General features: G+C 46.8%; 1 protein-coding gene across 1 annotated transcript; it reads right to left on the bottom strand.

The window, feature by feature from the left end:
- Positions 1–227: 227 nt before the first annotated feature.
- Positions 228–23,120, bottom strand: RPS6 (ribosomal protein S6). Its single transcript, XM_075316363.1, has 6 exons — positions 23,015–23,120; positions 21,502–21,633; positions 21,202–21,412; positions 5,473–5,619; positions 480–637; positions 228–362 (listed from the first exon to the last, which is right to left on the bottom strand). Exons 1-6 carry the CDS (start codon positions 23,018–23,020, stop codon positions 267–269), a joined length of 750 nt encoding a protein of 249 aa, XP_075172478.1. The 5' UTR covers positions 23,021–23,120; the 3' UTR covers positions 228–266.
- Positions 23,121–60,948: the final 37,828 nt, after the last annotated feature.

Raw genomic sequence — 60,948 nt, 5'->3', positions numbered from 1 at the left:
AAATCTCCTATTTTTTCATACAAACTCTGGATTTTGGAAATTTACATTGATTTCTCACATGGAGAATTGTCTGCACACCCTCAATCTCCAACGAAAGCCAGTACCCCATCAAAAAGGAAGGTCACAAACAATCTGTCCTATCAGTATAACTGTCGATCCACTAAACTAGTTAGTTATTCCTCCTAAATATATATGTTTTGGTTTTTTTTTTTAAATACACAAATTGGTCTTTTACAAGAAAAGTTCTTTATTTAAATAATCAGCCTTTACTTCTGGCTAGATTCAGATTTGGATGTGGAGGCTCTGAGAGATGACAGTCTACGTCTCTTGGCAATCTTCTCCTGGCGCTTCTCCTTGGCTTCCTAAATAAAAACAAACAATGACAATTTGGGGTATTAAGAAGAAAAAACAAAACTAAATACTAAAAATAACCAGCAATTCACTAATTTCAGAAGGCATGTCAATGGAGGTGACCATACTTTTGTTCTCTTAGCCAACAGCTTGGCATATTCTGCTGCCTGATCCTTGTTTTTCTGAGTACGCTGCTTCTTCAGGGCGATACGTCTACGCTTGTGCTGAAGAACTCTTGGAGTCACAAGACGCTGTATCTTCGGGGCCTTGGTTCTGGGCTTCTTGCCTATTGCCACCAAATATTGTATTACAAAATACAACTTATATAGTACAGACATTAATTTGCCTAAATACAAACATGTAATGGCGCTCTGAAATCTGCTGCATAGTACATCATTTAGTAAATCTTGTGTTTAAAGATATTTTATGCCTAGTCAATTTTCACCTGATCCACATCTCTCCCCAGAGAACAATACTATTTACAGCCATATCTGCCATCAGACTTTAAGACTAGTTTAAGACTAGTCAAAGATTATTCCTAATAGAAACTTTAGTTTCCCCCAAAGAAATCTTATGGCAGGGAATACTGGCCATTTACAATGTCCCACTTTTTCCTCCCCTTAGTTCTACCACCAACACAGAATCTTTATGCATTTAAAGTGAACCACGAGTAGTTCTGATGCACAATGCTAATCCCTACATCTAGTAGCATACATGAAGCAATCTTTAGAAAAAAAAGTATTTCTAAAGAAGTTTTATAATATGCTAATGAGGCCAGCGACTAGTCCTAGGATGTTAGTTCCCTGACTAGTCCACCCTCTTAGCATGGTAGTACGGCCACACCGGCGTGCTAACATGCTATTCCATGCAGAGTCACCAGCAGTGATGCACGTACCTGTGTCCGCTGAGCTGAATGCCCCGCACTTCTCATGCGCAGTATGAAGTTGGGTGTACGCGTCCTGGCTTTAGACAGGTCTAGTGCGCATGACTGGAAGTGTAGGTCATTCAGCTTCAGCGTTCACAGGTACTCCCATCACTGCTGGTGACGCTGCATTGAATAGCATGTTTGTACTCGCACAGGGGCGTGCTAAGGGAGTGGACTAGTCGGGGGAAGTAACACCCCTACGACTAGTCCCTGGCCTCATTAGAAAAAGTATTTCTAAAGATTCTTTATAAATACGCTAAAGATCCCTTTATCTATGCTAGTGTATACAGGGACGTTCAGGCAGGGATTAACAATATATACCCAGAACGGCTCGTGGCTCTGGGTGCATATTGGACCTGACAGTCCTTAAAGGGAACCTTCTTCACTGTAGATGGCTGTTACTTGCTACAAGAACCCTTTGGAAATCCGCTGATCACAAATCTTGCCCATTTGCTACTCTCTAGCCTTAGGGTCCCCAACCAGTCGCTCGGGAACCAAATGTGGCTTGCAGGCCCATGATGCGTGGTTCGCAGCTGATTGCCAACTTGGTGCAGAGAATGATAATAAAGTGGGAACCCTTGGAATGTAACTAAACTCCCTATAAGAAAATACAGAGCACAAGGTGTCATGTCTCCTGTGGGTAACCTTTGGGTATCATACTGGTAATAGGGCACCTTGAGGTGTCACTACTCTGGGGGTTGGGGAGGAGAGTCCTGGATGTGGCTTGCAACTATCTTTCACAGTTCAACATGTCTCACATTAAGAAAGGTTGGGAACAATGCTCTAGCCATCAGTTACAATATGTAGGGAAAGATGACAGTAATAAATATTCAATTTCCCTGCATTGCCACCCTGAGCTGTTTACTCAGATTAGTGGGTGTCTTCACAGGTCTCCCTCATCAAGAAACACTTTGTAACCAATCTGACAAAACGATGCATCTGATCAGAAGCCCCTCTACCCTTATTAACTCAAACTATCTTCTTACACTGAAACTTCAACCAATCACGTACTTGTACAGGAAACAGATTAGTAGTCAGAAGCAATCACTGTTAGTACCACAGATGGAAATAGCCGATCAATGGAAAATTGCTTGAATAGCGACACCACCAATTCTCATACTGCAGGGAAGCTGCTACCATCAGGGGCTGGCTGTTACATACAGCATGGAGCAGGCCACGCCCCACCATGACCCCCTGCTCATACAGAACTGACGCAGCTACCATCAGGGGGCTGGCTGTTACCTACAGCATGGAGAAGTCCACATCCCCACCATGACCCCCTGCTCATACAGAACTGACGCAGCTACCATCAGGGGGCTGGCTGTTACCTACAGCATGGAGAAGTCCACATCCCCACCATGACCCCCTGCTCATACAGAACTGACGCAGCTACCATCAGGGGGCTGGCTGTTACCTACAGCATGGAGCAGGCCACGCCCCACCATGACCCCCTGCTCATACAGAACTGACGCAGCTACCATCAGGGGGCTGGCTGTTACCTACAGCATGGAGAAGTCCACATCCCCACCATGACCCCCTGCTCATACAGAACTGACGCAGCTACCATCAGGGGGCTGGCTGTTACCTACAGCATGGAGAAGTCCACATCCCCACCATGACCCCCTGCTCATACAGAACTGACGCAGCTACCATCAGGGGGCTGGCTGTTACCTACAGCATGGAGAAGTCCACATCCCCACCATGACCCCCTGCTCATACAGAACTGACGCAGCTACCATCAGGGGGCTGGCTGTTACCTACAGCATGGAGAAGTCCACATCCCCACCATGACCCCCTGCTCATACAGAACTGACGCAGCTACCATCAGGGGGCTGGCTGTTACCTACAGCATGGAGAAGTCCACATCCCCACCATGACCCCCTGCTCATACAGAACTGACGCAGCTACCATCAGGGGGCTGGCTGTTACCTACAGCATGGAGAAGTCCACATCCCCACCATGACCCCCTGCTCATACAGAACTGACGCAGCTACCATCAGGGGGCTGGCTGTTACCTACAGCATGGAGCAGGCCACGCCCCACCATGACCCCCTGCTCATACAGAACTGAAGCAGCTACCATCAGGGGGCTGGCTGTTACCTACAGCATGGAGAAGTCCATGTGTCTCAGATAGGAACACACACAGATGTGTGAATCCAAACTAAGGCTATGTTCACACAGGTCTTTTTTGGTAATATTTTGCTGTGTTTTTTAGCTGCAGATTTGCCTTGGTTTTCTGCAAATCGATGCTAATAAAAAGCTGCTTTTTATAGTCCCGGCAAAGTGTGAGATTTCTGAATGAAAAAAAAAAACCACTTTTTTTCCCTGACTGTTTTGTCAAATACCTGCATGTTGGTCAGGTTTTTAAAGAGCGAGCATGTCCATTTTTTTGCTGCAGATTAGCAGCATTTTTTCCACAGATAAAATCCATTTTCTTAAATTAACAAAAAAAAAAAAACAAAAAAACAAAGCAAAGCCGCAGCAAAAACGCCACAATAAAAAAAAAAAAAATCACACACACACACACACACAAAAACTGCTGATTAATCAAGTGAGATTTCCTGACACAAGATCAAGTTTTGGTCAGGAAAAAAAAACCCCTGTGTGAACAAAGCCTTAAAGTGGTGTCACACATAGCGACGACAACAACGTCGCTGCTAAGTCAACATTTTCTGTGACGTAGCAGCGAGGTCCCGTCGCTGTCTGTGACATCCAGCAACGAACTGGCCCCTGCTGTGAGGTCACCGGTTGTTGCTGAATGTCCAGCTTCATTTTTTGGACATTGCTCTCCCGCTGTGAAGCACTTATCGCTGTGTGTGACAGCGGGAGAGCGTCGAACTGAAGCGAGCCGGCGTCTGGCAGCCTGCGGTAAGCTGTAACCACGGTAAACATTGGGTAACCAAGAAGCCCTTTCCTTGGTTACCCGATATTTACCTTAGTTACTGGTGTCCGCCGCTCTCACACTGCCAGTGCCGGCTCCCTGCACACGTAGCTGGACTACACATCGGGTAATTAACCCGATATGTACTCTGGCTAGGAGAGCAGGGAGCCGGCACTGGCAGCGTGAGAGCGGCGGACACTAGTAACTAAGGTAAATATCGGGTAACCAAGAGAAGTGCTTTCCTTGGTTACCAGATATTTACCTTAGTTACGCTTCCATGCATTGCTGCTGGCTGAGGGCTGGTCGCTGGTGAGATCTGCTTGTTTGACAGCTCACCAGCGACCATGTAACGACGCAGCAGCGATCCTGATAAGGTCAGGTCGTGATCGCTGCTGCGTCGCTATGTGTGACACCACCTTAAGGCTGCATTTACATACATCACTTTTGTACAGACCAAATCATTATCAGCCACCTGAAGTTAAATTACATCTTGCATTTGTTGCATGCCATCTCCAGCTGTAAACAGTCAGCGCTGTAAGCTCAAAGCCGAGACGCTATGATGTCTCCCATACACTACGAAGAGCAGCAATGGTGCTCCTCAACGGACACACAGGCAGCAGCATGGAGGAAATTATACAGCAGTACAAAGCGGTGTTGATGTGAATCCAGCTCTGGGGTGAGGTACTAGACCAATTAGTACAAGAAGCAGCAGCATGTCTAAGTCAGTGATCAGTGCAAGAGGTAGGAAGAGGACAAAGTTGATAAGGGGAAAGAGGCACATTTTTGTAATTGGATATTACCAAGTTTCTCATCACCACCAGGCATCTACCCCAGGATATAATTTGTCCAGACCTATACAAAACTACATTTTTACGACACACAATATTCACAGGTCATGCTGGTACTGCACAAGCATTAGTCACTGCAAATCAATTAGTTGAACTGCTACCAGCGGATTTCTGGGTGGCAGTTGGCCAGGAGCACTGGAGCAGTGTCTTAGCTGATGGCATGCCCGGCTCCTCTTTAGTAGAAGACGTGGTGCAATGTCATAGTTGCAGCATATCAGGAACAAAAGATGTGGAGATTTTACTGCGCTGCCGAAGATATGACATAAATCATGATAGATTGCATGAAGGTGGATTTATTATACACGTTTCGAAGAGTCTCCCCACTTCATCAGGAAATCCACCAATAGGAGGCAGCTTGCTGGGCTCCCATCTGGCAGACATTACTGACCTGGCTGCAGGAATGGGTCCAGCGAATCAATTTGCACCATCTCTAATTAGCCTTACTAATAGTCAGACAACGTTTTTACCTTCTTTAGTAAGAGGTTTCCTGACAACATACTGGCGTACATCATCTTCTTTAGACAGGTTGAAGAGCTTGCGGATTTTGCTGGCTCTTTTTGGACCCAGGCGACGAGGAACGGTGTTGTCAGTAAGGCCGGGAATATCTTTCTCACCTGTAAAGAAAAAAAAAAAAATACGTATTACATTTTATAAAAGGAAACCACATTTTACAACCATCCTTTGCTAAAACAAACACACACACACACACACACACACACACCTCACACGTTTCCATGTATGCTAACTCAATGACTTAAACCAAGGCAGCTTTTGGAAGTGAAGTCATGCATTGAGTTTGGAGGTATAATCCATAAAATTAAGAAACAGGACTTAACCCCTTAACCTAGGACAGACCTATACTTCCTAGGTAGTATCTGTCCCTTAATGTGGGCTCACTCAGCGAGCCCACATTATTCTCCGCACAAGTCTGATACAATTAGACTAGTTGCCAGGTGCCCCTGTTAGCTGCATATAAGATCACACTGTCAAACGGGCAATGCAATCCAACATGAACCAGCGGGAATCGCGACATTCGCCATCAGTGGCCTTGCAGTGCGATCACAGGGTGCGACCTGCTGCCTGTGAATGACAGCAGAGTGCTGAAGTATCACTGAACAGCAGAAGCTATCGGAGTGCAGGCCTTTAGTCCCCCAAGGGACTTTAAGCCTGTACCGCCACCCTTGAAGCCTCAAACACTCTCTTGCTTCATTGGGAAAAAACATATTTGGCATCACCGTGTTCAGAAATGCCAGATATAGCAAAATCTAAAATCAATTGATCTGATCAGTAAAGAGGGTAACTTTTTTGGGTTGTATTTACAATTTGAGATTCCAGTTTAATTACTGTTCGCCATTTTACTGTTATATTGGTTGAGTGGAATATGATTATACATAGAGAGGGGGGGAGTGGAGAATTGTTGGAAAAGGGACGAGTTTTAAAATGTGTCTAAGAGGGGAAGGCGAGGGAGGTAGGGGGGAATTTAGTAGGGATTATGGACCAGGTTTGGAAAACCCGATGCTTCACGGGAGTACTCGAAAACAGGAAGTGGTGGGGAGTAGGAGGGGAGGGGAGCAGGGGGGGGGGGAGGGGGGAAAGGGGTAGGGTAGAGGCAGCATGGGGAGATACTACAAGGTTTGATGGTTTTACTGGGTGGGATAATGGGGGATAGAATTAAGGTGTTGAGTTGGAATATTAGAGGGTTATCAGATAGGTCTAGGAGAGCGGCAATAATTAAATATGTTCAAGACCAGAACCCGTCAGTAATATGTCTACTAGAAACGCATCTAACAAAGGAGACAACACATGTTTTAAATAGGAGATGGGTGCAGAAGGCCTATCACTCCACCTTTTCCAACTATGCAAGGGGTGTATCACTGCTGATCCATAACTCTGTGCAATATGAAGAGATAGAAGTGTATGTGGATAAAGAGGGACAGTGTGTGGCCGTCAAGTGTAAAATATTTGGCAGACTCATGTGTATAGCTGCAATATATATACCACCTCCATATAAGTGCACCAAACTAAGGGAGATAAGGGAGTTCTCTGAGAAGGGGGGAGTAATCCCTTTTTTACTGGTGGGGGACTTCAATAATGTGATAGACCTGTACTGGGATAGGAGTAGTAGACCTCCAGGTGTTCAGGATAGTTGTATGACTTCGTTTGGCACTCTTATTGGGGAACTTGGAATGGTGGATGCCTGGCGAGTGAGGAATGGGAGGGTATCCTGCTTCTCTTGTTATTCGGCTTCACATAACACTCTGTCCCGCATTGACATGGCTCTAGCTAGTGATCTGATGGATGCAATGATAAGTGACGTGCAATATCTGACAAGAGTGATTTCAGATCATAGCCCAATTCTAGTGTCCATACGACGGGGGACCCTGACAGGGGGAAGGAGGGGAGAGTGGAAGCTTCATCCAGCATGGATCCGTCATATTAATATGGGGAATATAGAACGGGATCTTGGGGACTTCTTTATCCACAACGAGGGTAGCACTGGTCCGCTGGTGGTATGGGATGCGATGAAGGCATACCTCAGGGGGCTCCTGTTCAGGGATATCTGTAAATGTAAAACACAGACGAGGCAGGATGAGAAAGATAGGCTGGAGGCCTTAGATAAGGCAGAGCTGGAAGCAATCCGGAGTACTACTACGGACGCGAAGCAAAATCTTAGGCAGGCGCATGAACAGGTTAATAAGATGCTTTTGGAGAAGGCGGTAAGGAAGCAGGCATTCCAAAAATTGCATTTTTATGAGGAGGGGAAAAAGTTGGTCATCTATTATCGGTCATAGCTGCAGCTCAAAGGAGTAGTTCATTTGTGCATGGTATGGACACTGTGGAGGGGACACAGGTCACTGAGGTTGAGGCGATCCTTGAGGTCTTTAAAGATTTCTATCGCACGCTATATTCTTCTAGCGGAGAGATGGGGGTGGAAGAGGTGGACTCATTTCTTGAGCGAGGTGAGCTTCCGATGTTGTCTGTGGCGGATAGAGATAAACTGGAGTCACCTATTACTATTGATGAACTGGAGGGCGCTCTGCATGGCATGAGCAATGACAAGGCACCGGGAGCAGACGGGCTACCAGTTGAAATTTATAAACAGTTAGAAGAAATCCTATTACCCAAACTATTGAAAGTCTTTGAGGTGGCGGAGGGGGAAGGTGTATTGCCTGAATCTATGAGAGAAGCAATAATAGTAATTCCTAAGGAGGATAAAAATCCGAGGCTTCCAGACTCATATAGACCCATCTCGTTATTAACAGCGGACGTGAAGCTTCTGGCTAAGGTGTTGTCAAACCGGCTGACTGGAGTTATATCTAACCTAATCCATATGGACCAATCAGGGTTCATGGCCAATAGGTCGACAGCTGCTAATATCAGGAGATTGTACCTTAATCTACAGTTGCCGCCTGACAACCCTGGCCGGAGGGTGATCGCTTCGTTAGATGCCCAGAAAGCGTTCGATAGTGTTGAGTGGGGGTATCTGTGGAAAGTGTTGCAGCATATGGGTTGTGGCCCACGGTTTGTAAAGTGGGTGCAGCTGTTGTATAATAGGCCTACTGCTAAAGTTAGAGTTAACGGTATGACCTCCTCAGCGTTTGAGTTGCACCGGGGAACGAGACAGGGCTGCCCACTATCGCCGCTCCTATTTGCTATTGCAATAGAGCCTCTGGCGGCGGCCATTAGGAAAACAAAGGAGATCCATGGATTTAAGTATGGGCATTTAGAGGAGAAAATAGCTCTTTATGCTGACGATTTATTACTTTTCTTGGGGGATCCATCAGCCTCATTGGATCATGCCATGCAGATAATAGAGAAATTTGGAGAAGTTTCGGGACTGACCATTAATTGGTCTAAATCGAGCCTCTTTAAGGTGGATGGGGAAGTAGCCTGGACAAATGAGGATACTGGGGCTTACAAATTGAAGAATGTGGACGAATTTAAATATCTAGGTATCCAGATATCTCTGCCAGTAGAAAAATACATACAGGTGAACTTATGGCCGCTCCTTAAAAAAATTGAGAACCAAGGTGGATGCCTGGAACAAGCTACATTTGTCAGTTGTTGGAAGGGTTAATTTACTAAAGATGGTAGTAATGCCTAAACTCCTATACATACTGCACAATGCCCCTGTTTGTATTTCAAGGAAAAGATTTAAAGGGATAAACTCGCTGTTTCGGGACCTGGTGTGGGGGAAAAAGCAGCCTAGGGTGCGATTAGAGACTTTACAAAGGCCGAAGGATGAGGGGGGTCTAGCAATCCCAAATCCGGAATTGTATTATATAGCGGCGCAATGTCAACACCTCAGGGGTTGGTCTGATCGAGAGAAAGATGGGGGCATTAAAGAAGTACTGGAATACATAGTGGGTAGAAGTCCATTGGTAATGGGACTAGAGGATGGTGCGGTGGGGCTCCTGGGTAGAACATCTCCTACAATGGCACTTATAAATAAGACCTGGGATAGGTTGAAAAGGGTGAGAGGGGTGACCCGGTTAACTAAGTTTACACCTATCTGGGATAACAGTAATCTCCCGGAGATTCAGAAAATGGGGAATATTGAGGAGTGGAGACGCAAGGGTGTGATATACATGCATCAGATATTGGATGGAGGAATTGTGAAATCGTTCCCGCAGTTACAGAGTGAGTTTCAGTTGCCGGCGTCCGGCTGGCTCCACTACAGACAATTAAAACATGCGATTGCAGCCCAAGCGGCTAAACAAAGTGTGGCCATACAGACTGACCTGGTACTGGAGTATGTGTGTAAGGGCGGAGGAAGCACTAAAGGGATCATTTCTGGCACGTATAAAGATATACTACATACCTTTCTGTTAGAATACCCAATTAAAACTAAATCTAAATGGGAGGAGGAAGTTGGGCCGATAACGGAGGAGGTGTGGGAGAGTATCCTGGCGTATGTCCCTAAACTTTCCATGAGCGAACCGGCCAGACTGTCTCACCTATACGTGATTCACCGGGTATATAGGTCTCCCTTACTGATGTTTAAAATGGGGTTGAAAAGGAATTCGGAGTGTCCAAGGTGTCAGGGATCTGACGCAGGTATTTTTCACATGATGTGGTCTTGTCCGAGACTGGTCTCCTTTTGGACTAAGGTTATCCACAAGATAGGAAGAACATATGGGTGTGTTCTCCCCAGGGAACCAGTGATCTGCCTATTGGGATATGTTGAGGAGCTTGAGGTGGAAAATACTATGAAAATTGTCATTGCTAGGCTGCTGTATGCGGCAAGAAAGCTAATCGCCAGGTCCTGGATTAAAAAAGACCCCCCGACCAGGGGAGAGTACATTAAAAGGGTGAAATGTATTCTTCAGCTGGAACGGGGAGTGTATGAAAGAAGGGGGAATGTTAAAATGTTTGAGAAGCTCTGGTCTCCTTGGCTGCAATGCGGATAGGACGAGTGATGGACCAGTAAACTGATATGGGACGGGGATAGCCGTCTGAGACCTCTGATGTGTATGTTTTGTTTTATTTGTGTTACTAGTTGTTCCTCCTGCACAACGGGATGGTTGCTATACTACAGTTGAAGGGTATTATAAGTGTGTACTATATGGGATGTAGTATCGGGGAGAAGTGTTGCTGCCGGGGTGGGGGAGGGGGCGGGAGGGGGAGTTAAAGGGGTAATAGATGTGATAAATTTAATTTGGATGCCGATTTGTTATTCTGTTGTATGTACTCTGTTTTAATAAAAAAGTATCTGATTTAAAAAAAAAAAAAAAACTTTTTTGGGTTGTTGCAACATTGCACTAAAATGCAATAAGAGGTTAACAATCACATCTACCCAAATATGGTATAATTTAACCCCTTCACCCCCGGCCACTAAAACACCCTAATGACCGGGCCATTTTTTGGAATTCTGACCAGTGTCACTTTGACAAGTTATAACTCTGGAACGCTTCAACGGATCCTGGCGATTCTGAGATTGTTATTCGTGACATATTGTACTTCATGTCAGTGGTAAATTTAGGCCAATATTTTTTGCATTTATTTGTGAAAATTTAGGAAATTTTGCAAAAAAAATTTCGAAAATTTCGCAATTTTCAAACTTTGAAAATGTATGCCTATAAATCTGAGAAATATGTCACACAAAATAGTTACTAAACAACAACATTTCCCACTTATCTACTTTACATCAGCGCAATTTTCGAAACAAAATTTATTTTCGTTAGAAAGTTAGAAGGGGTCAAATTTAATCAGCAATTTCTCATTTTTCCAACAAAATTTACAAAAGAATTTTTTTTAGGGACTACATCACATTTGAAGCGACTTTGAGAGGCCTAGGTGACAGAAAATACCCAAAAGTGACCCCATTCTAAAATCTGTGCCCCTCACTCTGCTCAAAACCACATCCAAGAAGTTTATTAACCCTTTAGGTGCTTCACAGGAACCAAAGCAATGTGGAAGGAAAAAATGAAAATTTTACTTTAACACAAAAATGTTACTTTAGCCAGAAAATTTTAATTTTCACAAGGGAGAAAAGAGAAAGTGCACCCTACAATTTATAGTGCAATTTCTCCTGAGTACGCTGATACCCCATATGTGGTAAAAATCAATTGTTTGGGCACACGGCGGAGCTCGGAAGGCAAGGAGCGCCATTTGAATTTTTGACTGCAAAGAAGGGAATTTTGTTTACTTACCGTAAATTCCTTTTCTTCTAGCTCCAATTGGGAGACCCAGACAGTGGGTGTATAGCTACTGCCTCTGGAGGCCGCACAAAGAACTACACTTAAAAGTGTAAGGCCCCTCCTCTTCTGGCTATACACCCTCCCGTAGGAGTACGGATTCCTCAGTTTTAGTACCAAAGCAAGAAGGAGGAAAGCCAATAACAGTTTCAAAAACAAATTCAATCCGATAACAAGATCGGAGAACTTAAGAAACAACATGAACAACATGTGCACCCGAAAAACGAAACCCTAAGAACAAATAGGGCGGGTGCTGGGTCTCCCAATTGGAGCTAGAAGAAAAGGAATTTACGGTAAGTAAACAAAATTCCCTTCTTCTTTTTCGCTCCTAATTGGGAGACCCAGACAGTGGGACGTCCAAAAGCAGTCCCTGGGTGGGTAAAAAGATACCACATGAACGGGCTGTCAGACAGCCTCTTCCTACAGGTGGGCCACCGCCGCCTGAAGGACCTGTCTACCTAGGCTGGCATCTGCCGAAGCGTAGGTATGCACTTGATAGTGTTTGGTAAACGTGTGCAGACTCGACCAGGTAGCCGCCTGGCACACTTGCTGAGCCGTAGCCTGATGCCGCAATGCCCAGGACGCACCCACGGCTCTGGTAGAATGGGCCTTCAGTCCAGATGGAATCGGAAGCCCAGCAGAACGGTATGTGTGAAGAATTGGTTCCTTGATCCACCGCGCCAGGGTGGATTTGGAAGCTTGCGATCCCTTATGCTGACCAGCGACTAGGACAAAGAGCGCATCAGAACGGCGTAGAGACGCCGTGCGAGAAATGTAAATCCTGAGTGCTCTCACCAGGTCCAACAGATGTAAATCCTTTTCAAATTGGTGAACTGGATGCGGACACAAAGATGGCAAAGTGATATCCTGATTGAGATGAAAGGAAGAAACCACCTTGGGAGAAAACTCTGGAATTGGACGCAGTACTACCTTGTCTTGGTGAAACACCAGGAAGGGAGATTTGCAAGATAACGCCGCTAGCTCGGACACTCTTCGAAGAGACATGACCGCCACAAGAAAAACTACCTTTTGTGAAAGCCGAGAAAGGGGAACCTCTTTCAAAGGCTCGAAAGGCAGCTTCTGGAGAGCAATGAGAACCTTGTTCAGATCCCAGGGTTCCAATGGCCGTCTGTAAGGAGGAACGATATGACAAACTCCTTGGAGAAACGTGCGTACTTTAGAAAGCCGTGCTAAGCGTTTCTGAAAGAATACGGATAGCGCGGAGACTTGACCCTTAAGAGAGCTAAGCGACAAACCTTTTTCCAACCCAGACTGCAGGAAGGAAAGAAAAATTGGCAATGCAAATGGCCAGGGAGAAAACCCTTGAGCCAAGCACCACGCTAAGAATATCTTCCACGTCCTGTGATAGATCTTAGCTGAGGATGGTTTTCTAGCCTGTCTCATTGTGGCAACAACTTCATGAGATAAACCTGAGGCCGCTAGGATCCAGGACTCAATGGCCACACAGTCAGGTTCAGGGCCGCAGAATTCAGATGGAAAAACGGCCCTTGAGACAGCAAATCTGGACGGTCTGGTAGTGTCCACGGTTGGCCTACCGTGAGATGCCACAGATCCGGGTACCACGACCTTCTTGGCCAATCTGGAGCGACGAGTATGGCTCGATGGCAGTCGGACTTGATTTTCCGGAGAACTCTGGGTAACAATGCTAGAGGTGGGAACACATAGGGGAGTCGGAATTGCGACCAATCCTGAACCAAGGCGTCTGCCGCCAGTGCTCGGTGATCGTGAGACCGTGCCATGAAAACTGGGACCTTGTTGTTGTGCCGTGACGCCATCAGATCGACGTCCGGCGTCCCCCAGCGGCAACAGATCTGCTGAAACACGTCCGGGTGAAGGGACCATTCTCCTGCGTCCATGCCCTGGCGACTGAGAAAGTCTGCTTCCCAGTTTTCCACGCCTGGGATGTGAACTGCGGATATGGTGGACGCTCTGCTTTCCACCCACGTCAAAATCCGCTGGACTTCTTGAAAAGCTTGGCGACTGCGTGTTCCCCCTTGGTGGTTGATGTACGCCACCGCCGTGGAATTGTCCGACTGAATCCGAATCTGCTTGCCTTCCAGCCATTGTTGGAAGGCTCGCAGGGCAAGATAGATTGCTCTGATTTCCAGAACATTGATCTGCAGGGTGGACTCTTCCTGAGTCCACGTCCCCTGAGCCCTGTGGTGGAGAAACACCGCTCCCCACCCTGATAGGCTCGCATCCGTCGTGACCACTGCCCAGGACGGGGGAAGGAACGACTTTCCCTGTGACAATGAGGTGGGGAGAAGCCACCAACGCAGAGAGTCCTTGGCAGTCTGAGAGAGGGAGACAGTCCTGTCGAGGGACGTCGATTTCCCATCCCATTGGCGTAGAATGTCCCATTGTAGAGGGCGCAGATGAAACTGCGCGAACGGGACTGCCTCCATTGCTGCTACCATCTTTCCTAGGAAATGCATGAGGCGCCTCAGTGAGTGCGACTGGCTCTGAAGGAGAGATTGCACTCCAGTCCGTAGCGAGCACTGCTTGTCCAGTGGAAGCTTCACTATCGCTGAGAGAGTATGAAACTCCATGCCAAGATAAGTCAGAGATTGGGTCGGGGTTAGATGAGACTTTGGAAAGTTGATAATCCACCCGAAACTCTGGAGAGTGTCTAGTGCCACCTTCAGACTGTGCTGGCATGCCTCTTGAGAGGGTGCCTTTATAAGCAGGTCGTCTAGATACGGGATGACCGAGTGACCCTGCGAGTGCAGAACAGCTACTACTGCTGCCATGACTTTGGTGAAGACCCGGGGGGCTGTTGCCAGACCGAAAGGTAACGCTACGAACTGCAGGTGTTAGTCGTGTATGACGAAGCGTAGGAAACGCTGATGCTCTGGTGCAATCGGCACGTGGAGATACGCATCTTTGATATCTATTGATGCTAGAAAATCTCCTTGAGACATTGAGGCTATGACGGAGCGTAGGGATTCCATCCGGAACCTCCTGACTTTTACGTGTCTGTTGAGCAACTTTAGATCCAGGACGGGTCGATACGATCCGTCCTTTTTTGGGACCACAAACAGATTGGAGTAAAAACCGTGACCTTGTTCCTGAAGAGGGACGGAGGTCACCACTCCTTCCGCCTTTAGAGCGGCCACCGCCTGCAACAGAGCATCGGCTCGGTCTGGTGGTGGAGAAGTTCTGAAGAAACGAGTTGGCGGACGAGAACTGAACTCTATCCTGTACCCGTGAGACAGAATATCCCTCACCCAACGGTCTTTGACGCGTGACAGCCAAATGTCGCCAAAGTGGGAAAGCCTCCCACCGACCGCGGGTGTGGGAATCGGAGACTGCAAGTCAGGAGGACGCCGTCTTGGCAACGGTTCCTCCGGCTGTCCTTTTTGGGCGTGACTGAGACCTCCAAGAATCTGAGCGTCTCTGGTCTTTTTGAGTCTTTTTTTGACGAGGCGAATTGGGACCTGCCCGGTCCTCGAAAGGACCGATAACCAGACTGACCCTTCCTTTGTTGGGGTTTGTTTTGTCTGTGTTGCGGTAAGGATGAGTCCTTACCCTTGGAGTGTTTGATGATTTCATCCAAACGCTCTCCAAACAATCGGTCACGAGAAAAAGGCAAATTGGTTAAGCACTTCTTGGAATGAGAATCTGCTTTCCAATGTCTCAACCACAGGGCCCTACGCAAAACAACTGAGTTGGCTGACGCCACTGCCGTGCGGCTTGTAGCGTCAAGAACAGCATTAATCGCGTACGACGCGAATGCCGCCATTTGCGAGGTCAATGGTGCTACCTGCGGGGCAAATGCACGTGTGACTGAGTCGACTTGCGCAAGCCCGGCTGAGATAGCTTGGAGTGCCCATACGGCCGCAAAAGATGGCGCTAATGACGCTCCAATCGCTTCATAGATGGATTTCAGCCAGAGCTCCATCTGCCTGTCAGTGGCATCTTTAAGTGCCGCTCCATCTTCAACTGCAACCAAGGATCTAGCTGCAAGCCTGGAAATTGGAGGATCCACTTTTGGACACTGGGTCCAACCCTTGACCACCTCAGGGGGAAAAGGATATCGTGTATCTTTAAGCCGTTTAGAAAAACGCCTTTCAGGATAAGCGTGGGGTTTCTGGATTGCGTCTCTGAAGTCAGCGTGGTCCAGAAAAGTGCTTAATGTACGCTTAGGGTATCTGAAATGGATTCTCTCGTGCTGCGAAGCTGACTCCTCTACAAGAGGAGCTGGTGGGGAAATATTTAACATCTTATTGATGTTAAATATAAGATCATTAACTATGGCGTCACCATCTGGTGTATCTAGATTGAGAGCGGTCCCAGGATCAGAATCCTGATCAGTTACGTCCGCCTCATCACCCATAGATTCATCTCGCTGGGATCCTGACCATTGAGATGAATGTGAAGGCCCGTCATAGCGAGCCCGCTTAGGCTGCCCGGGGCCATCGTCCGAGTCAGAGTCTTCACCCTGAGGTGTATGTGCCCGTCCCGGAGCTTGGAGGTAACTCAGCTGAGGGGGACCAGGGGGCAATGATTGCACAGTGTCCGTGGCCTGAAGTACAGGCCTAGCTCGCAATGTGTCAAGAATTTGTGACATAGTGAGAGACATTCTGTCAGCAAAAGCTGCAAACTCAGTTCCTGTCACTTGGACAGCATTCACAGGTGGTACACCCTGGGTCACGTCCAGCAGAGGTCCCGACTGTGCAAGCGCCGCAGGGGCCGAGCACTGCACACAATGGGGGTCCGTGGAGCCTGCCGGTAGAAAAGTCCCACATGCGGTGCAGGAAGCATATAAAGTCTGTGCCTTGGCACCCTTGCGTTTTACGGACGACATGCTGCTGGCTCTCTCAATGTGAGAGAGTCTATAGCCAAAGGGCGACCAGCGCTATGCAATACAAAGTATTTGTAGAAACAAAATACTAAGAATACTACTGGCACAAGAGGGGGTGAGCCCTGAGGGCTGCTTACCGCCCGCTGAATAGCGGGTAAGAGGCGCAGAATTCCTTGTCTGGGTCTCCCCGGCTCCCCTCTGCAGCTCAGCGTGTCAGCAGGAATGGCTGCCGGCGTCTGTGGAGAGGGGCGGTCCGTGGGAGTTCCTAAACAAAAGTGCGGGAAACAGTGTCCCCTCTGTGCCGATTGTGAGGGCTGGAGTATGTAAAAACGACTCCAGCCCTCGGCGCTGATGCACTGACCAGCGTCCCGCCCCTCTCCTGACTGGCAGGTCTGGGGGCGGGAACGAACGGAAGCAGGCCGCAAAAGCCGGGGACTCGAGTTATCAGCGCGGCCGCCGTAAAAGCGCGGCCCGCGCTGAAGTCCCCGGCGCACCACAAGTGCCAGCCGCGACCGAATCCCAGAAGTGTGCCTGCTTCAGCGAAGCTGAATGAGGCCATGGCACAAGCGCCGCAGCGCTGATGTCCCCGGCGCACTACAACACCCAGCATGCTGCGGTGTGAGCGCCAAATGCACGGGGACACAGAGTACCTTGAGGAAGCAGGGCCATGTCCCTGATGTACTCCGCTCCATCCAGCATCTTCTCCAGGGGCTGTAGATGGAGCACGGTCTCAGTGCCTGGAGACCAGTAAATCCCACTTCACCCAGAGCCCTGTAAAAAGGGATGGGGAAGGAATCAGCATGTGGGCTCCTGCCGCCGTACCCGCAATGGGTACCTCAACCTTACAAACACCTCCGACATACAGTGGGGTGAGAAGGGAGCATGCTGGGAGCCCTGTATGGGCCCTCTTTTCTTCCATCCGACATAGTCAGCAGCTGCTGCTGACTAAAAACAATGGAGCTATGCGTGCGTGTCTGACCTCCTGCGCACAAAGCTAAAACTGAGGAATCCGTACTCCTACGGGAGGGTGTATAGCCAGAAGGGGAGGGGCCTTACACTTTTAAGTGTAGTTCTTTGTGCGGCCTCCAGAGGCAGTAGCTATACACCCACTGTCTGGGTCTCCCAATTAGGAGCGAAAAAGAAATTAGCTGCACTCAGTAGCGGATGCCATGTCAAGTTTGAAGACCCCCTGGAGGTGCCTAAACAATGGAGATCCCCCACAAGTGACCCCATTTTGGAAACTAGAGCCCTCAAATAATTTTTCTAGATGTTTGGTGAGCACTTTGAACCCCTGGAGGCTTTACAGAAGTTTATAAACGTTGAGCCGTGAAAAAAAAGAAAAAATTTTTTTACCACAAAACTGTTGCTTCAACTAGGTAGCTTTTTTTTCACAAGGGTATCAGGAAAAAATGTACCATAAAACGTATTGTGCAATTTCTCCCGAGTACACAGATACCTCATATGTTGTGGAAAGTAATTGTTTGGGCGCATGGCAGGGCTCAGAAGAGAAAGCACACCATTTGACAGCAAAATTGGTTAGAATTATTAGTGGACGCCATGTCATGTTTGGAGACCCCCTATGGTGCCTAAACAGTGGAGCTCCCTCACAAGTGACCCCATCCCCTCAAGGAAATTATCTAGATGTTTGGTGAGCCCCTTGCACCCCCAGGGGCTCCACAGAAGTTGATAACATTGAACCGTGAATTTTTTTTTTAATTACAAAATTTTTGCGTCAATCAGGTAGCTTTTTTTTTTTTACAACGGTATCAGGAAAAACTGCACCATAAAACGTATTGTGCAATTTTTCCTGAGTACGCAGATACCTCATATGTGGTGGAAATAAATTGTGTGGGCACATGGCAGGGCTCGAGAACGAACGCCATTTGACTTTTCAAACGCACAGACGCCGTGCACTGATCGGCCGCTGCAAGACGCACATTCAAATGAGATACAAAAAGCGTCGGTGATACGGAAAAAAAGAAAAAGTCACGCTAAAAATTGAGCAGGGATGCAGATCCGTTATCTGCATCCCTGATCAGCGATTGGCGGGACGCACGGACAGACGCGATACAAAACGCGTTGGGGATACAGAAAAAAAAAAAAAAAAAAGTCACGCCAAGAATTGACCACGGATGCAGATCCGTTATCTGCATCCGTGATCAGTGCTCGGCGGGACGCACGGACAGATGAGGTGTAAAAATGGACAGGATACAGGAAAAAAAAAAAAATTATACTCACAGTACCAAGAGGAGTAGCAGGAGGAACAGAAGGCAAGCGAGATAGACATCTGTACAGGAGCCGCAGGCAGGACGTTGGACAGATCAGCAGAAGACCCAGGAAGAAGGACGCAGATGTGATCGGGCCAGTGAAGAAATCGGACAACCCGGTGAAGGCAGGTAAGAGGACGTCAAGGGGAGAGGGAGAGCAGAGGTGGATACCGGAGAAGCAAAGAAAGAAGGAAGGAAGCAGAATAGAGATGACAGAGGAGGCAGGCAGATCGCGGGGGGCACGGGCAGGGACCATCACGGGAGCGCGCAGGGGCTGCAAGGGGAGTGGAATACTCACGTGGAACAGGCGCAGAAGCGGTGACATTAGCGGCGACAGCAGTGGCGTGGTACCACAAGTACCAGCCACTCCACGCTGCAGACATGTTGGTTGAGGCTCCCCACACCAGCACAGGCCTGGGGAGGGCGGCCACCTGCAGATCAGACCGCCCCACTGCACTGATTGGAGCGATCGTGCTATGACGCGCAATCAGTGCTGCAGGGGCTGGGGGCGGCATGTTTGAGATCCACCTATGATCTGCTGTACCTGCTACGGCATCTCATAGCAGGATCTCATAGTATTGCACTAATTCGTGCATTATTTTTGCCGAAATCAGTGCGAAAGATGTGGTTGGCGGTTCAGATTTGAACAGCCAATCACATTGATCGTCGATGGGGGTTGGCGATGCCACCCCCCGGGGTCAAGCAAAGGTCCCCTGCTGTAAGAAACAGCAGGGGACATCATTTGAAAGCCGTTGCTATGGCCACGGCAATCAAATGAAGTTTAGGCCGTAAAATTACGTCCCTGGTCGTTAAGTCACGTTAAAATAGGACGTAATTTTACTGCCCGCGGTCGTGAAGGGGTTAAAAATGGCAACTCAATACGCAAAAATCAAGTCCTCACCCAGCCCCAGATGCCGTACTATTTGTTGTGCAATTTCTCCGCAGACACTCCACGTGGTGCAAATCTTCTGTTTGGGCTCACGGCAGAGGAGTGCCATTTGAATTTTAGAGTGCTAAATTGTCAAAATAGATAGCGGACAGCATGTTGTGTTTGCAGAGCTGCTGAGGTGCCTAAACAGTGGAGCTCCCCCACAAGTAACCCCCCCTACTTTCAGCAGAAGGATTTTTATTTATATATGACTTTTTGATTGTATTTTACTCCATTTTTTTTGTCAGCTGTATGATGAAGAGTTTTGCTTTTTTTTTTTGTGTTCACTGCACATTCTGCCTTTTTTCCTTGCAGATTTTGTTGCTGAAAAAAGAGGCAGCGTGTCAATCCACTGCAGAGCTTTATCACGACAGGGGATTTGTATCGCAGCACTTCACCTCACACACTGTGCATACAGCATGGTGTGTGAGGCTCTCCGTAGCAGAGTAACCTGGGGTCTTCATGGCAGCGATTGGGTCCCTGAGATCGCATTACAGGGACCCAATTGCTAGGGAGAGGTAAGCGATCCCCTCTCCCTGCCTCATGAATTCTGCAATTGCATTACTCACAGCATTTACGGGGTTAAACTGCCAGGAGCAGCGTGGGCACTGAAGGGGTTAACTAGTGACCGTTTTATACATCGGGTTGTCATGGATGCAGCATTACCAATTATATGTATTATTTTATACATAAATATAACCATTTGAGTATTTTTTTTACATTTTCTTTGTTCTTTATATTTACATCGTCCCTATATGGGACATTATGTTTTGATGCTCTGATCGCAGCTGCAATAAAAACTGGAACGACTGATCATGTCAGAAGCTGCAGGCATGATCCCCGAGGCATCCCGAGGTCAGGTGACCCAGAGGTTGTCATAATGGTGATGATCAGGCCGTTGCAATTATAATCACCAAGGCACTGATCAGAAGAGATCGCAATCATTTTTCTAATACCCTAAATGCCGCAATCAAAATCAAATGCAGCATTCAGGGGGTTAAACAGCCAGGGATAAGACAGGAACAGTCGGCTGTGAGAGCTGGGTCTCAGCGGTCAGGAAAGCAAATTCCTCGGTGACAATTGTGTCGGGCACAGCTCCTGTGCCCCCGCGATCGCCATGACGTACCTATATGTCCATGGCTGGGAACTACTTTCCTCCCATGACGGATAGGTACGTCTATGGTCGTGAATGCATTCAATGGCCCATATAAACAAGCCACTCAGCAACCAAAAAAAGTGTTTTGCTCGCTGATACGTTTATATGGGCTGCTAATTGGGAACAAGCGTTCTTCATGGCCCAGATAAATGGACCTTTAGACTTCAGGGCAAATTGGTATTCATAAACTGGTAGCACCAAGTGCATAACCCACATAAAAAAAAAAAAAAAAAAAAAAAAAAAAAGTGTGAAAAAGCCAACATCATTGGGATGCTCATCATAAAAAACATTTACAGGGGAAAGCCCGCAGTCATCAACTCACCTTTCCTGACTATAACCAAGTTCAACACGCTCAAGTTGGCATCCACAATACAACCACGCACAGACTTGCGTTTGCGCTCGCCAGTCCTCCTGGGGCGGTAGCAGGAGTGACCCTTGCTGAGAAGAAGGCGGACACGTCCATGAGTGAGGACCCCCTGTTTCATGGGGAATCCTTGCTTGTCATTTCCTCCGCTGATGCGCACAACATATCCCTGTAAGAACATGGAAAATCATTGGCACTTTACCAGGACACCACAAAACGCTCTGTATGGCAATGCCACATACAAGACATCCATCTTACCTTCCATTCATCACCCAGAGGGTCAGCAGCGACTTCAGTGGCCATACGTTTTTCATAGAAAGTCCGCAGTTTGCGCTCATCGTCCACTTCAATCAGCTTCTGGCAGCCAGTGGCTGGGAAGGAAATATTGAGCTGCAGAGAAGCAAAACCATTACAGACTGTTTTGACAATGAGTGAAGCTTTACACTAAGAACCACCACCCTGGCATATACTCATATCAAATCAGGTGAGGTGGGCAAATCAGAGGAAAGCTCTACAGCATGCCACCAAGATACTACAGAAGGAGAGCGGGTAAAGAATACACAGAAGCACTGCCCAGTCTATGGGAGCAGATACAGCTGAGGATCTGAGCATGGGCATAACAGGACCGCTGCCCAGTCTATGATACTGCTCAGGATAAGAGCATGGACATAACACTGGCAAACAGGACCACTGCCCAGTCTATGGGAGCAGATATAGCTCAGGATCTGAGCACGGGCATAACATGACCACTGCCCAGTCTATGGGAGCAGATATAGCTGAGGATCTGAGCATGGGCATAACATGACCACTGCCCAGTCTATGGGAGCAGATATAGCTGAGGATCTGAGCATGGGCATAACATGACCACTGCCCAGTCTATGGGAGCAGATATAGCTGAGGATCTGAGCATGGGCATAACACCAGCAAACACAGGACCTCTGCCCAGTATATATGGGAGCAGATATAGCTCAGGATCTGAGCATAGGCATAACACTGGCAACCACTGCCAAGTATATGGGAGCAGATACAGCTGAGGATCTGAGCACAGGCATAACAGGACCTCTGCCCAGTCTATGGGAGCAGATATAGCTCAGGATCTGAGCATGGGCATAACACCAGCAAACACAGGACCTCTGCCCAGTCTATGGGAGCAGATATAGCTCAGGATCTGAGCATGGGCATAACACCAGCAAACACAGGACCTCTGCCCAGTCTATGGGAGCAGATATGGCTCAGGATCTCAGCATGGGCATAACACCAGCAAACACAGGACCTCTGCCCAGTCTATGGGAGCAGATATGGCTCAGGATCTCAGCATGGGCATAACACCAGCAAACACAGGACCTCTGCCCAGTCTTTGAGAGCAGATACAGCTCAGGATGTGACCATGAGCATTATAACACTGGCAAATGATGGACCGCTGCCCAGTATAAGGGAGCAGCTTTGGAGGCGCCTGGCCGCAGCTTCCCGGGGACAGCCCATAGCTGACGGGAGGGCTCAGGCTGCAGGCAGGGACACATGGCCGCCAGCACTATACCAGCAGCACGCAGGCAGCATCCGCCGCGGTCACAGCCCGGCACCACGCATAGGCGGCCGCCATGTCTCTCCTGCTCGCAGCCGCCAGTCTCTCATCAATCCGCTGCCATCTGGCCCCGGACAAACATAGAACCATCCTCCTCCACCACCCCCAGGGGCCTCACACGCCATAGAGCGCTACCCAGGAGATATTTGCCCAGAGAGGCATAGGTTAAGGGTTGATTTCTCAGCTTACCTTCATGGCTGCCAACCAGTCCGCCTGAGATTCCCCGCCGGAAAGAGGCCGAGCTTCCGTGCAATGACCTCACATAAGGGAGGGGGGAAGAGAGCGTCGTGACGTCAAGAGAAAACATTATCTACAATGGAAAGCGCCATCTGGTGGTGGGAGGTCAGCATGGCCGCTCCGTGTCCTGCGGTGTAACGATCATCTCACGTGATACAACCATACTACAGTATTACATACACGCGTCACAAGCTTCAAGGACCGACTATAATGACTCTCTGCGGCCAGGGAGGTGATACCAAACGCACCGAGTGCTGTGCAACGTGCCCCCCCCCCCCCCCCCATGTTGGTCAAATGTATGGGCCTGTAGTATTCTAAATACGATAAAGATATACGAGTTGCCCCTCCCCCTTCATTGTGTATAGTGACCCCCATGCTCCACTAATGTCCCCCATCCTGGGCCACTTCCTGGTAAATACGTCCCCCATCCTGGAGTATAACCTCAGCATGGCTTTATCCTAGAATATATGGCCTCATCCTGGTATAAACTGTATATCCCCATCAGGGTCGGACTGGGGTGTTTGGGGCCCACCAGAGGAATTGACTCCAGGGGCCCACCCTACAGCCATATGCAAATACCTATTACCTGTTGTCCCCGTTATAGCGGAGCGCTGACTGTGAAGCACAGGCGGCTCCTGCACATCTCCTGTGCACAATAACTGATGTACAATTACAGTAGTTTGCAGGATGGGGGATGTTTGGTGACAAGTGATCACCGATCCACAGGTTTGGTAGGTGACCACTTATTGACTGGATCTGGGGACGAGTTGGACATGAGCTCCACTTTCAAGGGGATAAAAGTTGCAGGATCGGTGCAGGTCCCAGCAATCAGACCCCACAGATGAATAAGTTATCACTTATCCTTAGGCCTCGTTCACACGTTCAGTATTTGGCTAGTATGTTACACTCAACATGGGCACAAGGCCTTAGAATAGGCTATTGCTTAGCATATTTGCTACAGTGTAATAGTCACAGGACAAGGAGGGGTTAAACATTCAAATATTTCATCTCTACTAGATATAATCTTCCCTTTATTGATGAGAGAAAAGTGACCTCCAGACACAACACAATCCACTATACCAAGACCAATAATACCACATACAAGGGAGAAATACCGCCACACCATGACCAATAACATATTACCACCACATAGTGACCGAATACAACCACATACAAGAGAGAAATACCCAAATCAAAAAGGTCCGTGGAGCCTCTGTTAGGAGTCTCAACACAGAAACCAGCCAGATATCCCTCCGGGAAGGGCCCAGCCAAGGGGTGACTCTTTTTAGGAGACCACCATAACCACCATATTAAGTGGCCCTTTTAGTCAATATCCAACTTTTTGACAAGTTTAAAGATATGACAAGGGAAATACCAAGGCCAGGTATCCATCCACAGACAGCTGTTTCGGGGTATTGCCGCCACACCATAATCAGAGCACATAATGACCGAATATTACCATATACAAGGGAGACCAGACAACATAAATGACCAAATAATACCACATACAACAGAGAACTACAACCATCACACTGTGACCAGACCACATATTACCACCACACAGTACTCGAATAATACTACAGTAATGATCATGAATAAAAACCACAATACAAATAACACTAATATTACCATCAATGCCATTATACACAGAAGCTCTGTATATAGTGTCAGTGTACAGATAATACAGTGATCACCAGTGACATTAATTAGTGACATTATACACAGGAGCTCTGTATATAGTGTCAGTGTACAGATAATACAGTGATCACTAGTGACATTAATTAGTGACATTATACACAGGAGCTCTGTATATAGTGTAAGTGTACAGATAATACAATGATCACTAGTGACATTAATTAGTGACATTATACACAGGAGCTCTGTATATAGTGTAAGTGTACAGGTAATACAGTGATCACCAGTGACATTAATTAGTGACATTATACACAGGAGCTGTGTATATAGTGTATAGTGTGTGTGTGTGTGTGTGTGTGTGTGTACATATAATACACTGACTTACCAGTGACATCTCTAGCTGGTTATTCATCTTCGCTTTTCTTCTTCATCCGGCGCTGACCGTCATCACTTCTTCCTGCCATGACGCGATTCTGCAGAAACTAACACACAGTCACCTATAGCTGATCACTCCCAGAGCACATTCCTCACTTTTCCCCCAATTTCTACACCACGTCAGACTTTGTTCCCCCCATGGAAGACCATATCCTCAAAATTAAATTATATTTCATCATTAATAATGTCCCCTATTTTGCCTGTACAGTAATTATCTACACTGTACTGTACGTTCCTCGTTCTGGCCCCATATAGTAATAATGTCCCCATCCTGGCGACCTTAATTTGATAAAGTCTCCCATCCTGGGCCCCTATGTTCCCTCAAATGACAGTTCATTCCTAAGGTGGGGAGACAGAAGCTGGTAGTGATTGGACGTGGGGCTCCTGTTAGTGATTGGACATGGGGCTCCTGTGATTTTACAATGTAATGTGAGCCACGAATCGGGATTACTGACAGCGCTGAATCGGTGCCAGCACCAGAGGTGAATACAGGGTCTTTTATTTTAGCTGGGGGAAACAACAGGAATCAGAAGGGATTGTTAATTGCTTCCTGCACAAAATATCCATCCTCCAAAATAGCCCCAAAAGTGCCCCTTTCCATAATGTCCCCCCAAAACTTGCCCTTTCTATAATATCTCCCCCATACTACATCTCTGCTCCTCATTGTACTAATTATACTATGCCGCCTTTCACAATCACCTTCCTAACTACCACATGCTGTCGCATATTGCCCCATCCTGTCCCCCATTGCCCCATCCTGTCCCACATTGCCCTATCATGTTCCCCATTGCCCCATCCTGTCCCCCATTGCCCTAGCCTGTCCCACATTGCCCCATCCTGTCCCAGATTGCCCTATCATGTCCCACATTGCCCTATCCTTTCCCACATTGCCCCATCGTGTCCCACATTGCCCTATCAAGTCCCACATTGATCTATCATGTCCCACATTGCCCTATATTGTCCCACATTGCCCCATCGTGTCCCACATTGCCCTATCATGTCCCACATTGCCCTATCATGTCCCACATTGCCCTATATTGTCCCACATTGCCCTATCCTGTCCCACATTGCCCTATCCTGACCCACATTGCCCTATCCTGTTCCCCACTGCTCGATAATGTCACTTGTAAAGTGACGCCGCTCCACCTCCACCACGGCCACTGCATCTAAACTGATTCTTCCTGTCATCTTCGGCTCCTCTGGAGCACTTGCCTGTGTCTGCGCGTCCTCCTCCTCTTCTCCGCAGCCCCAGCCCTGGTGATGACGGTATGTCGGTGTGGGGCTGAGCAGTGCTCCTCCGCCTCAGTCCTGGCGCCGCACTGTTCAATTGTATGTGCACCTGAAAAACGCACGTACGTTTGAATATGAAAAGCAAAGTCTGCAGGTCCTGCTCGCACCTCATTTTGTGCAGGCCTCGACTTCTGCAGTGCAAGAACCTTTGGTGAGTCAAATGACTGTGATGTCAACACAGGTCCCTCTACAACTGCAGAAACTGCAGAGATGGAGTTTATGATGGAAAGGCTAAGGGCCCCTCAGAGCATGGGGGCCCAGTCTGCCCTTTCTAACGCTGGCCCTGAGAAACACCCATGCCCAGCCCACGGTACCCCCGACAATATAAAGCATGGGGGCCCATATCCCCATTATAGCCCTATCCTGTTATATATGTCCTCATAATGGCCCCATCCTGGTATATATGCCCCCATCATGGCTCTATCCTGATATATATGTCCCCATCATGGCCCATCCTGGTATATATGTCTCCATCATGGCCCTATCCTGGTATATGTCCTATCATGGCCAAATCCTGGTGAATGACCCCATCATGGCTATATCCTGGTAAATATGTCCCCATCATGGCCCATCCTGGTATATGTCCACATCCTGGGCCCATCAAGGTATTTGTCCACATCCTGGTCCCATCCTGGTATATGTCCCCCATGCTTGTATAGATGTCCCCCTAATGGGTCCATCCTGGTATTGATGTCCCCATAATGGCTCAATCCTGGTATATATGTCCTCATAATGGTACCTTTCTGGTATATATGTGACCATAATGGCCACATCCTGGTATGCTGTAAATATCCCCATCCTGGTATTTATGTCTCCATCATGGCCCCATCCTGGAATATGTCCCCATTATGGCCCCATCCTGGTATAGATGTCTCCCTAATGGCCCCATCCTGGTATAGAAGTCCCCATAATGGCCCTTTCCTGATATATATATATATATATAAATATCCCCATAATAGCCCTATCCTGGTATATATGTCCCCATAATGGCCCCATCCTGGTATATATGTCCCTCTAATGGCCCCATCCTGGTATAGAAGTCCCCATAATTGCCCTTTCCTGATATATATATAAATATCCCCATAATAGCCCTATCCTGTTATATATGTCCTCATAATGGCCCCATCCTGGTATATATGTTCCCATAATGGCCCCATCCTGGTATATATCTCCCCATAATGGCCCCATCCTGGTATACATGTCGCCATAATGGCCCTAGTCTGGTTTATGTCCCCATCCTGGATAAATAAAATCCATACGTCCCAAATAGAGATGAGCATGATGCACACATGATGTTGCACCAGTCCTAGATAATCAAAAGCTGCACTGGGGACTCCGGAAGATAAGAGATTTGTGGTCCTTCCCCCCAGCCACCGCGGATGCTGGACTGGAGTCCCGTAAATTGATCTGCTCATCTCTATTGTTAACCATCCTGGATACAATACTGGATTTGGGTCTACGTCCTGTAGTTTCTGCTGAATGCCCCTCTGACATCTCCTTCTGACAAGGTAGAAAGAAATAGCAAATGGGTGGACTCTGGGGTGTGGCTGGGGGGGCACACAAAATGTGCCGCTCTATGCACAGAAAATTTGGGAGGAATGGTTTTGAGAGGTATAAACGCCACACATGGTCCTGCATCGAGGTCATAAAGGGATCGACTGGCTTATCTTTTAGAGAACTACACAGCCACAAACAATTTGGAGGAGGGATGATAACCTTTCTGACAAGTTCTCTTTAATGCTGCCTCTGTTGGCAAACTGATTGTGGGGTGCCGAGTGCATAGTTTATGAAGATTAAAAGTAAATGATGATTTTATTGTTTATTGTTGTCAAATAATAAAGGGGTAGTCGGTATGAGTATCTAGCAGTAAATATGTCCATGTCTACAGTGTAAAATTGATGGGAAAGTAGTTATGTAATAAAGTAGTCTGCACAATGGCAGTGGCTTAGGTACTAGTGCAAGAGCAACATACTGTAGATGGGTAACATTTCAAATGGTTATCTGAGTGGGGTTGGAAATTGAAGGCATTTTGGATGAGTTCCTATCATTAAACTCCATTCTAACAAAGGACTGTTTAATAGAATAGAAGGAGCCTCTGGACATACAGAAGAACATCTCAGCTTTGATTACATCTTATACTACCAGAAATGCCAGTAGTGCATATGAATATTTAGTGATCTGGCTTTATCTTCCAAGGGTTATATCCTTTGTTCGTATGCAGTGACCAGATCACATTGGAACATCTATTTATTTAGCCTGAAACTTTGCAACAGAAGAAAAAGCCTACTGTACAGTTACAATGAGAAATACTGTATTTGACAAGTTTCTTAAAAGCAAAAATGCATGTTGTCCTATATGTACACATCATTTTTTAGTGTAGATGTTGCTAAAATGTCAAAAAAAGCCAAAGCTTTCTAGGCCAAAACTGATCCTCAGTTTGCACAATTTATTCAGTTATGAATCAGTGGCATGGAGGAAAAGGGCAGAGAGATGGATGCCCAAGGGACAAAACTCTATGGGGCACAACATGTATTATTAATATGATAGCATATAGGTGTGACAATGAGAATGGGATAGTGGGGATCCGGGGCTCCTAAGTTGTCCCTCAAGTTGGGGGACCCTATGCCATCCCTAACCTCAGAAATACTCCTGATGGTGGAGAGGCCTGAATCTCCTTCCTGGCCCTGCTCCTGACCAGTCCTAAGCTGATTCCCCATCCCCCCAGGGAGGGATGGGACAGGAGTGTGATGAAACCCACAGATAAAGACAAACAAGGAAAATCCAAAACTCTGTCACACAGTACACACACACACACACACAAAGTTTAAGGCCCCGGGAGGGGCCTGTTTGTTCTGACCTCGATACTGGGGTCACGCCGCCATAACTTGGTGCTGCTGCCTCTGGGATGCTGCCAGTAATATTCCCGGCTCTGCTGTGTGCTCCGTTCCTGTGAGACGTTCTCTGGTTCTAATCCTGCTTATTCCAGGGCATTGCATGCAAATTAGCCATGTGTGCTGCAGGCAAGGTGAGTGGAGTAGGTGCGTCATCACGCTTCCCAGCTCGCAACACTGTGATGAGGTCATCACTCTGCAACTTCACCACACTGTCTGCAGCAGGTAACAGAGAGGCGGGGACGAGGGGGCATCCGGGCGGAAACAGGTAATTGCTCGGTGAGCTGAAAACGATCGCCGGGTGTGGTGACCCTACCTTCCCGCTAACCCAAGCCCCTGCCTTCCTTCAGCTTGATGCGTGGATAGCGCAAAATCCAGCTGAAGTGCTTCACCGCTCAGAGAGGACGCCTTATGACGTGGGAGCCAAGGAAAGTGAGTCAAATTTTTTTGCTGTTTTTTTTGCTGCAAATATGCCAGGAAGCAGCCATATATACCAGGAGGATGACATATATACCAGGAAGGGGAGAGACCCCAGGAGGGGATATATATAACAGGATGGAGACAAATAAATCCGGATGGGAACATACAGTTAGGTCCAGAAATATTTGGACAGTGACACAAGTTTTGTTATTTTAGCTGTTTACAAAAACATGTTCAGAAATACAATTATATATATAATATGGGCTGAAAGTGCACACTCCCAGCTGCAATATGAGAGTTTTCACATCCAAATCGGAGAAAGGGTTTAGGAATCATAGCTCTGTAATGCATAGCCTCCTCTTTTTAAAGGGACCAAAAGTAATTGGACAAGGGACTATAAGGGCTGCAATTAACTCTGAAGGCGTCTCCCTCGTTAACCTGTAATCAATGAAGTAGTTAAAAGGTCTGGGGTTGATTACAGGTGTGTGGTTTTGCATTTGGAAGCTGTTGCTGTGACCAGACAACATGCGGTCTAAGGAATTCTCAATTGAGGTGAAGCAGAACATCCTGAGGCTGAAAAAAAAGAAAAAATCCATCAGAGAGATAGCAGACATGCTTGGAGTAGCAAAATCAACAGTCGGGTACATTCTGAGAAAAAAGGAATTGACTGGTGAGCTTGGGAACTCAAAAAGGCCTGGGCGTCCACGGATGACAACAGTGGTGGATGATCGCCGCATACTTTCTTTGGTGAAGAAGAACCCATTCACAACATCAACTGAAGTCCAGAACACTCTCAGTGAAGTAGGTGTATCTGTCTCTAAGTCAACAGTAAAGAGAAGACTCCATGAAAGTAAATACAAAGGGTTCACATCTAGATGCAAACCATTCATCAATTCCAAAAATAGACAGGCCAGAGTTAAATTTGCTGAAAAACACCTCATGAAGCCAGCACAGTTCTGGAAAAGTATTCTATGGACAGATGAGACAAAGATCAACCTGTACCAGAATGATGGGAAGAAAAAAGTTTGGAGAAGAAAGGGAACGGCACATGATCCAAGGCACACCACATCCTCTGTAAAACATGATGGAGACAACGTGATGGCATGGGCATGCATGGCTTTCAATGGCACTGGGTCACTTGTGTTTATTGATGACATAACAGCAGACAAGAGTAGCCGGATGAATTCTGAAGTGTACCGGGATATACTTTCAGCCCAGATTCAGCCAAATGCCGCAAAGTTGATCGGACGGCGCTTCATAGTACAGATGGACAATGACCCCCAAGCATACAGCCAAAGCTACCCAGAAGTTCATGAGTGCAAAAAAGTGGAACATTCTGCAATGGCCAAGTCAATCACCAGATCTTAACCCAATTGAGCATGCATTTCACTTGCTCAAATCCAGACTTAAGACGGAAAGACCCACAAACAAGCAAGACCTGAAGGCTGCGGCTGTAAAGGCCTGGCAAAGCATCAAGAAGGAGGAAACCCAGCGTTTGGTGATGTCCATGGGTTCCAGACTTAAGGCAGTGATTGCCTCAAAAGGATTCGCAAAAAAATATTGAAAATAAAAATATTTTGTTTGGGTTTGGTTTATTTGTCCAATTACTTTTGACCTCCTAAAATGTGGAGTGTTTGTAAAAAAATGTGTACAATTCCTACAATTTCTATCAGATATTTTTGTTCAAACCTTCAAATTAAACGTTACAATCTGCACTTGAATTCTGTTGTAGAGGTTTCATTTCAAATCCAATGTGGTGGCATGCAGAGCCCAACTCGCAAAAATTGTGTCACTGTCCAAATATTTCTGGACCTAACTGTATATCACCGGGGTCATGGATTCCGTGACTCACATCTGGCATCGTTAGCGATGTTGTGAGTAACAGCTCCGAGCGAGTGTTAGCGATCAAAAATAGTCACCTTATCCTTGATCGTTGACACGTGGTTCATGTTCATAAAATCGTTGCTGTTGCAGGACACTGGTTGTTCGTCGTTCTTGCGGCAACACACATTGCTACATGTGACACCGCAGGAACGAGGAACATCACCGTACCTGCGGTTGCCCACAATGAGGAAGGAAGGAGGTGGGTGGGATGTTACGGCCGCTCATCTCCGCCCCTACGCTTCTATTGGGCAGCCGCTTAGTGACGCTGCTGTGACTCCGCACGAACCGCCCCCTTAGAAAGGAGGCGGTTCGCCGGCAACAGCGCCGTCGCTAGGCAGGTAAGTCCCGTGTGACGGCTCCTAACGATATTGTGCGCCAAGGGCAGTGATTTGCCCGTGATGCACAAACTACGTTGGGCGGGTACTTTCACCAGCGATATTGGTAGCGATATCGCTGCATGTAAAGCCCCCTTAAGGCTATATGCCCACGTTGCGTTGTGTCCCTGCAGAAATTTCTGCAGTGATTTAAACAGCACATGTGCTCTTCAAATCGCGAAAGAAACACTGCGTAATGAATGCAATGAAAAAGCCGATTTCATGCGCTCTGGATGCAGCCCCTACTGATCCAAAGCGCACGGAATAAGTGACATGTTGCTTTTTAGAATGCAGCGACTTGGCAGCATGCAAATCGCTGCGTTCTAAAACGCAACGTGCGCATGGATTATGCACAATCTTCATAGATTCTGCTGGGGACGCAGGACGCATTCAGTTACGCTGCAGTGCAATACGCAGCATAGCTGCATGCAAATACGCAACGTGGGCACAGAGCCTAAAGGCTGCTTTACACACAACGATATTGCTAGCGATCTCGTTAGCGATGTGACACACCCAGATCGTTGTTACGAATTGCCGAGATTGCTCATAGGTCGTTTTGTAGCGGTCACACATCCAAATCTCACAAACGACGCTACATCGTTCAGTGATATATTGTTTGACCAAGGCGGTCGTGTGGATGTTGTTCATCGTTGGCAGGGTGTCAAACGTAGCAATATGTCTGCTTCTTTCCAAACGCCGAACAATATTTTGAAACTGAAAGACGTGTCAACGATCAACGATTTTCACCCTATTTCACCCTATATGACTTCTCAGCCTATCACAGAGAGGCACTAGAGATATAAAGCAGCCTCCCCTTCTGGGAGGTGCCTGAGCAACGCCTTCCTGTTCCTTAGTGTGATGTTGCTTCCTTCAGGTCCCTGTTCCCTGCCTTGTTGTTTAACCTTGCTCCTGTTCCTAATCTCTTTACCTTTCCTCCACTCAGAGCTGGTTGTGCCTGTCTACTGCTCCAGCCTCCACCTGGGTTCCTGCACTCCAAAGTCCATACCTGTCTGGTCATGACCTTTCTGCTTCAGCCCACTGTATTGGATCAAGCACCACCAGAGGAGGTTCAAACCGAGTCGCCTGTGTCAACATCCTTCCTATTACTGGATTAAGGCCTGGCTCGGTCTCACTATCTACCCCCGCTTGGATCGGACTTCCCTGGTGCTCAGGTCATACCTGCTGGGCATTGTCATATCTATGGGTATTCTGACTATTCATGTACAGACTGTACCTGCACTTTTGACTCTACCATAGAACCCTGTGTTCTTTGGCGTTGGTGGCGCTCTAATCGTTAAAGTCCTTTTCTTCCTGCAAGCTTTGTTTGAGTCTGTTTCTGGGGTCAGCTACCACAATCGTCTGTGGTCCTGTGGGTTCTCTACCGCACTCCCCCATAGGTAACGCAACAATAAGCCTCAATGATTAGCTGTGACGTCACTCAGGTTATTTGCGGCGACAGCTGAAGGTTCCCACAGTTAGGCGTAGTGGTGCATTTTTTGTCAGGAGGTGTAGATTGGGTTCAGGAATATGGTTTGCATATACAGTACATACACAGTGCCCCCAGCCTGTGTGACAGAGTGTCTGAGTGCTTGCAATCACAGACGCCAGGATTGCCGGTGGGTGGGGGAAGCAGTGAATATGCATGAAGGTATATGAGTGGCCCTGGAAGAAGAATTCACAGCAGCACTGGAGACTTGGTAAATATAGGGTGCTTGCTTTATTTTTACTTTTTTTTTTTATTCCCATGTTGCTGGATCCGGACTTTTACAGTCCAGGTCCGCCCATCACTAGTCACAGCAGCTCCCTAAAAAATGCACTAAAAGGTTATCTATAAAAATACCAGCCAGCCATGCAAAAAGCAAGTCTCACACATCTATGTAAGCAGAAAAATAAAAACCTTTCAGGTCTCAGAAAATGGTGATACATAATTACATTTTTATCACCGCTATAATTTAAGAACATAAAATAATCTATGGAAAATGGGTGTCGCTATTATCGTACCAACCTGGAGAATCATGTTGGCAAGTCAAGCTGCTGCACTACATTTTTTAAGTTAAATAAATCAAGATTTTCACCTCTGCCTTCTGTTCTTACTTTGATTAGGCAGCAGCTACAGGATTTTTCGTAAGGTTATGCTAAACTGGAAAACAAAATCTATAACCCAGTATAATACATACATAATCTGCTAAAGATCCTTCTATGTAAAGAATGAAATTAGCCGACTCTTCCCTCTCTTTGAAAAAGAGGTTCTTTATGCAGTAAATCGTCCATCTGCTGTAGTTTTATGTTAGCCACAATCAATTTTCCACCTGATCTCATCCTGAAAGTTTACAATAATTATGACTTTGTTTTTTTTATGCCTGTAGCTATTTAATACAGCGTCACAAAAGTAGCCCTGAATACGGCCCCAGGAATCAGAATGAAGTCAAGGTTTTGGTTATCAAAAGGATTTCTATAGTCCCATAGAAATGCTGGTAACACAGACTCCATTGTGGTCTGCAGTTATCTCTAGAAGAAAAGTGGTCATTTCAATTTCAATGAATTGTGCCACTGTGAACCACAGGAGGGAGTCTATCAGCGAATAAACTGACGATGAAGTAGGCCAAGCTGGCGTCCCACTTCTTCCAGTCCACTTATATTTACAGATATGAACATGTTTACAGATTTTGCCTTTTACTTATTTAGATGGAATTCAGAAATGTGGATGTGAAACTTGCAGACTTGTACAGTATAAAACTGTCTCAAGATATGGAATTTCTTGAACCAATCATATGTTATAATATGAGTACTAATAACGAAGCATAATTTTCAAATAAAATGAAGGGAAAACAAAAAAGAACATTTATGTATATTTAAAGTCGAAAGTATTGAGAAATTTTAGTTTTCATAAAGTTTGCAGCTTCAGTGTTTTTAGATCTTTTAGGCTAGTTTCACACTTGCGTTGAATGGCATCCATTGCATTGCGTTGTGTGACGGATGCGTTGCATATAATGGCACAACGGATGCAACGGATCTTACACAACATCGAAAAGCTTTTTTTTTTTTTCTTTTTTTTTACAGTTTTACCGGCAGCAGACTATTGGGAACCATCAGCTGATCACCCGGCTCAGTTGATCGCTCTCACATGCCGGCGGCCAGGCGCTCAGCTGATTGCTCTCACATGCCGGCTGCCGGGCGATCAGCTGATTGCTCTCACATGCCGGCTGCCGGGCGATCAACTGAGAGCTCTCACATGCCGGCGGCCGGGCGCTCAGCTGAGAGCTCTCACATGCTGAATGTTCGGCCACCGAGAGACAAAATAAAGTTTCTGTGATTAAAAAAAAAAAAAAAGAAGAAATGATGAGCATGCGCAGTGAAAAATAGAGGATTCCGCCGCTCAAAAAACATTACATGCTGCATTCCTTCCGCCTGGCGGACGCAACGCAGCGTCGGCCAGCGGAAGCAACGCAGGTACTTTTGGCACAATCTGTCATCTATACAAGTCTATGGGAAATAGCGGAATCCATTAACGGATTCCGCTGTTTTCCAAAAGGGCGGATTGTGACGGAAGGAAATTAACGCAAGTGTGAAAGTACCCTTAGTCAGATATTTCTATGGTTCTTGGAGTACAATTCTAAGCATTTCAAAAGTCTTTAAACTTTCACTGTTAAATACAGTGTTCAAATACTGTTCAAGTAAAATCTCAATATTTATAGTATCTTTCAAGACTTCTGCAAAAATGTGCCCTGGCATGCTGGATTTCAGCTTATGGCAGGGGTCACACTAGCAAATAGCATCTGATGCGAGAGCATCAGATGTAATATGCTAATGATACTCAACTCGAACTCTGCTGCAAGCCTGAGCCGAGGGTCATTATACTATGCGCTAATTCTCTCACATGCAAAAATTAGAGCACAGGTGAACAGAAGATGAAGAGTTTAATCTCTCGATCTTCTCCATTGTCTTTCACTGCATATATCGGACTGCACTTGGATGACATCTAAGTGCTGTCCAATGTTTCACATGCACCCATAGACTTGTGTGGGTATGCATGATCCGAGACACACTGCCAATCAAAGCATGCTGCGTTTTTTTACTTAATCCATTTAGAGCTGAGGAAAAACTCACAAATCTGACCTGCATCATTGTCTAACATTGGTTCGTGTGCAATGCAAGATATTCTCGCAGTGCACTCTTTCGATTTAAGTGCTAATGTGAGCAAGCCTTATGGGTCAAATCTTGATTGATGATAGCCTATTTGTAATTAACGCTTGGAGAATATCACAAATTCCATTTTTTTTTGTCACCCACTTCTTGAGGATTGACCATCGGTTCACAATGGGATTGAGATCTGAGTAGTTTCCTGGCCATGAACCCAAAATTTTAATGTTTTGTTCATCAAGTCACTTAGTTATCACTTTTGCCTTGTGACCTGGTGCTCCATCATGATGGTAAAAGCATTATTCATCCCCAAATTACTTCTACATTGATGAGAGTAGTTGCTTTTGGAGGATTATACTATTCATTATTAATGGTCTGCTATGTGAACGATGTGTGCTGCATGTGTCTGATATGTAAGTGGTGTGTTTTCTGCATGTGTCTGATACGTGATCAGTGTGTGTGTTGCATGTGTGTCACGATGTTACTGCATAACAGCGAGGTACAGGGGATTGCTATGCTGTCACTCACGCTAGGGGGCCGTAGGCTATCCCTAACCTCAGGGTTACCCCTGATGGTGGGGATGCTTGAGTCCTGTGCCTGGCTATTCTCCTGACCAGATGTAACCTGTTACCTAATCCGGTAATCCGGCATTGAGTTCAATGACTTCTCCTGAACTGAGGTCACTGTGTTCAATGACTTCACTTCAGGTCAGTACACCTGAGGTCACAGCTGGGGTACCATGAGAACCCCAGATGTGACTTATGGTGAACTCACTGACGTCACCGCTTACAGCTGTGGCTACATTAGTGTGTCCCTGATGCCGCAGTGATTGGTCACATTTTCTAATGTGACCACGCACTGCGACCTCAGATGTTGCAGAGCCGGGTTTGTCGCGGGACCTTTTGTGCATTACGTTGGACCTGCATGGACATCACCAAATGGGGTCTATAAGAATCAGATTGACTCTATATTTGTTCGACAAAGGTTGAGGTCATCGATTATTACTGCGAAAATAAAGCCAGGAGCTTACTGTGGAACTGATTATGAACTTTTGACAGCAAATATTAGAGTCAAGCTGCACAAAAGAAGTAGGCAACAGGTTGTTTCCAACTTTGATTGATGATAAAAATCATCAAAGAAAGACGCATGGCAAAAGCAAAAGGTAACAAGCAGGACACAGATAACATCAGAAAAAGACTAAAGGGTGCTTTACACGCTGCGACATCGCTAAAGATATATTGTCGGGGTCACGTTGTTAGTGATGCACATCCGGCGCCATTAGCGACATTGCAGCGTGTTACACCAAAGAGCAACGATCACAAAAGCGTCAAAAATCGTTGATCGTTGACACGTCGCTCCTTTTCCTAATAGTTGGTGGTGCATGCCGCTGGTTGTTCGTCGTTCCTGTGGCATCACACATTGCTATGTGTGAAACCGCAGGAACAACGAACATCTCCTTACCTGCGTCCACCGGCAATGAGGAAGGAAGGAGGTGGGCGGCATGTTTTGGCTGCTCATCTCCGCCCCTCTTCTGCTATTGGGCGGCTGCTTAGTGACACCGCAGTGACATCGCTATGATGCCGAACGCACCTCCCCCTTGAAGGAGGGATTGTTCGTCGGTCACAGCGACGTCGCTGAAAAGGTATGTGCGTGTGACACTGCTGTAGCGATAATGTTCGCTACGGCAGCGATCACCAAATCTTGCCTGAACGACGGGGGCAGGTGCTATGGCACATGACATCGCTAGCTATCGCTAGCGATGTCGCAGTGTGTAAAGCACCCTTATAAAGATGCATTCGAGCAGACAAAGAACTTTATTACCAAAAGTTATTACAGAAATAGAAAACGAACATCTGAAGTGCAAGATTAGGAAGGTATGCCAAAAGATCAAACGGGTACGACAAAAGTTTCAACCAAGACTGGAAATGTTGAAAGACACCAACAGGAACAAAAAAAATAAGCCAGAACAGATAAAAAAAAAAGATGATAACAATACACGGAGCACCTCTACAAAAATGACTCAGTGATATGGGGAGAAACAGACACAGAAATGAGAGTGAACGAACATCTTAAAAGACGAAGTTGTTGCTGTGATAAAGCTTTTGTCAAAACTCAAAGCACCTGGATGTGACACTATTCCAAAAGAATTAATAAAGTCTTCTGAAGCAGCAGTTGATGTCATCACACTCGTGTGTCAACAGATATGGCCAACTGTTAAATGGACCAATGACTGGACAAGATCGATGTTTATTCATATTCCGAAGAAAGTAGATTCTACTGACTATTGAACTATTGCACTTGTACTACCCGGATACATTTGAGATGAACAGCAATGAACTGGAAGTTGTAAAGGACCTCAACCTACTCAGATGAATGGTCACTCGAAATGCAGTGACAACACTGGAAGTCATTAGGAGACTAGCTATGGGTAAATCAACAATGAAGTCACTGGACAAGGTGTTCAAATCGAAAAACAATCAAAGACACTGGTCACAATGAAACGACTCGTACATAGTCTGGTCTTTTCAGTAGTAACATATGGATGAGAAACCTGAGTGATAAAGAAACAAGACAGGAGACGAATCAATGCCTTCGAAATGTGGTGCTCAAGAACGATGTTATCAATACCATGGATGGCAAGAATAACAAAAAAATTCATTCAAGCCAGAAATGTTACTCGAAGCAAGGATCACCAAGCTACAACTTGCCTACTTTGGACAAATCATACAAAGAGAGAAATCACTGGAGAAGGACATCATGGCCAGAAGAATAGAAGGAACAAGGCAAAGAGGAAGACCAGCAACTCAATGGCTTGATACAATCAAGAAAGCAAACGAGAAGACTCTGATGGCTCTATCTAGGTTTGCAAAAGATCAATCTTCCTACAAAGCGTTCATCCATCAAGTAGCCTTGGGTCGAGATTCAGCTGAAGGTTGTATAAAAAATTTTAAGTATAATGTGTAGATATCACAATACTTTTGTCCATGTAGTGTGTCTGTATTATTTTCTTAAATAAGAAACCTCAATAAATGAAAATTATTGTTCATAGCGAAAAATTGTTAAGTGTTCACAATACATTCTAGCTTTCAACAGGACATACCACAAGGAAATACTATTGTTAATGGTAGGAAGTGATGCCTCTTTGATTAGCATTCAGGACGCTTTGTACAGAATATTTGCATAAAGCAGGCATCAACAATGAAGAAAGCGTCATTCATGTTCTTAAAAATTGTACACTTTACGGTGATTTTGTTTGTTGTGTGATATCCGGTAAATCTTCATGTCTCTTCTATATTAATGATCCTGCACACGTAGGTCAATGTTGACGTAAATGGATGTAACAGGCAGGGTAAGTCTGCTATTTCACACTAAACAAAGTACTTCACAAGTTTTGTTTTGTTTTTTTTTCCTGAATTTCAATATGATTAAAGACAAAAAAATAATAATTACACTTGGGCCATTTTACCAGCTTTTTTTTTCTTTATCTGAAATGAATTGAGTTTCCTTGACTGTGTGTTTGGGATCATTGTCTTATTGAAATGTCTACCCTCATTTCATCTTAACCATCCCAGTAGATGGCAGCAAATTTTTATCAAAATGTCTTGTTACATTTGACCACTGGTGGACATACTGCCAGTTTATCCGGTACAACCGTACAAGGGCCATGAGAAGGAGGGGCCCCGAGGGCCTGAAAACATGTGGGGATTACTTTTGCCGACGGCAGCTTCAATGCTAATGTGGCGCCCTAGGACCTGGTCGCCACAACAGCATTGCCCTCCTGAGGGTTAATGCTGAGCCTGGAGGTAATGGGGAAATCTACTGGCCAGTAAGTTAACATCCACCGCAGTTTCTCCCTCAGGCCAGTAGGGGGAGCTCTGAACCTGAAGTTTCAGGGAGCTTCCATAAGCCTGACCTGGGGGAGGAGTTAGTTAGTCTGTAGGGAGCAGTAGAAGTGAACAGACGCAGAGTGAGCTGTCCTGTGAATCTGGGGCCTAGAGCTGGAGCAGTTTGGCCCAGAGAAGCAGGAGTAGCTGAGAGGCAGCGGAGAGACTCGGACATCGGAGTCTGTGGTTGCCAGGGTATAAAATCCGTCCCTGGTAGCCGAATCCGAAGGGCAGGAGAGCTGCAAGCCCCTGGCCCAGACACATCCAAGGTACAGCTGCAGCATCAGGGCCCGGTGTGGACCCCAGCGGGGAAGCACCAGAGAGTGGGTCTGCGCAGTCACCTACAGAGGGAAGGGACGTGCCATTGGTCCCAGCAGCGAAGAGGGCCATTGCTGGATTCAGAGAAGCAGGGTCCTATCATCACCAAGAAAGGTACAGGAGCAGGCCTCATACTCAGCTGGCCAGAAGGATCACCCCAAGTACTTCCAGGCCGACCGGATCCCCGTCACCACCTGTAACGGTCTCCCAGGACTGGACTGTTCCCAGAGTAAAAGAGGAAAAGGTAAAGAGACTGTTGTTTGTGCCTGGTTCTTTCCTCGCCTGTCGGCCCTGCACCGTGTTAGTCACACAGCACCATAGACTTTCACAAGCACCAACTGTGCCCCGGGCATTGCTCCACCTGTGGGGAGCAGTACTACCATAGCTGCTATATCATCATCCCGGAGGCCTCACACAGCAGCGGCGGCTGAATAGCCGCATACCACAGGTGGCGTCACGAACACAAACTTTATTCAACAAGCCACATATAGTACTGACACCCACCAGGGCCACGGAGCCGGGCCCAGCCACCACTGACTACCACCGGACTAGTCCGGCCCGGCACCGGGTGTCCCATAGCCCTGGGGTGGGCGAGTCAACTTTTGGCGTCACGAACAGGATCTCGTGCCCGGTCCCACCGGGTACTGTGCGCCTGCCGGAATTGTGCTTAAAAGACTGTGTACTGGCTGCAGACCACCGCCGCCATTAGCCTCGCCGAGCGCAGGAAGAAGGGGGGCGTGCCTGACAAAGAGCGCGAAGGGAGCGCGCCATCAGAGCAGAGCGCTGTTAACCCCGCGCGACCCGGAAGAAAATTTGAAAAGTGAACGGAGCCTGGTAAGGTTCACTAAGGGGGAGGAAGATGTCCGACTCAGAGGGAGGGCAGGTGGATGCCGTAGCCCGAGACGCCGCAGCACCAGCAGAAGCAATCCCAGTCGCCGTCGCCCCGGCCCCCACTGTAGCGCCGGTAATGCCGATCACCATGCCATACATACCGGGAGCAGAATGGCTGCCGCAATACTCCGGGGAGTCCCATACCTTGAGTGACTTCAGAGAAAGCCTGCACAGCTTATTCCGGGTGTATCCGCTGACTGAGAGCCAGAAGGTGGGCATATTAATGGGACAGCTAGCCGGCGCAGCCCAGCGTGAAGCGAAGTCATGGCCTGATACAGATAAAGGGACAGCAGCCCAGATACTGGCCAAGCTAAAGAGTACGTTTGACACCCGCACCGCAGCAGAGATAAAGATGAGATTCTTTGGGTGCAAGCAGCGGGCCACAGACAGCATAAGGGACTATGCCCTAAACCTGCAAGAGGCCCTGAAAGCAGTTAAACAGGTGGACCCAGAGGGTGTACGTGAAGAAGACAAACTCCTAACTGAGCAGTTCATAGAGGGGCTCCTGTCAGATGCCCACAGGACCCAGCTGCGTATCCTGGTCCTGCAGAACCCTGCTCTGGACTTTGCCAAGTTTAAGGACCAGGCCATCAGGGTACTGAGAGAATCTACGCCGAATGACCCAGTACCCCTCCGGCCTCTTGCTATCACGTACCCCGGGGTGGTGCCTGCAACACGAGCCACTGCAGGGGCTGAGGCGCAGTCCCTGGATAAGGATCCCACTGCGGAGCTCAGACAACAGGTCCAGGAGCTGACCAAGACTGTGGCTGCCCTTGCCAAGACCGTGCAGTCTCTACAAATGACCCCCTCGCCTGCGAAAATCGAGTTGGCCTCCAGCCCAGAGGACGTCCCATGGATGCGACAGAGAAGGATTCCGCCGACCCGAGGCAGAGACACAGACCGGTATGATGCAACAGGACAACCGATCTGCCGCAACTGCAACCAGGCGGGCCACATTGCACGACGCTGTCCTTTAAATGGGCCGAGCCTGGGGCCAGGAGCCGACCCCCAGGTGTAAGGAAGCCCGGCTCAACCCCCAGCCGCAGCAAGTATGTGGGAGGACGACCGGTCCTTCCTATTGTGCTGGATGGGATCCCTTTGAATGCCCTCCTGGATACGGGGTCCCAGGTAACAACCATCCCCCACAAACTGTACAAAAGATATTGGGCCGATTCAGACATTGACCATGGCCCAGATGATGATTTAACAATTGTGGCCAGTAATGGTCAGCCCTTACCTCAGATTGGGTACAAAGAAGTAACCATTAAAGTGGGGCGGGTAGAATTGCCATGTCAGGGGATGATAATTGTAGATATTGATCGCAAAGAATCTGACCCACTGCTAACTCTTGGTACAAATGTGATAGAAAATTGTATTGCCGAAGTGATAATTTTGTTACAACAGGCGTCTGAAACTGCCAGCTCCGGGCAGCAGCGTGTCCTACAGAGGGAGATCAGAGCCCTGATGAGGAGGCAGCAGGTAGAGCTGGCCGGAGGAGAAATTGGCAGTGTGAGGGTAAGTGACCCCCTCCCCATTGTAATACCCCCAAGAAGTGAAATGTTGATATGGTGTCGGGCAGCAATAGGCCTCAAGGGTCAGGATTACCATGCCTTGGTAGAACCAATGTATTCAGACAGTAGGCCTGGAGTCCTGATAGCCAGAGGGGTAGCGGACGTCCGCAAGGGGAGAGTGCCCGTCCGTGTCCTGAATTGTGGGGAGGAGGAGGCCAAATTGCCCCGGTATGCCACCGTGGCAAAATTGTACACTGTCAGCAACAATACCATTAAAGCAGTGGAACCCTTGATCCCGTCCGACCAGGCGGAAGACAATGGCTCCAAGGGGCAGCCGGAAGACTGGTGCCAAAAATTACATGTGGGCACCGACTCCACCCCCTCACACCAAAAGCATGGGGTTTACCGGGTGGTACAGGAGTACGAGCGGGTCTTCAGCAAACACCCCCTAGATTTTGGGCAGGTGAAAGGGGTTCAACATCAAATCCCCACGGGTGATCATCATCCCATTAAAGAAAGATACCGCCCTGTACCCCCCGCACAGTATCAGTGTGCCAAGGAAATGTTACGGGAAATGAAGGAGGCTGGGGTTATCAGAGATAGTTGTAGCCCCTGGGCAGCTCCACTAGTGCTCGTAAAGAAAAAAGATGGTACAATGAGAATGTGTGTAGATTACAGGCAAATTAACCGCATTACACATAAAGATGCCTATCCACTACCCAGAATAGAGGAGTCACTAACAGCCTTAAAGTCAGCTAACTATTTCTCCACCTTGGATCTCACCAGTGGGTATTGGCAGGTTCCCGTGGCAGAGGCGGACAAGGAGAAGACTGCATTCACGACACCAATGGGTCTCTGTGAGTTCAATTGTATGCCATTCGGGCTCTGCAACGCCCCAGGGACATTCCAAAGGTTGATGGAGTGCTGCTTGGGCCACCACAACTTCGAAACCGTGCTGCTGTACCTGGATGACGTAATAGTCTACTCCAAGACTTATGAGGACCACCTGAAGCACTTAGCAGAAGTGTTTGAGTCCTTGTCGAAATATGGCCTGAAGATCAAGCCGTCCAAATGTCACCTCTTGAAGCCAAAGGTACAGTACCTGGGTCATGTGGTCAGCGCAGAAGGCGTGGCACCTGATCCGGAGAAAGTCACGGTAATCAAGGACTGGCCAAGACCCACCACGGTGAAGGAGGTGCGGCAGTTCCTTGGACTGGTGGGCTACTACCGAAGGTTCATTGATGGGTTCACCAAGATAGCAGCGTCCCTTCAAGATCTCCTGGTGGGCCAGCCGAAGCAGGCTAAGAAGCAGAGCCCTCCATTTGAATGGAGCAGCCAACTGGAAACATCCTTTGTCCGGCTGAAAGGGGCTCTCACGGGAGAAGAAATTCTGGCCTACCCTGACTACAGCCAACCGTTTATACTGTACACAGACGCCAGCAACGTGGGACTGGGAGCAGTTCTGTCCCAGGTACAGGGAGGCAGAGAGAGGGTAATAGCGTACGCCAGTAGGAAGCTTCGGCCCACGGAAAGGAATCCAGAAAACTACAGTTCCTTCAAGCTGGAGTTCCTCGCTATTGTGTGGGCAGTGACTGAACGCTTCAAGCACTATCTGGCATCGGCCAAGTTTACCATCTTCACGGACAACAATCCGTTGACACACCTGGCAACAGCCAAGTTAGGTGCGATGGAACAGCGATGGATGGCCCGGCTGTCTAACTTTGACTTTACCATCAAGTATCGGGCTGGCAAGAAGAATAACAATGCTGATGCGCTGTCCAGAATGCCTCACTTACCCGAGTCTGGAGAAGACCTGGATGAACTCGAAGAGATAGAGTTACCGGCTTTCCATCACCAGGGTGTTTCACAGTGTGAGCATGCTGTGGGAGTGAAGCGCTTAAACCAGCACGAGGTCTCGGTCAATCCATTACTCCACCATAATTGGGAAGAAACACAGAATGGTGACCCGGCCGTGCGATTGGTCAAAGAGAAGCTAGCGCAAGCTGAGACCCATCTTGGCCCAGACGCTCCAGAGGAAGCCCAGCAGCTGTGGAAGGAGAGGGGACGACTGTTCACCTACCAGGGCAAGCTCTGCAAGAGATATGTCAACTATCGAACAAATGAACTTGTCTGGCAGATAGTGGTTCCGCAGAGGGATGCTCCAATGGTCCTAGCAGCGTATCATGATAACGCAGGACACTTCGGGTGGAAGAAGTTGGAGGCCTTACTCCGTGATCGGTTCTACTGGGTGCACATGAGAAAGATGATCGAGAAATGGTGCCGAGACTGTGGCCCGTGTAACTTGAGGCGGAAGGATGATGCCAGCCACAGGTCTCCCCTACAGCCAATTGTCACGAAGCAGCCCCTGGAGTTGGTGGCCCTGGACCACGTGAAGTTAACACCAAGCCGGTCAGGCTATGTGTACGCCCTCACCATTGTGGACCATTACTCTCGTTTCCTGGTAGTAGTGCCTGTGAAGGACCAGACAGCCAGGACGGCAGCTAGAGCGTTCCAGGCATCCTTTTGTCGACCGCACGGCTATCCGGAAAGGGTACTGACGGATCAGGGTCCTGCATTCGAGGCTGAAGTGTTCCAAGAGTTCTGTAACATGTACGGTTGTAAGAAAATTCGAACCACACCGTACCACCCCCAGACCAATGGACTGTGCGAGAAAATGAACCATGTGGTTATTGATATGCTGAAGACCCTACCGCTGGAAGAGAGGAACCAATGGCCAGAAAAGTTGCCAGATCTGGTAGACCTGTACAACCACATCCCAGTGAATTCGACCAACTGCAGCCCCGCTTACCTGATGCGAGCCAGACCAGGCAAGTTGCCTGTAGACTTTGAGATGGGGACTGTGTCGCCTGAGGCGGTTCAAGAAATAGAGGATTGGGATGCAGAACGGCAGCAGCGGTACCGTAAGGTCCAGGAGTGCGTGGAAAGGAGCCTGTCTCAAGCAAGAACGAGACAAGAACAGCATTACAATCAAACAGCCCCAGCAACTCCCTTAGCACCTGGAGAACAAGTCCTCAAGAAGAAGCGGAAGACGCATAAGTTGGATGATCAGTGGGAAAACGAGCCCTACACCATTATCCCCTCCAACTTTGACAATAGTAAGGTATGCCTCATAAGCAAAGATGAAGGCAAGACCTGTCAAGCAATTTCCCGAGACCGCCTGAAAGCGTGCCCTGAACGGTGCCGAATCCAAAGAGAAATGGAAGGAGTACAAGGAAGTCCCCAAAGTCAAGAGAAAGAAGGGGAGATGATTCAAACCATCCTTGGAAAGTTCCCCAAAACTTGGACCCGAATCAACAATGCCATAGTGGTACCAGTTTTGACGTTTCCGCAGTTGGTCGAGCCAGAAACAGAAAAGGTTCCGGATCCACCTAAAGAATCATCCGCTCCAGCACGAGATGACACGCCAGCAGTGGAACAGGAGGATCAACCCCCTGTCAGTGGTGAACCTGTCATACCCTTAGCGAATCTTAGACAACAAAGGCCACCATCACGCTTACCTATTGGGGTTAGGCCCACCTGTAGTGCTGAGATAGAAGACGCACCACGTAGTCAGGGGCAAACACCAGAGCTACGTAGGTCCCAGCGCAGCACTCGGGGACAACCCCCTCTAAGGTATAGGGAGTCTACTGTATAAAGTAAAGAGTACTTATTAGAGTGTAAATAGTTATGCAAAATGTCTGTCATGTTGTGTACAAAATGTTTTCTTTTTCTTTGATTGCGAAAATGGACAATTGGGCCACTGGACTATGGGTGGCCAACACCTAAATTGTTCATAGTTAGCACCAGTGTGCTCAAACACCCCTGAAGAAAAACCCGTCCGGTGTGCATAGAGTGGGGTCATCAATGCTCTGACGCACGCCCAGAGCCTACGTTGGGGGTTTGATCGCGGCGGGTCCCCCATGGAGCAGTGTAATGGACACCCGGCAGGGAGCCACACTGGACTCTCATAGAAATGTTTAAGATTGTAACGTTGAAGAGAATGTGCCTCCCATATTGGGATGAAATGTATGACATGTTATGTTTTGTTTCTACAGTCCGGGAGTACTGAATTTAACTAAGGGGGAGTGTGGCGCCCTAGGACCTGGTCGCCACAACGGCATTGCCCTCCTGAGGGTTAATGCTGAGCCTGGAGGTAATGGGGAAATCTACTGGCCAGTAAGTTAACATCCACCGCAGTTTCTCCCTCAGGCCAGTAGGGGGAGCTCTGAACCTGAAGTTTCAGGGAGCTTCCATAAGCCTGACCTGGGGGAGGAGTTAGTTAGTCTGTAGGGAGCAGTAGAAGTGAACAGACGCAGAGTGAGCTGTCCTGTGAATCTGGGGCCTAGAGCTGGAGCAGTTTGGCCCAGAGAAGCAGGAGTAGCTGAGAGGCAGCGGAGAGACTCGGACATCGGAGTCTGTGGTTGCCAGGGTATAAAATCCGTCCCTGGTAGCCGAATCCGAAGGGCAGGAGAGCTGCAAGCCCCTGGCCCAGACACATCCAAGGTACAGCTGCAGCATCAGGGCCCGGTGTGGACCCCAGCGGGGAAGCACCAGAGAGTGGGTCTGCGCAGTCACCTACAGAGGGAAGGGACGTGCCATTGGTCCCAGCAGCGAAGAGGGCCATTGCTGGATTCAGAGAAGCAGGGTCCTATCATCACCAAGAAAGGTACAGGAGCAGGCCTCATACTCAGCTGGCCAGAAGGATCACCCCAAGTACTTCCAGGCCGACCGGATCCCCGTCACCACCTGTAACGGTCTCCCAGGACTGGACTGTTCCCAGAGTAAAAGAGGAAAAGGTAAAGAGACTGTTGTTTGTGCCTGGTTCTTTCCTCGCCTGTCGGCCCTGCACCGTGTTAGTCACACAGCACCATAGACTTACAAGCACCAACTGTGCCCCGGGCATTGCTCCACCTGTGGGGAGCAGTACTACCATAGCTGCTATATCATCATCCCGGAGGCCTCACACAGCAGCGGCGGCTGAATAGCCGCATACCACAGGTGGCGTCACGAACACAAACTTTATTCAACAAGCCACATATAGTACTGACACCCACCAGGGCCACGGAGCCAGGCCCAGCCACCACTGACTACCACCGGACTAGTCCGGCCCGGCACCGGGTGTCCCATAGCCCTGGGGTGGGCGAGTCACTAATAGAAGCAGGAGCCCGATCAGCTGAACGCATATGGTTATGCTGCGCTAACACAGGCCCCTTCCTTCACCTGTTATCGGCCTGCAGGAGGATTTATCACCTCTGCAGAAGCTCCAGCCACGCAGCGGAAGAAGACTGTCAGAGCCAGACAGGAGGCTTCCCCCACCAGCTACGTCTTCAGCAGAGCAAAGAGGCCTCTGCTGGATACAGACATAGCTCCCTGCCTCCCCTCATCCCTGAGCAGATCTCCCCCCCTACACTGGAAATACAACAGAAAAACACAGCAGTAGGACCCCAGGAGGAGGGGAGACTGGAACACAGAGAAGATGGAAGTGTCGGTTCCAGAAAATAACCTACTGTGCTGGTCAACATGTGCAATCATCTGCAGAAAGGGAGAGTCCATGTGTAATGTGTGGCTATCTATCTATCTATCTCACAAAAAAGAAAGTCATATCTATCCATCTGAAGGCACAGCGTGTGGTCATAGAACAATCAACGCCCACTGTGAGCTTTAGGGGTGCTTCACACACAGCGAGATCGCTGCCAAGATCACTGCTGAGTCACGCTTTTTGTGACGCAGCAGTGACCTCATTAGCAATCTCGCTGTGTGTGACAATGAGCAGCGATCTGGCCCCTGCTGCGAGATCGCTGCTCGTTACACACAGCCCTGGTTCGTTTTCTTCAAAGGCGCTCTCCCGCTGTGACACTCAGATCGCTGTGTGTGACTGCGAGAGAGCGACAAATGAAGCGAGCAGGGAGCAGGAGCCGGCGTCTGACAGCTGCGGAGGCTGGTAACTAAGATAAACATCGGGTAACCAAGGTGGTTACCCGATATTTACCTTAGTTACCAGCCTCCGCAGCTCTCACGCTGCCTGTGCTGCCGGCTCCGGCTCTCTGCACATGTAGCTGCATTACACATCGGGTTAATTAACCCGATGTGTACTGTAGCTAGGAGAGCAAGGAGCCAGCGCTCAGTGTGCGCGGCTCCCTGCTCCCTGCACACACAGCTAAGCGGTGTGCGCTGGTAACTAATGTAAACATCGGGTAACCATACCCGATGTTTACCTTAGTTACCAGTGTCCGCAGCTTCCAGACGCCGGCTCCGTGCAAGCGCAGCGTTGCTTGCACGTCGCTGCTGGCTGGGGGCTGTTCACTGGTCGCTGGTGAGATCTGCCTGTTTGACAGCTCACCAGCGACCATGTAGCGATGCAGCAGCGATCCTGACCAGGTCAGATCGCTGGTCGGATCGCTGCTGCATCGCTAAAGTGTGAAGGTACCCTAAGGCAGAGACTGAGCCACAGAGATGAGTGGAGATGTCACTCAGGTTATTTGTGGTCACAGCTGGAGGTTCTTACAGTACCTCACCTGTGACCACAGGTAATCTGACCTCAGGTGACCTCATTAAACTCAGTGAACTCACCTGCATCTCCTGGCAGAAAACCCAGTGTTTTGCCAAGCAATGCAGATTTGGTGTTGAAAATTTTTTACACCATATATCTGCACTCATTCTACACCTCCTGGAAAAAAATGACATCACTACTGCATCATACTGTATGCGGTTTTGATCTGTTTTTTTTTTTGCCAGGAGGTGTAGATCAAGTGCCCGTATATGATGCAAAAATTTCATCACCAAATTTGCATCTCTTGGCCCAGAAATGCAAAAAAAAAACCAAAAGAAAACCCAAATGGTTTTGATGCCGTTTCAGTGCAGTTTTCTGTCAGCAGGGGCAAATTTGGTGGTGAAATGTCTGCACTAGATTTCAGCATCAAATTTGCACCTCCTGGCAGAAAACAGCATTGAAACAGCATGAAAACTGGGTGGGTTTTTTTGCATTTTTGGGCCAAGAGATGCAAATTTGGTGATGACATTTTTACGCCATATTCCTGCACCCAATCTAAACTTCCTGGCAAAAAAAAAAAAGCATCACTACCGTAGCATACGTGTTGTAGTGATACATTTTTTTGCCAGGAGGTATAGATTGGGTGCAGGAATATGCTGTTGAAATTTCAGCTCTAAATCTTCATCTCTTGGCAAAACTCCCTGCCGTATATTGCCAGGAGATGCAGGTCTGTGAACTCAGTGACCTCACCTGAAGTGAGGTCACTGACTTTACTGAGGTCACCTGAGGTCAGGTTACCTGCAATCACAGATGAAGGATCCTGGGAACCTCCAGGTGTGATCACAAGTAACCTGAGTGACGTCACCACTCATTGCTGTAGCTCAGTCTACCTGAAGCTCACAGTGGGCTGTCATTATTCTATGACCATCTGCTGTCACTTCAGCTGTAGCAGAGCTCGAATCGTAATAGGACTTTGTGTGGTTTACATCAGACCTGGGTGTTTTGGGGGTTAATAAATTAGTGAAAGAGGGTGTTTTTTGTATTTTATTTCAAAAAAGGATTTTTTTCGGTGTCCATCTGTCCACATTTGAATGAAATGAAGCGCTATATGAAACGCTATGGCAGGAGACCCAGGAGGACCCCACTGCTGACACAGAGACATAAAAAAGGTAGACTACAATTTATTAAAATGTACGTAAGCAAAAATCCTTCTGGGAAAGTGTTTTGTGGACAGATGAGACCAATATAGAGCTTTTTTGGTAAAGTACAGCATTCTACTATTTACCGAAAATGGAATGAGGCCTACAAAGAAAAAAACACAGTGCCTGCAGTCAAATATGGTTGAAGGTTAAAGATGGTTTGTCCCAAATGCATTCCACAGATCTCTGTTAAAGCAATTTGTTCCTCCAGTGTTGCTGCCCATGTCTCCACCTCCTCCTATTTCTGTTGAAGGGAGTTTAGAGTATGAGGTCAGTAATTCCTTCCAATATCTGGTTCATTGGAAAAGATACGGACCCGAGAAGATATCCTGGGTTTCGGCTCATTCCGTAAAGGCCGATCATTTGAGCAGGGCCTTCAATTGGAGCTGTCAGTGTTTTGAATGACAACTCAGTCGTCTAATCTCATACTGGGAAGTGCTTGGGTTTCTGTAGGTTGTGCGTGTTCCTAGTAATTGCCCAGCTATTTACCTGAGCAGTTTATCCAAGAGCACTTTCAGTCTTAGCATTCAGTTCTGTGGTGCTTGCAGGCCTATATCTGTGCTTGGTGTTCTGATCATTGTTGCCAGACCTCTGACTGCCATCTGACCTTCCTATTGCCTAGTCCTTTTTCTCTGATCCACCATTATTCAGGTATTCTGAATTTGTACCATGACCTGACTACGCCTCTGACAATTCCCTTCATTTTGATATTCTGTCCTGATACCTGACCCCAGAACGTTCAACTGTCCTGCCTCTTCACTTGTCTGTGTAGTGACTAGCGTCACAGTAAGCTTGTGGAAGAAGATGATCTGGTCAGAAAGGACCAATGTAAAACTTTTTGTTTTAAATGCAACATGCTATGTATGGAAGAAAACTGAGACAGCACATCACCCTGAAAACATTATTCCCACTGTCAGTAAGGCTGCAAAAGACTTGAGACTGGGGCATAAGTTCACATGCCAGTAGGACAACGACACTAAATATACTGCCAGAGCTACAATGGAATGGTTTAGATCAAAGCATATTCATGTGTGTTTGAATGGAACACTTTTTTATTTGCTCCCATTTTTCACAAGCTGAACTGAAAGATCTAAGAATTTTTCTATGTACACAACACGCCTTTTTCTCTCAAATATTGTTCACAAATTTGTCTAAATCTGTGTTAGTGAGTGCTTCTCCATTGCCGACATAATCCATCCACCTCACAGGTGTGGGATATCAAGATACTGATTAGACAGCATGATTATTGCACAGGTGTGCCTTAGGCTGGCCACAATTAAAGTCCACTCTAAAATGTGCAGTTTTACAATATTGGTGGAGGTTCCAGGGGGCTCAGTAGACCAGTCAGTATCTGGTATGACCACCGTTTGCCTGACACAGTGCAATACATCTCCTTCCCATAGAGGTGATCATGTTGCTGATTGTGACCTGTGGACTGTTGGTCCACTCCTCTTCAATGGCTGTGTAACGTTTCTGGATATTGGCAGGAACTTAAACACACTGTCGTATCCAAAGCATCCCAAACATACTTAATGGGTGACCTGTCCGGTGAGTATGGTGGTCATACAAAAACTGGGAGGTTTTCAGCTTCCAGGAATTGTGTACAGATCCTTGTAACATGGGGCCATGCATTATCACGCTGCAGTAGATAATCATTAGAGGACTCCTTGGCGTGCAGTCAGGTAGTCCAGCATATTTATGTGCTCTGTATATCTGCTAGATCTGCATCAGAGAAAACATGGATTTTATCAAATTGACAGCAAACAGTGCAGTAAGTGACACATCGCTGGAATCAGAGTTTCTGTCTCTACATTATGCTGCTCTCAGATGGTATAGGAAAAACCTGGTGACAGATTCGCTTTAAGAGCATTTTATGCCCAAAATGCGTGGACCTTGTCTACTGTTTTTCCATTATGGTTTTTAGTTTTTGTACCTTTTTTAATGATGGAACTTTAATAAAAATGCAGTTTTAACCCTTAGATCTCTGCGGTTGCTGGATTCCTTCTCATTCCTGTTCTCTCTTACCTGGAAGTCGGTTCAGAGCCTCTGTGCACCGCACACATGCTACATTCGCTTTTGTCTGGTGAGGTGAATACATTTTATTTTTACTCTTTTGTTATACAGTCATTTGTAGACCTCGATGAGGACAACTAGGATACAGATGAGGTTCTCTGAGATAGTTTGCAGAAATTCCATAGTTGTACAAACCAATTGCTGCAGCAGATGTCCAGATGGCTGGTCTCAGACAATTTTGGAGATGAAGATGCTGGAGTTTGAGGTCCTGGGCTGGTGTGGTTACACATGGTCTGCGGTTGGGAGTCCGGTTGGTTGTACTGCAAAATTCTCTGAGACAGCTTATGGTAGAGAAATGAACATTCAATTCATGGACAACAGCTCTGGTAGAAATTATTGCAGTCAGTATGCCAATTACAAAACTTTCAACATCTGTGGCATTTTGCTGTGTGATGAAACTGCATATTTTAGAGTGGCCTTTAATTGTGGCCAGCCTAAGGCACACCTGTGCAATAATCATGTTGTCTAATCAGCATCTTGATATGCCACACCTGTGAGGTGAATGGTTATCTCGGCAATGGAGAAGCACTCACTAACACAGATTTAGACAAATTTGTGAACAATAGTTGAGAGAAAAAAGCCTTTTGTGTAAGAAAAAGTCTTAGGTCTTTGAGATCAGCTCATGAAAAATGAGAACAAAAACAAAAGAGTTGCATTTATATTTTTTCTCAGTGTACTTAACTTTCCATATGAGGCATAAAAATCATAATGATTTCTTTCTCTTAGTTAATTGTTCTCATGGAGAGGTACGGTAACATGATAAAAATAGAACACACAACGAGTTTGAGGAGCACACAGCTCCTTGACCAATCCCTTCCCTAAAAGTTATTAAAGAAACACTTTGGCGTGTATCATGTTCACCACTCGCACACGTCGGTGGTGATATCCCTGCAGATTAACCCAATTAACCAAACTCGTATAGCATCAAAGTAAAGCAAGCAGCATACAATTACAGAAAGAATAAAGGTAACACAAGTGCAGAAAACCCTCACAAGGCCAGAAACTAACCTCCCTGGCACCAAAGGATCAACTACATTGAACTAATACCTGATTAATTATTTGCACACCTGATACCAGCTGCCAGGCTAGCCCTATACACCTTACACAACATTGTGTTGGTAAAGATGTATTACCTATTGTGTCAGACAGCTGGTGTGATTTAATAGAGAATTCTATTGAGGAGCGATACATTATATGAATTAATGATACCAGGAGAACTTGAACTACTGAATTTATTGAGCCGTGATTGAGTTGCCTGAAAACAGAATATAGGGCAATTGAATAGGGAGACAAACTTGTTAACGGGTATATGTATTGTTTGTGGTCAGTTTTGTCATCAGGAACAAACTGTGCTAAAGTTTTCTATCTTCACATTTCCAACGTGTAGTTTTAAAGGTAGCTAATATGAGAAAAATGGCCTATTGATTAAATCTTTTTTTGTGTTAAATGTATTTTTTTAAACATAAAAACTTGAAAACTTGCAGTTTCTCGTTGTCACTGGGAATTTTTTTAGACTCATACTTTCTTTTGTTTCAGGAAACAACACATGTACAAAGCCACATTGGCCTTCCTCAACTCTATATTTTGTATGGAAATTCACCAATGAGTTGCAGCTGGGGTTAATGTGGAAAGAGTGGCAGCGAAGTGCTGTGGCATCAACTATTGAATGGTGGATATTGTGTTATCAGCTGCGTATAGGGATGTTACCTGTCATTGTAACTCTGTATTTACTGTTAATAAAACTCCTGTAAAATATTCCCAAAGGGAATGCAAGTAAGAGTCTAAAAAGCCCCAGTAGCCAGTGTGAGAATTGTAAGATTACTTTTTTGTGTGTGTTTTTAAACAGAAAGTTTACAATGTGAAAAAAACCCACAAAATAAAAAACTGATTGTAACAGTAGACCATTTTCTGATGATTGCATGCCTTCAAAGTTCTTTTTCTACTAAACATGTAGCCTGTAGTAGTGGGCTTTGAGCAACCCACTTTTTCACCTATTTTATACACGAACAGTGGTGTGAAAAAGTGTTTGCCCCTTCTTGATTTCTTATACTTTTGCATCTTTGTCACATTTAAATGTTTCAGATCATCAAATATTAGACAAAGATAATACAAGTAAACACACAATGCAGTTTATAAATGAAGGTCTTCATTAAGGGAAAAAGAAATGCAAATCTACAGGGTCCTGTGCGACAAAGTGATTGTCACCTAAACCTAATAACTGGTTGAGCCACCCTTGGCAGCAACAACTGTGCATGACCTTAAAGGGAACCTGTCAGGAGCAATATGCACCCAAAACCACAAGCAGTTCTGGGTGCATATTGCTAATCCCTGCCTAACTGTCCCTGTATACACTAGCATAGATAAAGAGATCTTTAGAAAAGTATTTCTAAAAATCTTTTATCTTATGCTAATGAGCGAGGGGACTAGTCCCAAGGGCGTTATATCCCCCAACTAGTCCATCCTCCTAGCATGTTAGTATGCCTACAGGTACGTGCTAACATGTTATTTAATGCAGCGTCACCAGCGGTGCTGTGCGTACCTGTTTTCGCTTAGACCACGTTTCTGAATGCCAGGCACTTCCGGTCATGCGCAGTATGAAGCCGGATGTACACGTCCTAGCTTCAGAGAGGTCTACTGCACATGGCTGGAAGTGCAGAGCATTTAGAAGAGCAGTCACAGCAAATACAGGTACACGCGTCACGGCTGGTGAGGCTGCATTGAATAGCATGTTAGTACATCCCTGTGGGCATGCTAACATGCTAAGAGGGCGGACAAGTCGGGGGATATCGGGGTTAGGCACGGATTAGCAATATACACCCAGAACTGCTCGTGGTTCTGGGTGTATATTGCACCTGACAGGTTCCCTTTAAAAAGGCAGTTCATGCTTGGAAACCCTCCAATGTGGCTGAATTCCAACACTTTTGCAAAGATGAATGGGTCAAAAATTCCTCAAGAGCGTTGAAAGAGACTCATTGCCAGTTATTGCAAATTCTTGATTGCAGTTGTTGCTGCTAAGGGTGGCCAATAATAATAACAAAGACCTTAATTTATAAACTGCATGTTGTGTTTATTTGTGTTATCATTGTCTAATGTTTAAATTTGTTTGGTGATCCGAATCTTTCAAGTGTGACAAACATGCAAACGAATAAGAAATCAGGAAGGAGGCAGACATTTTTTTACACCCCTGTAAGTGGTTATAATGTCAGTGCAAAAAATATTTTTTATTGTTTGCTGACTACAGTTTATGGGGGGTTATTAGATTACATTATGGGAAGAAAGCAAAATAAACAGACCATTGCAACTTTCACATGGGAAGGAATGTGCTTGCATTGCCATTGTTTTTCCAGTAAATACAGTATTTCAACATCATTTGATGGAAACTTCATTTTAAAGGAAAAACAAACAAAACACCATAACTGTGCTAGGTCTATAGGACTAATAAAACTATGTACAAAGGAAAGAGGAAACAAACCTAGAGTTCACTTCAGTTCATTGACACTATGACTGGAGACAATTTGTCCGACATGTTAAAAATCTATAAGGAATTTCCCAGAAAACAGCATTTTACAGCATCCTTTAAAGTTTTTTTACTTGTATATGGAGCCATGGGGAATAAGGCTAGACAATGCACATAGCATAATTTTTAATGAACATGTATTAAATGTTACATGATGAATGGGCTGATTACTATTTGAGGCATTGTGTTTGTAAAACCACATTGAGTGCCATAACTTTAAAATTTAATGTTGATTTTAGCTGCATGAGGACTTATTCTTTGCACGATGAGTATATATTATTGGCAAACATAGATATAACTTATTGATTTTTTTGAGGGGTGTATTATTTTAATATGCAGCCATGGTAGTTTCTTTCATGGTGGTAATCGTTAAGCTGTTAAAGGGAACCTGTCACCACTTTTTTGGCCTATCAGCTGCGGCCACCACCACCGGGCTCTTATATACAGCATTCTAACATAACATGCTGTATATAAGAGCCCATGCCGATGTGAGAACATAAAAAACACTTTATAATACTTACCTAACGGTCACTCAGTTGGCCAGATGGGCGTCTCCGTTTTCCGGTGCCGACGCTGCCACTTTCGGCCATCTTCGTCTTCCTTCTCTAGCCGCGGTGCATGACGCGTCCGACGTCATCCACCGTTCGTCATTTAAATTGCATTAAAAATTATATTTCATCCACAATTCTGGTATTGTATTGCACTGAAGGTGTATCAAAATACACAGAATATCCATTCCATGTGAGCAAGCCCTTAAAGCATGTACACAACACATAACTTACATACATATTCAGAGAGATAAAACTAATTAAATACATTAGTTAGGCAATCCCTTTAATGATAATACCATATTTATTACTAGTTTTTTGCAAAAAGGGTTGCCAAAGGTGTAGCTGGTTGCCATGGGCTAATGGATCACTGTGCTCATGGTGCTGGGTGCCAGGAGGGTTGGCATTGGCAGCAATTCAATCTGCCATGGGCAGGTTATTTACATACAAAAGCTGAATCTTCGCCTCTATATAAAGAATAGGCAAATGGTACACAAGAATTATGGCCCACATTTACTAAGACAAAAGATTTTTTGGAATAGTTTAAATCAAATTGTTCAAAAGGCAATGTAGGAGGATCCTTATTTGGCAAACTGTTAGCATAATAATTTTAGAAGAACTTCCCTTTATGGCCAAACTAAGACGACTGAATTGAAAGTCGTAACTGTAAATTGTGGTCATAACCGGCTCCGTGTCCAGCTCTGTTTGATTGTCCACTTTGTGCATATGTGCCGGAGAGGCCTTTACATTGCATGGACTGAATAAAATTATAGTGGCATGTAAAAGTTTGGGCACCCCTGGTCAAAATTACTGTTATTGTGAAAAGAAAAGTTATTTTCAGCTCACCCTGCATGCAAGTGTTGAAGAGAGCCACAGAAAGTGCAATTAACCCGGGCGATGCAAGGATCAATGGATACCAGGAATCCAGTGCATTCACAAAAAGGACTCCGGGGGAACACTATTCTCCTTAAGGAGACTTTGCAAGCCAGTCTGGCTGCCAGGTAAGGGGACTTATAGCTGCAATGCCCCTCTGGGAAATATTCAAATTGTCTCTCCAGTAAAGGAGACAAACTCTAGCACAGCGCCACCTATTGGAAGTAGCGATCCTAAAAGTCACAAGTGGATTTTCAACAATCCTTTGAAATATGACTCAGGATATATAAGCCAGATCAGAATCCCAATTTGCAGACACGGTGTTTCGGGGTGCTTGCCCCTCGTCAGTGCAAAGTATGGGGGTGTCTGATCTGGCTCATGAGAAAGCTATGTGGGGACCACGGGGGAACACTATTCTCCTTAAGGAGACTTTGCAAGCCAGTCTGGCTGCCAGGTAAGGCCAGACTGGCTTGCAAAGTCTCCTTAAGGAGAATAGTGTTCCCCCGTGGTCCCCACATAGCTTTCTCATGAGCCAGATCAGACACCCCCATACTTTGCACTGACGAGGGGCAAGCACCCCGAAACACCGTGTCTGCAAATTGGGATTCTGATCTGGCTTATATATCCTGAGTCATATTTCAAAGGATTGTTGAAAATCCACTTGTGACTTTTAGGATCGCTACTTCCAATAGGTGGCGCTGTGCTAGAGTTTGTCTCCTTTACTGGAGAGACAATTTGAATATTTCCCAGAGGGGCATTGCAGCTATAAGTCCCCTTACCTGGCAGCCAGACTGGCTTGCAAAGTCTCCTTAAGGAGAATAGTGTTCCCCCGTGGTCCCCACATAGCTTTCTCATGAGCCAGATCAGACACCCCCATACTTTGCACTGACGAGGGGCAAGCACCCCGAAACACCGTGTCTGCAAATTGGGATTCTGATCTGGCTTATATATCCTGAGTCATATTTCAAAGGATTGTTGAAAATCCACTTGTGACTTTTAGGATCGCTACTTCCAATAGGTGGCGCTGTGCTAGAGTTTGTCTCCTTTACTGGAGAGACAATTTGAATATTTCCCAGAGGGGCATTGCAGCTATAAGTCCCCTTACCTGGCAGCCAGACTGGCTTGCAAAGTCTCCTTAAGGAGAATAGTGTTCCCCCGTGGTCCCCACATAGCTTTCTCATGAGCCAGATCAGACACCCCCATACTTTGCACTGACGAGGGGCAAGCACCCCGAAACACCGTGTCTGCAAATTGGGATTCTGATCTGGCTTATATATCCTGAGTCATATTTCAAAGGATTGTTGAAAATCCACTTGTGACTTTTAGGATCGCTACTTCCAATAGGTGGCGCTGTGCTAGAGTTTGTCTCCTTTACTGGAGAGACAATTTGAATATTTCCCAGAGGGGCATTGCAGCTATAAGTCCCCTTACCTGGCAGCCAGACTGGCTTGCAAAGTCTCCTTAAGGAGAATAGTGTTCCCCCGTGGTCCCCACATAGCTTTCTCATGAGCCAGATCAGACACCCCCATACTTTGCACTGACGAGGGGCAAGCACCCCGAAACACCGTGTCTGCAAATTGGGATTCTGATCTGGCTTATATATCCTGAGTCATATTTCAAAGGATTGTTGAAAATCCACTTGTGACTTTTAGGATCGCTACTTCCAATAGGTGGCGCTGTGCTAGAGTTTGTCTCCTTTACTGGAGAGACAATTCAAAAAGGACTCGTAATCCAACAACACGTCCAGTGATAATAAAACAATTCTTTAATCGATACGTTTAAAGAGGTTTAGTACAAAGGTTTAGGTTTACTCATTTTGGTCTATACAGTCCTTACTCATAGCATCAAGCAATGCTATGAGTAAGGACTGTATAATCTGAAACATGTAAGTGATCCCTACCCTGGGGCATGGACTTGTATTTTATCATGTACTAAACCTGTTTAATCGTATGGATTAAAGAATTGATTTTTATCTCTGGACCTGTTGCTGGATTACCTGCCCTTTTTATTATTGTGAAAAGTTAAGTAAGTTGAAGATGAAATGATTTCTAAAAGGCATAAAGTTAAAGATGACACATTTCCTTTGAATTTTAGGCAAAAAATAAAAATAATTTTCGTATTTTACATTTTAAAATTAACAAAAAGAAAAATGGGCCCATGCAAAAGTTTGGGCACTCTTGGAGATTTGTGTGCTCAGAAAACTTTGACCAAAGTTTCCGACCTTAATTAGCCTATTAGGGTTATGGCTTGTGCACTATCATTGTTAGGAGGTCAGGTGATGCAAATTACACAGCTTTCTAAAAACCCAGCCTCCTCTAACCTTTTCACAATAAAACAGTAGCCATGAGTTCTTCTAACCAGCTGGTTAGCACTGTGAAAATGGTGGAGAGCCACAAAGTAGGAGAAGGCTATAAGAAGATAGCAAACTGTTTTCAAGTTGCCCTTTCCTCAGTTCAAAATGTAATTAAGAAATGGCAGATAACAGAAACAGTGGAGGTTGGAGGTTAAGATAAGACCCGGAAAACCAAGCAAAATTTCTATGACAACTGCTTGTAGGATTACTAGAAAGGTAAATTAGAACCCTTGGTTGACTGCAAAAGACCTTCTGGAAGATTTAGCAGACTCTGGACTTGTGATACATTATTCTACTGTTCAGAGACACCTGCACAAATATAGGCAACATGGAAGAGTCATTAGAAGAAAACTTTTCCTACATCCTCATCATAAAATTCAATGTCAGTGTCACGCTCCCGGCGCCGCCCGTCACTCACCGATCCGGTCCCTGGGTGCTCTGGCTACAGCTGCTGCTCCCGCTCCCCCTCGTGCTCCATTCTCCCTGCCTGTCGGTCCCGGCGTCCCGCTGCGGTCCGGGACTCTGCTTCTGGCTCCCTTGCATCACCTCCTTCTCCTCCCCTGCGTCCTGCACTGGTCTCCGGCGCTTGAGCCTCGCGCATGCGCACTAAGGCACAGGCGCGCTCACTCACCTCTTCATAAAGGGCCAGCAACGCTGAAACAGGATATGGCTGATACAGATACAGGGTATATAAGACTTCCTTTTTCTTGAAGCGGTGCCTGTTCAACGTGTTCTTGTAGTTTGCCTCTTGCGCTAGGTGTTCAGGTCCCTATGTGCTTCATACCCAGGTTAACTCTGTCTCTGCCCACAGTGTTCGACTGCCAACCTGAGTGTGTCCAGCCTGCCGGTTTCCCAGGAGTTGCCCCGGTGACTATCAGCTGTGGATCCCGTTATCTTCCACCAGCCTGTACCCGTCACCGGTTCTGGATTCCATCTGGCCACATCAGCCTGCACTCCTCGCTGGAACCGTACTCCGTCTGTTGTTACCACTCGGCACCCATACCCAGTTTCAGTCATCTGTTCTGCCCACGGCTACCGTTGGACTAGTAGCCATACCCCGTACGGACATCTGAAGGACATGGAACCCGAACTCACTTGTGTCCCGGCTGCTGTGCATCTAGGCCCTCTGGGGGGGGCCACCAGACAGCTCCTGTATAGGG

Source organism: Anomaloglossus baeobatrachus, chromosome 1, assembly GCF_048569485.1.
Source record: "Anomaloglossus baeobatrachus isolate aAnoBae1 chromosome 1, aAnoBae1.hap1, whole genome shotgun sequence".
Classification (NCBI taxonomy): Eukaryota; Metazoa; Chordata; class Amphibia; order Anura; family Aromobatidae; genus Anomaloglossus; species Anomaloglossus baeobatrachus.
This window is presented reverse-complemented; position numbering and strand designations above follow the sequence as displayed.

Bases quoted from the DNA above. Each gene is read 5' to 3' on its own strand.
- RPS6 (XM_075316363.1), bottom strand. The intron at 5,620-21,201 runs GTGAGTTGATGA...TTTTCTTTACAG, and splicing joins CTTGGTTATAGTCAGGAAAG to GTGAGAAAGATATTCCCGGC. The intron at 363-479 runs GTATGGTCACCT...GTTTTTATTTAG, and splicing joins TGTTGGCTAAGAGAACAAAA to GAAGCCAAGGAGAAGCGCCA.